Genomic DNA, 71,889 nt, shown 5'->3' with positions numbered 1-71,889 from the left:
ATAGGGTAGAACCTTTTTCCCAGGATGGAAAAATCAACTAATAGAGAGCATAGCTTTTAGGCAAGATGGGAAATTTTAACAGAGATGTGTGGGACAAGTTTTTGAGAGGGTGTTCAGTGCGTCAAACACTGTGCCAGGGGTGGTAATGAAGGCAAATAAATGAGATAACGGCATTTAAGAAACTTTGGAATAGGCACGTGGCTATGCAGGGAATGGAAGAGGTATGGATTATATGCAGATAATTAAGAGGTGGTCCTGGCATCATGTTCATTACAGACATTGTTGGCCTGTTTTTCTTCTGTACTATGTTCTAATACATCAGCACAGTGTCATAGCACCAGAGACCCAGGTTGAATGCTGACTACAGGTGCTGTCTGTACGGAATTTGTACGTTCTCCCTGTGACCACAGGGGTTTTCTTCGGGTGCTCCGGTTTCCTCCCACATTTCAAAGAGGTGCAGGTTAATTGGCTTCTGCAAATCGTCCCCAGTGTGTCGGGCAGAACTAGTGTATGGGTGATCAATGGTCAGCACGGGCTCAGTGGGCCAAAGGGCTTGTTTCAAAGGATTCAAATGACTTTTATTGTCACATGTACCAATTAAGGTACAGTGATACGCGAATTACCATACAACCATATGGAAAAAAAAGCAACAAGACACACAATTACATAAAAGTTAGCATAAACATCCACCAAAGCAGATTCCCCACATTCCACATTGTGATGGAAGGCAAAAAAGTCCAAGCTTCTTCCTCTTTATTCTCCCGCGGTCGGGGCAATCGAACCATCTGTCAGGGCGTTCAAAGCTCCCACAGCCTAGGGGCGGTTGAAACTCCTGCGGCTGGGAGTCCCCGAAGGCGGTCTCTGACCAGAGACTGCAGGCTCCGTGATGTTAAAGTCCACAGCACCCACGGTTAGAGCTCCAAAATCGATCCCTGGCAAAGGGATCGCGGGCTCTGTGATGGTAAGTCACAGTCTCCACAGTAGAGCTCTGGTCGATCTCCAGCAAAGGCGGCCAACTCCTCGATATTAGGCATCTCCGTCAAGGTAAGAGATTAGAAAAAGATTTCTCCAACCCCCCACATAAAACAAGCTAAAGAACACTAAAAACATACATTTAACACATACTATTCAACACAAAAGGACAGACTAAACCTAAAACGACACTAAATAGCTGATGTAGAGGTGTATAAAATCATGAGGGGAATAGATAGGATGAATGTGCAGTCTTTTACCCAGAGTAGGGGGATCAAGCACCATAGGACAGAGGTTTAAGGTGAGGGAGGAAAGATTTAATAGGAACCTGAGGGGCAACTTTTCAACACAGAGGGTGCTTCTTCTTCTTGCGTATGGCGTGCACAGCCTAAAGTTGTACGACAAAATGTTCTATTTGATCTTATTTGATTGTGCACGCCGGGTTGATTGCATTCGTCAAAACAGGGCGGACCACGTGAAGGTTGCAATCTCCCACCCCAACAGAGGGTGCTTAGTGTATGGAACGATCTGTTGGAGGAGGTAGTGGAGGCAGGGACAATAACAAAATTTAAAAGACATTTGACAAGGTGCATGGATAGGAAAGGTTTAGAGGGATATGGACCAAATGCAAGGCAGGCGGGACTAGTTTCTGTGCTGTATGAGTGACTGACGGGTAAAATCCCAACAGAAGGTCAATAACTGGTAAACTAATAGTAAGATTAAATGAGAACTTACCAGTTTGAAGTTTGATCTTTATTTTATGAGGAGTTACATTAAGGGATTACGTGAAGAGTCCGCCAGCCCGCATGTGCGTCAATCTTCAAAGCAGCAGTGTGAAATCACAGGTAACAGTTGTTGAACTGAATATAGTAAGATTAGAGAACTAGAATACCAGCTGACCTTTATGATAGAAGGTTGGGAGTGGAGGGCACGTAACCCCTCAACGTAACTCCTCATAAAATAAAGACCAAACTTCAAACTGGTAAGTTCTCATTTAATCTTACTATTTTACTTCGGAGTCACGTGAGTGACTACGTGAAGATTTCAAAGCTCTGTGATTTCATGCCGTGGAAACGAGTCCATGCGTCACACACTGCAGTAATTGACCAAGGAGGAGTAAACATATAATGCATTCAGACATGACATGGTTATTTAAAACATGCTGATGGTTTTATTAACAAAGAAATAATAATGACCCCTAACACTCGGGGTAAATTATAAGACAGAATTTAAAATTGAATCCGTAAACACCCCTGGCCTGGCAATGGGTTTGCTATAAAATGTCTGAAAACTAGATCATCCTGCCGTCGCAAGGATGTGGTCCATAGGAACTTCCAACCCTTTCGCTGCCGATGTCGATGCAGCCCTGGTGGAATGAGATTTAAAAACATCAGTGTCCACACCTGCACAAGCCAAAACCTGTCTTAGCCACCTTGAGATGGTTTGCACTGACACCCTTCTGTGAGGTTTTTTATGACTGATAAGTAATGCCATTTCAGTGCCTCTGAGGTTTTTAGTGACCTTGACATATTGAAGTAAATGAGTGACTACACATAGACGAAGGTCCACGGGATATGCTATGAATTCCAACTTAAGACCTGACGCCCCTGGTCTATTCTGTTTAATTAACTCATATATGTAGAAAGTTATTTTATTGGCAGTTGTTGCCATAGTGTCCAGTCGCAATTTGTGCAGCGACTGGACCCATTGCGCCGAGACCAGTGCCATAAGCATAACTACTTTATAAGTTAGTTTGGCCAGTGACAGGGACGTTGCTGAAGCCCATCCCCGAAGCAACGTCAGGACAATACTAACATCCCACATCTGGGAGTACCTAGACCTGGGGGGATTAGTGTTGAAAATACCCTTCATAAGTCTCGACACCAGAGGGTGAGACCCGACAGCGTGGTGTCTCGACCCCCGCCACAAGTAAGATGATAGTGCACTTCTGGCACAGTTGATGGCACTGTAGCTCAGACCTTCATCAAAATAAAGACTGGACAAGAATTCGAACACATCCGGGCACACGAGCCGTGTTATACATGATGTTAGCCCGTGCACAGAACGTCTCCCATTTACTAATATAGGAGATATATTGTTTTTTGGTGGTATCCCTCCATGCCGCCATGATCATGTCCAAGGTTCGATCCACCAGTCCGAGCCCCAGGAAAGATCTCCTCAGACTCTGCAAATTAACAAATGTATCCGGTCATGGCACGGGTGTCTCTCGCCTGTCACAGGATGAACCAGTAAATCATGACGTTTGGAAATGGCCATACAAGGTTCTGATACCATACCCAGAATCACAGGGAACCATGGCTGAGTAGGCCAGTCGGGTACTACCAAAATACCCGACGCGGAATCTTGTTGGACTTTTTGCAAGACCCGACTGATGAGGCAGAAGGGAGGAAATGCATAGAAAAACAATCCTCCCCAGTGTGGCGAGAATTCGTCCATCGCCACTGCCCCAGGGTCTAGCTCCCATGCAACATATGTTGGCAATTGGTGATTAAGTCTGGATGCGAACAGATCGATATCCGGCATTCAATACCGAGCTACAATGTCGGTAAACACTTTGTGGTCCAACATCCATTCAGTGTTGTCATTAAATTTTCGTGACCTGGTGTCCGCCACTGTATTAAGCTTACCTGGAAGGTAAGTAGCTGACACCCAAATGTTTCTTTTCATGCACCAGTGCCAAATGAGGTTAGACAAATTATCACAGGATACTGACTTAATTCCACCCATGTGATTGATATATGCCACCGCAGTGGTGTTGTCAACCTGAAGTCGAACATGCAGATGATGCATGTCTGTGCAGTAAGCCCTTAGCCCATAGAATGCACCCAACATCTCTAAGTAATTAATACCATGTGACTGAAGCAAAGAAAATTCATGCATATCCCATCTGCCACCGCAACTAGAGATGGTATTAGTAGCACCCCAACCTTGAGCGCTAGCATCAGTCTGTAAAACAACTGAAGGACTGCTGACTACAATGGTATTAGAACAATCCCAAATGTTTAGTATCCACCATTGCAATTCAGAAATAGCATTAGCTGGTAACTGCATAGGTCTGTCAAAGTGACCAGCATGATTTTTGAGTGCTTGCACCTTTGCCCGCTGTAAATTTTGATAATGCAAAGGTCCAAATTGTGCGTCTGGAAATGCGGCCACTAACTTGCCAATCACTCTGGCTACTTGTCGAATAGATGGTTGCCCAACGACAACAAGGCTGTTACAGGCCTCTACTAATTCTGCTCCCTTGCCCCCAGGCAGAGTCACAGACATGTGAACAGAGTTAATAGTAAACCCTAAATAATCCATAACCATGGATGGTATCAATTTAGATTTATCTGGATGGATGAGACATCCCAATTTCTCAAATAAGAGTTTGGTGGCTGAAACAGCTAATTTAGCTAATTACAGAGTTTTACCAACAATTAAGATATCATCCAGGTATGCCATGACAATATATTTCTGTGCTCTGAGAAGCGCAAGTGCCGGTTTTAGTATTTTGGTAAACAATCTGGGGGCTGATGTTAACCCATTAGGCAACGCCTTAAACTGCCACATTGCCCCATCCAGTTAAACTTCAAATACCTTCGGTGATCCCTATGATTGGGTACCGAATAGTATGCATCCTTGAGATCGATGCAAGCCATAAAGTATCCTTTTGAAATCAAATGTTTGGCAGTAACAAAAGTTTCCATTTTAAAATGTTTATACTGCACAAATGTATTAAGGTGCGTCAAATCAATGATGATGCGGCATCCGCCATCTTTCTTTCTTCTTGTAAAAATATTAGATACAAATTTGTGAGTCGTTGGGACCTCTCAATTATCCCTTTTGAATGTAACCTCAAAATTTCTGCATGCACATCCAAACTTTCCTGCTGTGAAAGCACAAACGTCCGGTTAGGTGTATGCTGTGTGGGTGGAAATGAATTGTGAAGGAACTTATACCCTTGAATACTGTGCAGTATAAATGGGTCAGATGTTATTGAACTCCATGTATTCCAAAACAAGTGTAATCTTCCACCAACTTGTAAACAGTTTACACACCCCATGTTCCGGAAGAAACCAGACCCACCTACCTCCATGGTTACCAATAGGTTTGTGTATATTTCTTCCGCCCCCGAGTCCTGGGAGTAGAGGTGCTGGAATGTGGGGTTGGCGCATTTTCCAAGAAGGCCGTTCTGGGCCTTGGCCGATAAAAGACCTTTGTCCAGAATGTGTGGCCTTCGAGCTTTCACCAGCCTCCGGTTACCGTTTTCTGCTGGTGGATGCATAGGGGTGCTGCCGCCGAAGTTGAGAGGTCTTGCTGGTTGACGGCGCCTTTATTAGCCCGACAGCTTTTGTCTCTTCATCCAGGTCCTTGACCTGTTTCAAATAGTAGATTTAGCGGCTGGGTGTTGCTGGCTTTACATAACCCCGCAAACTTAGGGTTCAGGGCAGGTCGGATGGCACTTTTCCTGAAACAATTGATCTCAAACTGAGTGTTCAAGAAGGAACTGCAGATGCTGGAAGTTCGAAGGTACACAAAAATGCTGGTGAAACTCAGCGGGTGCAGCAGCATCTATGGAGCGAATGAAATAGGCAACGTTTCGGGCCGAAACCCTTCTTCAGACTGATGGGGGGTGGGGGGGAGAAGGAAGGAAAAAGGGAGGAGGAAGAGCCCGAGGGCGGGGGGATGGGAGGAGACAGCTGGAGGGTTAAGGAAGGGGAGGAGACAGCAAGGGCTAGCAAAATTGGGAGAATTCAACGTTCATGCCATCCGGACGCAAGCAACCCAGGCGGAATATGAGGTGCTGTTCCTCCAATTTCCGGTGTTGCTCACTCTGGCAATGGAGGAGACCCAGGACAGAGAGGTCGGATTGGGAATGGGAGGGGGAGTTGAAGTGCTGAGCCACCGGGAGTTCAGGTAGGTTATTGCGGACTGAGCGGAGGTGTTCGGCGAAACGATCACCGAACCTCCGCTTAGTCTCCCCGATGTAAATCAGCTGACATCTAGAGCAGCGGATGCAGTAGATGAGGTTGGAGGAGATACAGGTGAACCTTTGTCGCACCTGGAACGACTGCTTGGGTCCTTGAATGGAGTCGAGGGGGGAGGTGAAGGGACAGGTGTTGCATTTCTTGCGGTTGCAACGGAAAGTGCCCGGGGAGGGGGTGGTACGGGAGGGAAGGGAAGAATTGACAAGGGAGTTGCGGAGGGAGCGGTCTTTGCGGAAGGCAGACATAGGGGGAGATGGGAAGATGTGGCGAGTGGTGGGGTCACGTTGGAGGTGGCGGAAATGGCGGAGGATTATTTGTTGTATTTGCCGGCTGGTGGGGTGAAAGGTGAGGACTAGGGGGACTCTGCCTTTGTTGCGAGTGCGGGGATGGGGAGAGAGAGCAGTGTTGCGGGGTATGGATGAGACCCTGGTGCGAGCCTCATCTATGGTGGCGGAGGGGAATCCCCGTTCCCTGAAGAACGAGGACATTTCCGATGCCCTGGTGTGGAACGTCTCATCCTGGGAGCAGATGCGGCGTAGGCGGAGGAATTGGGAGTAGGGGATGGAGTCTTTACAGGGGGCAGGGTGGGAAGACGTGTAGTCCAGATAGCCATTTGAGTCAGTTGGTTTGTAGTGTATGTCGGTCAGAAGTCTGTCCCCTGCGATGGAGATGGTGAGGTCAAGGAATGGTAGGGAAGTGTCGGAAATGGTCCAGGTGTATTGGAGTGCCGGATGGAAGTTGGTGGTGAAGTGGATGAAGTCAGTCAGTTGTGTGTGGGTGCAGGAGGTGGCCCCAAAGCAGTCGTCAATGTAACGGAGGTAGAGGTCGGGGATGGGGCCCTGGTACGTATTGAACAAGGATCCTGACAAAGAGGCAGGCGTAGCTGGGGCCCATGCGTGTGCCCATAGCTAAGCCTTGTGTTTGGAGGAAATGGGAGGAGTCAAACGTAAAGTTGTTGAGGGTGAGGATCAACTCCGCTAGGCAGAGGAGGATGTCAGTGGCTGGGTATAGGTTGCTCCTCTGGTCGAGGAAGAACCGGAGGGCTTTGAGGCCATCCTGGTGGGGGATGGAGGTGTAGAGTGACTGGACATCCATGGTGAAGATGAGGGGGTGAGGGCCTAGAGAGTGGAATGCGCGGAGATGGCGGAGAGTGTCTGAGGTGTCTAGAACATAGGTGGGAAGAGATTTGACCAAGGGGGATAGTATGGAGTCAAGGTATGTGGAGATGAGTTCGGTAGGGCACAAACAAGCAGAGACAATGGGTCTGCCGGGAGAGCCGGGTTTGTGGATTTTGGGGAGAAGGTAAAAACGGGCCGTGCGGGGCTGGGGAACGATGAGGTTGGAAGCTTGGTCGGGCAGGGCGTGGGAATTGATGAAGTCGGTGATGGTGCTAGATATGGTGGCCTGGTGCTCGTCAGTGGGGTCATGGTCCAAGGGTAAGTAGGAGGAGGTGTCCGAGAGTTGGCGCGTGGCCTCAGCTTTGTAGAGATCGACTTGAGGATGAGGACCAACTCCGCTAGGCGGAGGAGGGTGTCAGTGGCTGGGTATAGGTTGCTCCTCTGGTCGAGGAATCTCAAACTGAGCATTGCTTAATAGTGCTAGAGCATCCTGCTGCTCATCCGACAGTGGTGTTCCATCTACGGACCTGGCAAACGCCGTTATGCCCGAAGCCAGTAACTTGAGGATTCTTTGGATTTTAATTTCTTGGGCCCTGATGCCCCCACCAATGTATCCCCAAATTGAATTATTCACTGCAGGAACATTCAAAGAAGCAGTTCGCAGGTGCCAAGTATTTGGCAGCTGTATCGGTCATTACCTGCTCCTGCAGCTGGTGGGATGTAAGGTAATTAATACCTGCAGCCAGCTGTTCCTGTAACGGCTCCCCTGTTTGCGAGGGTATCACAAATTTGGAGACTATGGCAGGCAGATTCTGAGCTTCATGCACCCCAAGCACACTTGATGTTTCTTCAGCCAAACTCCCGAATTCGGAGTCAGCCCAGTACTGACTCCGTACACTCCCCTCCGAGGAGAGGGAGACATTGTGCAGCCCAGTACCAGGCGCTGCCGTGGGTGTCTGAGGAGACTCACGCTGACATAAGTCCGACTGCTGGAGCATGTCATGCTGGAGCATTCGCTCCATTAAACGCTCCATACGAGATAAACACCCTAGGGTGCCATCTATCGCAGGAGGTGATTCTCCCCAGCCCGATTCATCCGATTCCACGGGCCTATCCGACTTACGGCTTTACCCCCTTTCTGGGGAACCACTGCGGATTCGGAGGTCGCTGACTGCACTGTCAGCGACCCAGGTGGTGAAATCGGCCGCCGCTGACTGCCCGCATTCCCGCGGTCCAACGCCTGTTTCGTCGCGGTCCGTTTGGACTTGGCCCTCGATTTTTCCATCACACTGGAATCCACTGTTCTGTAAATAAATTCTCCAGAACAAAAAACAACCTCAGAATAAGTGAAACTTACCTGCAGGGCCTTTTTAAACTTACTGCTGGAGGAGAACCCATTCCCAATCTGACCTTTCTGGCCTAGGCCTCCTCCATTGTCAGAGTGAGGCCCAGCGCAAATTGGAGGAACAGCACCTCATATTTTGCTTGGGCAGCTTACACCCCAGCGGTATGAACATTGACTTCTCTAACTTCAGATAGCCCTTGCTTTCCCTTTCTCTCCATCTCTCCCCCTTCACAGTTCTCCCACTAGTCTTACTATCTCAGACTATATTCTATCAATTCCAACTCCCCTGACATCAGTCTGAAGAAGGGTCTCGACCCGAAACGTCGCCCATTTCCTCTCTCCAGAGATGCTGCCTGCCCTGCTGAGTTACACCAGCATTTTATATCTACCTTCTCTCCAGATGAAGTGTGCACATTAGCAGGGCCTTTCCAGAGTGTGCGCATGCGCGGTGTCTCGGGTCGGCGAGGCCTGTGGAATCAGCGATATTTTACAGATGCTTTGAAGTTATGTATTACAGAAATGAGTTGCTTAAAGCTTAAATAAAGTTTAAATAAATTACGAGTAGCATTAAAGTTTCATTTGCCTCACAACAATTTAAGCAACTCAACCTCAGAAGTTAAGCAGTGTGACATCGCGATGGAGAAACTATTAAAACCACAACGCTTGGATCTGGATCCCAACTCACCTACTGCTGCAAAGGAATGGAAGCACTGGCTTCGTACACTAAATAACTTATTTGATGAGTGTGGCAACAATGCACCAGACAGATTCAGGACATTAATAAGCTCTGTCTCTTATGATGTATATGATTACATAGAGGAATGTACAACTTATGATTCTGCTATTGATGTACTAAGCAGACTCTTCGCTAAGACACCCAACGTAATATTTGCTTGACACCTCCTTGCTACTCGGAAACAAAAACCTGGTGAGTCACTTAATGAGTTTTTACAAGAACTTCAAAGGCTTAGTAAAGACTGCGCCTTCAAAGCAGTTACAGCTGATCAATATCGACAGGAACTTATTCGAGACTCTTTTATCAATGGTTTGGCATCATCTTTAATACGACAGAGACTATTAGAAAGCAAAACCTTGGATCTACAGTCAGCTTATAATCAAGCTTACTCATTAGACTTGGCTGAAAAATTCAGATGCTTACGGCTCATCTAATGTGTATTGTGCTGCAACTACTACAAAAGAATCTCACCCAGGTACTAATATGGAGCAAGCTGATACAATTTCTACTGATAAATGTGCCCTTGCTGCAGCATATACTTATTCGAAAAGGAACTGTTACTTTTGTGGGGGTAATATTCATAAGAGAGAGATATGTCCTGCTCGAGAGGCAACTTGTAATAGTTGTGGCAAGAAGGGACATTATTCTAGAGTATGCAAGTCCAAAGCAACTACTAAAAGTGTGACTGCTGCCATGTATTTGCCTCTTTACGTGCAATTACAGCTGCATTTCCTCAGAGCTTGTCTCATGCAGCTACAATGGTATCCATCAATGGCCATACACTTAATGTACTACTTGATTCTGGCAGTTCAGAAAGTTTTAGAAGTGAGCATGTTGTGTCTCGACTAAATCTAACTATAATTCCTTCAAATAAAATCTCAATGGCTCTGACAACTCTCTATACTCAAATTATTGAATCTTGTATTGTAGACTTTATTCTGAACAAAACTAGTTATAAATCTGTATGTCTTGGTATTTTGAAAAATGTGTGTAGCGATATAATTCTAGGTCAGGATTTTCAGAAACAGCACAGATCACTTCAAATAATGTATGAAGGAACTATGCCTGATCCTGTATTGTCAAAATCACCAGTATTGTGTGTTTTTTTCTGCTGCATCTGTTGAATGTCCTTCATTATTCACTAATTTATCCCCTAAGTGCAAGCTAACTGCTACAAAATCAATACATTTTAGTAAAGATGACAGAAACTTTATCAACACAGAAGTAACTAATCTTTTACGAGAAGGTATCATAGAACCCAGCTCTTCCCCTTGGAGGGCACAAGTTGTCGTGGTTAAGGACCCCTTGGAGAGACATAGAAAGAGACTCTGCATTTATTACTCTCAAACTATAAACCAGTTCACGGAACTTGATGCATATCCACTACCTCGTATAGAAGAGATTATCAATACTTATCAATATCAATATCAACTCCCATATCAATTCCTGTTTGTCAGCTATAAAAACCTGGATGCAACATAACTTCCTCAAACTCAACAGCAATAAGACAGAATTCCTCCTCATAGGCTCCAAATCCACACTCAGCAAAATCAATGACCCCACTCTCACCATCGACGGCACCACTGTCTCCCCATCTCCCCAGGCCCGCAACCTTGGCGTGATCTTTGATTCCACCCTCTCCCTTGAGCCTCACATCCGCCATGTCATTAAAACATCCTTCTTTCATCTCCGCAACATCGCCAAACTCAGACCCTCTCTCACACCTCCCGCTGCTGAAAGACTCATCCATGCCTTCATCTCCTCCCGACTGGACTATTGCAACTCACTTCTCCTTGGCATCAGCTCCACCTACATCAACCGACTCCAACTGGTCCAGAACGCAGCCGCCCGACTCATCACCCACACCAAATCCTGGCATTACATCACTCCAGTCCTCAAACAACTTCACTGGCTTCCCATCTCCCACCGGATCACCTACAAAATCCTGGCCCTCACCTACAAAGCCCTCCACCATCTGGCCCCCCCCCCATATCTCACTGACCTCCTCTCCTCCTACCAACCCTCACGGTCCCTCAGATCCACATCAGCCGGTCTCCTCTCCATCCACAAGTCCAACCTCCGCAGTTTTGGGGACAGAGCCTTCTCCAGGGCAGCTCCCAGGCTCTGGAACTCCCTCCCCCAACTGATCCGCAATTCTATGTCACTCACCATCTTCTAGTCCCGCCTCAAGACCCATCTCTTCACCTCTGCCTATCCTTAGCCCCACGTCCCCCTCCCTTTTCATCTGTGCATGAATTGCCTCATATTGTGTTTTGAATTGAATTGAATTCTGTCTTTAATTTGTGTACTAGTCATGTCTCTACTATTTATTTCATTCCCCTTACATGTTTTTCCTCTACTTGCTAAATTTTTGTAAGGTGTCCTTGAGACTCTTGAAAGGCGCCCATAAATAAAATGTATTATTATTAATACTTTAGCTAAGTTTAAGATATTCTCTACTTTGCTTACTACCAAATTCCTTTGAAAGAATCAGAGAAGAAATACACTGCCTTTGAAGCAAATGGGAAATGATACCACTATTACAGAGTTCCTCTTGGTGTAACTAATGGTATGGCTGTTTTTCAGAGAGAGATGGACAAACTTGTTGAACAGGAAAACTTTAAAGATACTTTCCCTTATCTTGATAATATAACTATTGCAGGAAAAGACCAAGCTGAACATGATGAAAATGTACAACGGTTTTTAGAAGTTGTACATTCTAAAAATCTAACATTAAATGAGGCAAAGTCAATAACATCAGTGTCATCAATTAATATTCTTAGTTATTGGGTTGGAAATGATATAATCAAGCCTGATCTAGAAAGACTCCGCCCACTCCAAGAGATACCTGTTCCAGCAACATTAAACTCTCCACGAAGGGTTCTTGGTATGTTTGCATTCTATGCTAAATGGATACCAAATTTTTCTGACAAAATTCAACCTTTGATTACAGCAAAATCTTTCCCCCTTGACTCTACAGCAATTGGTGACTTTACTTCTTTAAAGAAACAATTGGAATCTGCGACATTACACACCATCGATGAGGATCTCCCCTTTGTTGTTGAATGTGATGCCTCTGATTTAGTAGTATCAGCAACATTAAATCAAGGAGGACGACCAGTGGCTTTCATGTCTCGTACTCTCCAAGGTGGTGAATTGCACTACCCACCCGTCGAAAGCAATTATTGAAGCAGTGAGAAAATTGAGTCATTTCCTTGCTCGCCAGCACTTCACTTTGATAACAGATCAGCGTTCAGTAGCTTTTATGCTGGATAATCGGAAACGAACGAAGATTAAAACCAGTAAAATTCATGAATGGAGGATTGAATTATCTGCATATAGTTATTCAATTGAGTACCGCCCTGGTAAGGATAATGTTGCCCCGGATACATTAACTCGAGCACTTTGTGCCTCTGTTCATTCTTCTGCACTCACTGATCTTCACAATGGCCTGTGCCATCCGGGAGTCACTCGTTTGTTACACTATGTTCGTTCCAAAAACTTACCTTATCTACAGAAGATGTGAAGATGACGTGTGCTTCATGTAGAATCTGTGCTGAATTAAAACCAAGGTTCTTCCGTCCTGAAGAAGGAAGATTGTTCAAAGCTACTCAACCTATGGAACGTTTGAGTATTGACTTCAAAGGGCCTTTACCATCCTCCTCTCGAAATGTTTATATACTTACCTTAGTTGATGAATATTCAAGGTTTCCATTTGCCTTTCCTTGTCCAAATATGTCAGCTGCTACAGTTATCAAATGTTTAGATCAACAGTTTTCATTCTGTGGATTTCAAAGTTATATACATTCTGATAGGGGCACCTCATTCATGTCAAAAGATTTAAAAGACTACCTTTCTAATAGAGGAATTGCAACAAGTAAAATGATACCATATCACCCTATTGGAAATGGTCAGGTTGAGAGGTACAACGGAATCATTTGGAAAGCAGTGAAACCGGCTTTAAAGTCAAATGACATACCAGATCAGCAGTGGGAATGTGTTCTACCAGATGCATTACACTCCATCAGATCTCTACTGTCAACTGCTACCAATACTACTCCACATGAGCAGTTCTTTAACTTCAAACGACATTCTTCTAGTGGTACTTCTCTGCCATCATGGTTGACTAGCCATGGTCCTGTGCTGCTTCGTCGTTATGTCCAATCAAATAAGAATGAGCCTTTTGTTGATGAAGTTGAACTGACTGATGTTAACCCTTCTTATGCAACTATCAAGTATCAGGATGGACGTCAGTCAACTGTCTCACTTCGTGACCTTGCACCATGTCCGTCTTCTCCATCAGCTCCATCATTCCCTGATAACATTAATCGAGCAGTGATGTCGACTGGAATATGTTCGAAGCAAGTTCCAGTGACGTCAGTGAGTTCGCGGAAGCAGTCACGGACTTCATCGCAACAATAACCGACAACATCGTCCCCACGGTAAGGGTAAGCACCTTTCCGAACCAAAAACCCTGGGTGAACAGGTCTGACCGTGTGGCCCTGATTGCTCGCACCGCTGCCTACAACTCGGGCCTGGCATCAGGAAACATGGACGTCTACAAGGCAGAGTCCTACCGACTGCGAAGGGCGGTGAAGGACGCAAAGAAGAGGTACAGAGACAAGATGGAGTTATAGATGGAGCAGCAGGATACCAGAAGCCTGTGGCAGGGGTTACGGATTGTAACCAACTACCGGAGCACCCCTCCCTCATCCGCAAGTGCCAGCACCTCCCTAGCTGATGACCTGAACTCCTTTTACGCTTGTTTCGAGAGGGGCAACACCACCTCAGGTCTGCCGACTATCGACAATACCGCTAGTGGGCTGGCTACCGAAGCTGAAGGGAGGAATGTGCACACATTCTCGCTGTCCGATCACGACGTGAGGAGGGCTCTGACACGGGTGAACACGAGAAAAGCTGCAGGCCCCGATGGCATCTCGGGGCGAGTACTCAAGTCCTGTGCTACGCAGCTAGCTCCAGTGCTCACTACATTATTCAACCTCTCCCTGGACAAGTCCGTGGTCCCTGCCTGCTTCAAAAAATCCATCATTGTACCGGTACCAAAAAATGCCTCCCCTGCCTGTCTGAATGACTACCATCCGGTGGCCCTTACCTCGGTAGTCATGAAATGCTTTGAGAGGCTGGTGAAGAAACACATCTGCGCCTTCCTCCCTCGGAACATGGACCCGTTGCAGTTCGCATACCGTCCGAACAGATCCACGGACGATGCGGTCTCCCAGGTCTTGCACACCGCTCTCTCCCATCTGGACAGCCAGAAGAGGGGCTACGTGAGGATGCTGTTCATAGACTTCAGTTCAGCCTTCAACATGATAGTCCCCACCAGACTGGCCGGGAAGCTAATGGAATTGGGACTCAACACCTCTCTGTGTGCCTGGGTCCTGGACTTTCTCACCGCCAGGCCCCAGGTAGTCAAGATGGGAGGGAATACATCAAAGTCCCTCACCCTGAGCACAGGATCGCCCCAGGGTTGCGTCCTCAGCCCCCTATTGTACTCCCTGTACACACATGACTGTGTGGCTAGGTTCAGCTCCAACTCAATAATTAAGTTTGTTGATGACACTGTGGTGGTGGGCCTGATCTCAGACAACGACGAGAAGGCCTACCGGGAGGAGGTGGCTGATCTAGCACTCTGCTGCCAGGATAACAGCCTCCTCTTGAACATCAAAAAAACGAAGGAGCTGATCATGGACTTTAGGAGGGCACATCATCCGAGGACGTACACTCCATTGAGGATAAATGGGGATCCTGTGGATAGGGTGAGCTGTTTTAAATATCTGGGAGTCCACATCTCTGAGGATATGACATGGACAGCACACGCCTCAGCACTCGTGCGTAAGGCAAGGCAGCGCCTTTACCACCTCAGGCAATTGAGGAAATTCATAGTGTCTCCGAGGATTCTCCAGTGCTTCTACGCAGCGGCGGTGGAAAGCATCTTGTCCGGGAACATTACCATCTGGTTTGGGAATTGCTCTGCCAAGGACAAGAAGGCTCTGCAGAGAGTAGTGCGTTCGGCCGAACGCACTATGGGAACTTCACTCGCCCCCCTGCAGGAACTATACATCAGGAGGTGCAACTCCAGAGCCAACAATATCATGAGAGACCCCTTCCACCCCTGCAACGGACTGTCCCAGCTGCTACGGTCAGGCAAACGCCTCCGTTGCCATACGGTGAGAACGGAGAGGTTGAGAAGGAGTTTCTTCCCAGAGGCCATTCGGACTGTAAATGCCTATCTCACCAGGGACTAACTCTACTGAACGTTTTTCCTTCCATTATTTATTATGTAAAGGTATATGTGTGTTATGATTGTGTTTATAGTTTGTTTGGTTGTTTGTCTTTTTGCACAAAAGTCCGCGAGCATTGCCACTTTCATTTCACTGCACATCTCGTATGTGTATGTGACAAATAAACTTGACTTGACTTGACTTGAGAACTTCCTTCAACACTCCCAACATCCCCTATGGAGATTTCTATAAGTAATTCTAAAATTGAAAATGTAAATAACAATATGAGTGAAGTTGATGACCAAGCAATATATGTACCACCAGCTATTGAAACACCGTTATCTCCTAATGCTCCAGTGCTGCGACGGTCATCAAGACATATTAAACCTCCTGACCGACTCAACTGATAAATAGGAGGGGAGAATGAAGTGTGCGCATTAGTGGGGCCTACCCAGAGTGTGCGCATTAGTGAGGCCTATCCAGAGTGTGCGCATTAGTGGGGCCTACCCAGAACGTGCACATGTGCGGGGTCTCGGGTCAGCGGAAGACGCTTTGAAGTTATGTATTACGGAAATGAGTTGCTTAAAGCTTAAAGTTTAAGTAAATTTCAAGCAGCGTTAAAGCCTCATTTGCCTCACAACACCAGAGATGCTGCCTGAGTTCCTCCAGCACTCCGCATTTATCTTCAGTGTGAACCCGCATCTGCAGTTCCTTCCTACACGTGGCGGTTGGGATGTGACGGTTGGCCGCGTGCCGTAGGGAGGGACTGCGCGGGGAGGAGGGTCGGGGCCGGGGCCTTGCGCAGGCGCACGATGAGGGGCGTGGCCAGGTGGCTCGAACGCATGCGCACTGGGAGAATGGCGTAGCCTGACTGCTGTGGCGCATTCGCGGGGAGTAGGGGCGTCGTCTGGCGCCTCCTACGCATGCGCACTAGGGGAGGCGTGGTCTGGCGGCTCCTACGCATTGCCGCTAGGAGGGGAGGCGTGGTCTGGCGGCTCCTACGCATGGGCGCTGGGAGGAGAGGCGTGGTCTGGCGGCACTGGCGCATGAGAACGGTGGGGGGGTGGGGTAAAGCGCGGCGAGGCGAGGCGGGCGCATGCGCGGGAGGGAGGATGAAGGAGAGCGAGGGGCTGCGGCAGCGCCGACTCCAGCAGTCGCGGGTTGTGGCGGACGAGTCCCGGGATGTGGACACCAAGCATGTCAGGTAGTGGCCTGGCAGGTGATTGCGGCCGTGGGAAGGACGTAGATCACAGTGCCCTTTGCCGTCAGACGGATGTTTTGGTCTGGTGCAATCCGAACGCGGGATCAATGTACTGGTGCAAAGTGCAGGAGAGGGCAATACAGCGGTGCAAACTGCAGGAGAGGGCAATGCAGCGGTGCAAACTGCAGGAGAGGGCAATACAGCGGTGCAAACTGCAGGAGAGGGCAATACAGCGGTGCAAACTGCAGGAGAGGCCAATACAGCGGTGCAAACTGCAGGAGAGGGCAATACAGCGGTGCAAACTGCAGGAGAGGGCAATACAGCGGTGCAAACTGCAGGAGCGGGCAATGCAACTGCAGGAGAGGGCAATACAGCGGTGCAAACTGCAGGAGAGGGCAATACAGAGGTGCAAACTGCAGGAGAGGCCAATACAGCGGTGCAAACTGCAGGAGAGGCCAATACAGAGGTGCAAACTGCAGGAGCGGGCAATGCAACTGCAGGAGAGGGCAATGCAGTGGTGCAAACTGCAGGAGAGGGCAATGCAGCAGTGCAAACCGCAGGAGAGGCCAATACAGCGGTGCAAACTGCAGGAGAGGGCAATGCAGTGGTGCAAACCGCAGGAGAGGCCAATACAGCGGTGCAAACTGCAGGAGAGGCCAATACAGCGGTGCAAACTGCAGGAGAGGGCAATACAGAGGTGCAAACTGCAGGAGCGGGCAATGCAACTGCAGGAGAGGGCAATGCAGTGGTGCAAACTGCAGGAGAGGCCAATACAGCGGTGCAAACTGCAGGAGAGGCCAATACAGCGGTGCAAACTGCGGGAGAGGGCAATACAGCAGAACTGCAGGAGAGGGCAATACAGCGGTGCAAACTGCAGGCGAGGGCAATGCAGCGGTGCAAACTGCAGGAGAGGGCAATGCAGCGGTACAAATTGCATGCGAGCTGGTGGGCAATACATTGGTACAAGTTGCAGGAACGGGCAATACAGCAGTACAAACTGCAGAAGAGGGCTTGTGGGCTAAATGTATGACAAGTTGTAGGAGGGGGTCAATGGGCTGGCTAAAGGATAGAGGATAACGTTGATGCACCAATAGTGCATGATGGAGAAGGTTGATCAGCTAAATAGTGTGGCGCATGTTTGAGCTTGGGTTGGTGGACTAAATGCAGTGGTCTATATGCAGAGAGTGTTGGCGAACTAAATGCAGGGGTGCATGCAGAGTGTTGGCGAACTAAATGCAGGTGTGCGTGCAATGAGTATTGGCAAACTAAATGCAGTGATGCATGTTGGAGGGAGGGACGGTGAGGGACAACCCCCACATAGACAGCACCCGAGGTCGGAATTGAACTTTTGACTCTGACACTGTGTGGCCCTAATAGTGGCTGGCTTGTGTTGTGAAGCCAGTTTATCTCCAGATGTGCTGTATGATGGGACGGGGTCACAGTGTTCGATACGATACTTTATTCATCCCTGGAGGGAAATTGGTCTGCCAACAGTCATAACACACAACAAGGTCCATGAAAACCTGAAATTAAAAGTGAAAACAAAAGAAAAAGACAGGCGACTGTTGGCTGGCTGCTGTGTGCACAGCGCCTTCACCAGAACAAACAAACAAACACAGGCTTATCCTCTGGGCAGAGGATTCTAAAACTAGAGTGCCTTCGCCACACCAGGTCCCCCTTTGTTCTTGATCACATCTAATGTACTGCCTGGATATGTACTCATACCCCTCCCCTGGATAGGGCAAGGACAATGCTCCTCAACTTCCACTTCACCGGCCGGGTTCAACAGATCACCCTTTGCAATCTCTTTCAAACATGCCCCACAACGCTGTAATCGCAAAAGTACGGTAAAACAAATGAACCTCCCGCCCTACAATTCATGGCAACCATCGCAAATTGTTGCATGTTTCTCTTCCAGTGCGTACAGTGGGAAGGTGTTCCGGATAACCCTGACAACTCTTGTTGTGACTCTCGTGGTTCCATTACTGACGGCAGCGCTGCTGCTGCAGTCGCCGATAAACCCCCAACCTTTCAGGTAAGGCTCCGTTTGCATTGGATCATAGTCGTACAGCACAGAAACAGGCCCTTCAGCCCAATTGTACCCCATCAACATTAGTCCCACCTGCCTATATCCTCCTTAACCTTTCCTGTCCATATACCTGTCCAAGTGTCTTTTAAATGCTGTTATAGTACCTGCCTCAATTACCACCTCTGGCTGCTTGTTCCATACACCCATCATACTCTGAGGCCAGTACTTTAGCCAGTAAGCTGCAGTTGCACAATGACCACTTGGAAAAGGCAACAATTCTACTTGTAATTGCATTTATAAAAAGTAATTTTAATATTTTTCTTGACGGCTACCAATTTTTGCAAATTTCAAACACTTCCTAACATCTTGAGTATTTAATTGTCATATGTTGGGGCAACAGAAGAATGAAATTCCTGCTGCTTACCAGGCCTGTGATTGCAATAACACACATAATGTATAATAAATGTATAACGTTGGTGGGAGAGAAAGCTAGAAAAGAGAGGTGGCGCAGGGCAAAGCCTCGAGTGATGGGTGGATACAGGTGGGGGGAGGGGGTGATGGGCAGAGTAAGCGACAAAGGCTGGAGGTGAAAAGGAGACAAAAGGGTATCGGATAAGGAGAGAAGAGGAGGAGTGAAATGTAAAGCCAGAGGGAGGGATATGGGTGGAAGGGGAAAGGGGGGGGGGGGGAGTTAAAGTGGAAATGGGACGGGAGAGCATTGTTTGGAGGAGTAGGAAAGGAACAGGGTGACGGGGGTGGGAGATGATGAGGGTAATGTGTGTGCACCAACGTTGGGACGGGAAAGGAGGGGGTAATACTTGAAACTGGTGAATTCAAGGTCAATATTGTGGTGTGAGCTACCCAAGCGGAATGTGAGATTAAAAATAAAGTTGGCTATCTAATTGCATAAATATCAATACAAATTTGAGTGGGTTTGCAGCAGTCAATGTCACAGCTGTAGACTGTATCCTGCCACAGGGATGCACCACTGCAAGTCATAGCACAGTCTGCTGCTGCTGCTAAATAGCTGTTTCCAGGCCTACACTCCTCGCCGTTTCACCCCCCAGACTTGTAAAGGATCCCAGCCTTGTTCCAGAAGTGATCTCTGATCTGAAATCAACACAAAAATATTATGTAGGATAGATCTCATAAAAATGGACTATGGTGATGATATTAATAAAAAAAAGGTTACCATGTTGAATGATTACATTGTGCAAATATTTGCAGTAAAGAGGATTAGCACTCTGGACAATCTGAGAAGATTAACATTGAAGGATGAACTAGAGCTTGCCAGTTTGAAGCAGGGTCCTGACCTGACACATCACCTATCCATTTTATCCAGAGATGCTGCCTGACCTGCTGAGTTACTCCAGCACTTTGTGTCTATCTTTGGTATAAACCAGCATCTACAGTTTCTTGTGTCTGCTGACTTCAGACCGTTGATCTTTGTTTTTATTTCCATTCCCCCTCTCACCTCCAGTTATAAGGAGCCTCCCTTGCTGGTTGGTCCTTTGGAAGCAAATGATAAGTTAAGGCAGGCTGAACGCTTGTGGGAAGGACAGCTTTTGGGACCAGAATCTATTGCACACCTTGGAGGTATGGATGCACCTTGTTTATTCGTATATTAATTGTGACTCTTGAGACGGAAAATTGTGCAAGTTAAAAAAAAAAAAAAAGCAACACAGCTGGAGTAACTCAACGGCTCAGGCATCATCTCTGGAGAACGTGGATTGGCAACGTTTAGTGTCATGGCCCTTCAGACTGTGTAGTGCGACAGGAGAAAGCTGGAAGAGAGGAAGAGCTGGGCAAAGTGTGGCAGGTAATAGGTGAACACAGGCAAGGGTGGGTTTGGATAGACTAAGGCTAGAGATGTAAAGGCGGAAGGTGTAAGACAAGGATAGAAGAGATGTGAATTATGTAGCCAGAGTATAAGTGGGTGGGAGAGAGGAGAAATAGGTGCAGTCCAGGAGGGGCACAGAGAAGGAGGGGTTGGGTGGGGAGTGAGAATTTTAAGTTTGTGAATGTAATCTCAAACAAGAGTGAAGAGGATTTAGACAATGGACAATAGGTGCAGGAGTAGGCCATTTGGCCCTTCGAGCCAGCACCGCAATTCAATGTGAACATGGCTGATCATCCACAATCAGTACCCCGTTCCTGCCTTCTCCCAATATCACTTGACTCCGCTATCTTTAAGAGGTCTATCTAACTCTCTCTTGAAAGTATCCAGAGAACCGGCCTCCACCACCCTCTGAGGCAGAGAATTCCACAGACTCACAACTTTCCGTGTGAAAAAGTATTTCCTCATCTCCGTTCTAAATGGCTTACCCATTATTCTTAAACTGTGGTCCCTGGTTCTGGACTCCCCCAACATCGGGAACAAGTTTCTCTTGCGTGTCCAAACCCTTAATAATCTTATGTTTCAATAAAATCCCCTCTCATCCTAAATTCCAGAGTGTACAAGCCCAGCTGCTCCATTCTCTCAGCATATGACAGTCCCGCCATCCCGGGAATTAACCTTGTGCACCTACACTGCACTCCCTCAATAGCAAGAATGTCCTTCCTCAAATTTGGAGATCAAAACTGCACACAATACTCCAGGTGTGGTCTCACTAGGGCTCTGCACAATTTCCGAAGGACCTCTTTGCTCCTATACTCAACTCCTCTTGTTATAAAGGCCAACATGCCATTTGCTTTCTTCACTGCGTGCTTGCTGTACCTGAATGCTTACTTTCAGTGACTGATGAACAAGGATCTCCAGATCCCGTTATACTTCCCCTTTTCCCAACTTGACTCCACTTAGATAATAATCTGCCTTCCTGTTTTTGCCACCAATGTGTATAACCTCACATTTATTCACATTAAACTGCATCTGCCCACTCACCCACCCGAATGTTTAAGTCACCCTGCATCCTCATAGCATCCTCCTCACAGTTCACACTGCCATCCAGCTTTGAGTCATCTGTAAATTTGCTAATGTTAATCCCTTCATCTAAATCATTAATATATATTGTAAATAGCTGCGGTCCCAGCACCGAGCCTTGCAGTTCCCCACCATTCACTGCCTGCCATTCTGAAAGGGACCCGTTAATCCCTACTCTTTGTTTCCTGTCTGCCAACCAATTTTCTATCCATGTCCGCACCCTACCCCCAATAACATGTGCTCTAATTTTGCCCACTACTCTCCTATGTGGGACCTTATCAAATGCTTTCTGAAAGTCCAGGTACACTACATCCACTGGCTCTCTCTCGCTTGTCCATTTTCCTAGATGCATCCTCAAAAAATTCCAGAAGATTAGTCAAGCATGATTTCCCCTTCGTAAATCCATGCTGACGTGGACCGATCCTGTTACTGCTGTCCAAATGTGCCGCTATTTCATCTTTTATAACTGACTCCAGCATCTTCCCCACTACCGATGTCAGGCTAACTGGTCTATAATTCCCTGCTTTCTCTCTCCCGCCATTCTTAAAAAGTGGGATAACATTAGCTACCCTCCAATCCACAGGAACTGATCCTGAATCTATAGAACATTGGAAAATTATCACCAATGCATCCATGATTTCTAGAGCCACTTCCTTAAGTACCCTGGGATGCAGACCATCAGGCCCTGGGGATTTATCAGCCTTCAGTCCCATAGTCTACCCAACACCAGTTTCCTGCCTAATGTGAATTTCCTTCAGTTCCTCCGTCACCCTAGATCCTCTGGCCACTAGTATCTGGCCACTGGAAGATTGTTTGTGTCCTCCGTAGTGAAGACGGATCCAAAGTACCTGTTCAACTCGTCTGCCATTTCCTTATTCCCCCTAACAAATTTGTCCTTTTCAGACTTCAAGGGATCAACTTTGGTCTTAACTAATTTTTTCCTCTTCACATACCTAAAGAAGCATTTACGATCCTCCTTTATATTCTTGGCTAGCTTACCTCAATTTTTCTCCCCGTTCTTCTGTTGCTCTTTAAAAGTTTTCCAATCCTCTGGCTTCCCGCTCATCTTTGCTATATTATACTTGTTCTCTTTTATTTTTATACTGTCCCTAGACTTCCCTTGTCAGCCATGGTCACCCCTTACTCCCCTCAAATCTTTCTTCCTCTTTGGAATGAACTGATCCTGCACCTTCTGTATTATTCCCAGAAATACCTGCCGTTGCTGTCCGCTGTCACCCCTGCTAGGGTATCTTTCCAGTCAACTTTGGCCAGCTCCTCCCTCATGGCTCCATAGTCCCCTTTGTTCAACTGTAATACTGACACCTCCGATTTACACTTCTCCCTCTCAAATTGTAGATTAAAATATTATATTATGGTCACTACCTCCTAATGGCTCCTTTACCTCGAGTTCCCTTATCAAATCCAGTTCATTACACAACACAATCCAAAATTGCCTTCTCCCTGGTAGGCTCCAGTACAAGCTGCTCTAAGAATCCATCACGGAGGCACTCCACAAACTCCCTTTCTTGGAGTCCAGTACCAACCTGATTTTCCCAGACTACCTGCATGTTGAAATCTCCCATAACCACCATAGCATTACCTTTTCGAATGCCAATTTTAACTCCTGATGCAACTTGCACCCGACATCCAGGCTACTGTTTTGGAGGCCAGTAGATAACTCCCATTAGGGTATTTTTACCCTTACAATTCCTCAGTTCCATCCATACTGACTCTACATCTCCTGTTTCAATGTCACCGCTCGTAAAGGACTGAATTTAATTCCTCACCAACCGAGCTACCCCACCCCCTCTACCCACCTGTCTGTTTTTTCGATAGGATGTATACCCTTGAATATTCAGTTCCCAGCCCTGGCCCTCTTGCAGCCATGTCTCTGTAATTCCCACAACATCATACATGCCATTTTCTAACTGAGCCTCAAGCTCGTCCACTTTATCTCTTATACTTCGCAACACCTTGACTTTGGTATTCACGTCCCCTCTCACTCAGGTCACTATTGGCCCTGATCTTACTCTCTTATCCCTTCTCGAAAATTTCCTTCCCATTAATTCGGTAACTTTTCCTGCGCTCACTTCCCCTTTAATTCCATCTTTATACTCTCAATTTGTCAATCCCTCCTCTCCACCCCCCACCCTACTATTTAGTTTAAACCCACACGTGTAGCACTAGCAAACTTGCCTGCCAGAACGTTGGTCCCCCTCCAGTTAAGGTGTAACCGGTCCCTTTTGTACAGGTCACCCCTACCCCAGAAGAGATCCCAGTGGTCTATAAATCTAAATCCCTGCTCCCTGCTCCAGCCCCTCAACCACACATTCAGATCCCCTATCTCCCTGTTCCCTCACCAGCACGAGGTACGGGAAGCAATCCAGAGATAACCACCCTAGAAGTCCTGTTTTTCAGTCTTCTTCCTAACTCTCTAAACTGTCATATGTAGCAGCAATGGAACAATGACATTCTTACTTGCTGCAGCTTTGCCGACCTATTAACAAAATAACACAGAGGTAAATATACAACCAGCAATACAATAGATTAATAACCATATTACAAGGTAACCATAATAGTTTATATGATAAATACTTTATGTACAAATACTTGAAAATAACTTCAGGACTTCCAGGATTTAAAGTTTGAGATGAGTTTATTGTCACGCATACCAAGGTACAGTGAAAAGCTTTATTTTGAATGATATCCAAACAGATCAGTTAATACTGTACTTAAATACAATAGTTCAAACTCAAGTACAATAGGTAGAGCAAAGGGGAATACACAGAATGCAGAATATAGTTCTTACGTATACCATCTTTTCAGTTTCAAAATAAAATTGAAAGTAAGAATTTGATCTTCCTTCAGGTAAGTTGTTAAGGCAACTGAATTCTTGTCTCTACAGATGTGATATTCACTGGAACAGCTGATGGCCAGATTCTGAAAATCAGTGATGGAAATATACACACCGTGGCAAGGATTGGCAAATTGCCTTGTGGTAAGCACTTCTTGATATGACTAGGCATAGTTCGTGTACTGAACTGTGGTTAAACATTTCTGCAGTACCATGATTTTTAGCAAAATACTTACAAGATATTTTGTTTCAATAGAGCCACTGAGCTGTACAGCACGGAAACAGGCAATTAGGCCCACCTTGTCTGTGCCGACCAGGTTGGCATATAAAGCTAGTCCCATTTGTCTGCATTTGGCACAATTCCCAATAAATCCTTCCTATCCATGCCCAACCAAATGTCTTTTAAACATCATAATTGTATCGGCTTCCTCTGGCAGTTCAATCCAGATACGGACTACTCTCTCCGTAAAAACAGTTCTCCCTCTTAAATATCTTATGCCTATGCCCTCTAGCTTTAGAATTCTCAACCCTGGTGGAATCGCACTGTGAATGTTCACTTTATCCATGCCCCTCATGATCTTGTACACCTCAATAATGTCATTGTTCACTAAGGTCATTCCTTGGTCTTGCACACGCTAAAGAAAAATGTCCCAGCCTATCCAACCTCTCCCTGTAACTCAAACCCAGGTAACATCCTGGTCAATCTCTTCTGCACACTTTCCAACTCAATGACATTGGTACTTCTACTTCTATGAAGTTGGGACGACAGATGGCACAATGGGCTAAGTGTTCGGCTGGCAACCGGAAGGTTGCCGGTTCGAATCCCGCTTGGAGTGCATACTGTCGTTGTGTCCTTGGGCAAGACACTTCACCCACCTTTGCCTGTGTGTGAATGTGTGTGAGTGATTGGTGGTGGTCGGAGGGGCCGTAGGCGCAGATTGGCAGCCACGCTTCCGTCAGTCTGCCCCAGGGCAGCTGTGGCTACAGAAGTAGCTTACCACCACCGAGTGTGACTGAGGAGTGAATGAATAATGCAATGTAAAGCGCCTTGAGTATTAGAAAGGCGCTATATAAATCCCATCCATTATTATTATTATTATCATGATGCAGCTGTACACATTATCTCACCAACAACTTAAGGAGCTGCATCATGCTTTTTCATTTATTTTCATTTTTCTCTTTAAAGAAATTTTTTTTTTTAAACAACTATCTCTTAGAAGTTGGGATGATTATTGAGTGACATCTTTTTCCCTATGGTAAATGAAAGATTGTGATTTCTTTCTCTCTCCCCCTCGTGCCTTCACTGGCCTCTAATTGACTTGCCGGCCGTTCTCTGATGTTGCCACCTGCTTTCTCTTGCACCCAGGGACAAGAGAAGATGAACCAACCTGTGGAAGGCCATTGGGCCTGCGGGTAGGCCCCAACGGCACTCTCTTCGTGGCAGATGCTTACTATGGGCTGTTTGAAGTTAATCCAGTCACAGGTAGACTCTTTTAATTACTATTAATATAATTCACCATAAAAACCTGGTTGTTTATGGAATTGTATAAGAGCATGGGTGTAATCCTACGTAATGGTGTATGCGGATGTGATCTACAGTAAACTTTTCCTACCGATGTCCCAATGTGTTTTAAATATAACTGTCTCAATTACCTCCTCTGATAATTCAGAGGAGGTAATTTCAGGTTCCTATTAAATCTTTTCCCTCTCACCCTAAACTAATGCCCTTCAGTTCTTCTTTCCCTTAACTTGGGGAAAAGACTACATTCTATTCCCTTACTGATTTTATACACCTCTATAAGATCACCCCTCTGCCTCTTGCACTCCAAGGAATAAAGTCCTAGCATACCCAGCCTCTCCCTGTAGCTCAGGCCCTCGGGTCCACTCCATGGAACTGATGCGCTACAATGCTGAAAACTATATTCTGCTCTTTGTATCTTTCCCTTTGTGCTACATATTGTACTTGAGTTTGTGTTGAAGCATAGTATTAATTGATTGGATTGCATGCAAAAGTTTTTCACTGCAGCTTAATAACATTCTTCCTATAGCAGGGTGACCAAAACTGAATACAATACTCCAAATGTAGCCTCACCAACATCTTGTACAACCGTAACATTCTATATTCAGTAGAGACACAAGTAACTGTAGATACTGGAATCTTGTGTAGAGTGCTGGTGGAACTGCAACCTGCTGACTGTAACATCAAGTTCCATGAATGATGTACCAGCACTCCTAGATCCCTCTGCTCTACAATCTCCAGAGCCCCACCGTTTACTGTGAAGATCCTGCCCTGGTTTGATTTCTTTTGGAAGATTTGGTATTGGGATCCCGCTGGTGCCTTGAGGTGCCTGTGGTAGGTTGTCCAATTCTCACAAGCAAAGAACAGACCAGGATCAATCTCCTGCCTGGAGCCTTGTCCTGGAGGTTGTGATCTTCAGATGTCCTTTTTCTCAGATGGCCAAAGACTGCTGGTGCAGTGAGAGTGAATCTTGTGTCTTCATTGGAAGATGGCTTCTGAGATATGAGATGTGGTCTCAACTTACCAATGGTTTTGCAGCCATTATTGGTGGAGGGTAGTATTAAGGGTGTCATGCTTGTCTTCATCTGTCGGGCCATTGAGTACGAGTCGGGAAGTCTCAATATGGCTTTAAAGGGTTTTGGCTTGGCTGCATTTGGAGGATTGTGTGCAGTCCAGGAAGGATGTGGTGGCTCTGGAGAGGGTGCAGCGGAGGTTTAGCAGAATGATGCCTGGGTTAGACTATTTGATGCAAGGACAGGTTGGACAGACTTGGATTGTTTTCTTCAGAGTGTCAAAGGATGAGGGGAGACATGATAGAAGTGTTTAAAATAATGATCGGCTCAGATAGGATAGTGAGTGGGAACCTTTTTCCCAGGGCGGAAAGGTCAAAGACCAGAGGGCATAACTTTACATTTTGCCCCACTCGCCTTAAAGGAGATGTGCAGGCAAGTTTTTTACACAGGATGGTGGGATATGGATCACATGTGGGGGGGGGGGGGGGGATTAGTATATCCTGGCATGTGTAGCACAGACCCTGTGCTGTACTGTTCTATGTTTGAATTGCAATGGGAAGGAGAAGGTGAAGTGAGCAGCGGAACGCAGACAGGTACAGTTGGCTGCTAGCTTTGGGATTATTATTATTGCTGAGGTACAGTGAAAGCTTCATTTGCATACCATTCAATCAGATCAGGTCATTTTATAGAAATACAATCATTTCAAATTCAAGTACAGTAGGTAGGGGAAGTAACTAAGGGGAAGATACAGAGTGTGGAATACAGTTCTCAACATTGTAGTGCATTAGTTCCACAGACAAAGTCCAATGTCTGCAATGGAGTAGGGGTAAACCCTAGCTCCTATAATGTATGAACTTATGGTGGTGCGTGCTTTCAAACTTCTGAACTTTTCATCAGGCGGCAGGGAGAATGAATGATTGGGCTGGGACAAGTCGTTGATTATGTCGGCTGCTTTTCCGAGACAGAGTGAAGTGTAGATGGAGTCGATGGTGGGGAGTGTGGCCCATGTGATGGACTGGGCTACATCTACAATGGTGGGGAGTGTGGTCTGTGTGATGGACTGGGCTACATCTACAATGGTGGGGAGTGTGGTCTGTGTGATGGACTGGGCTACATCTACAATGGTGGGGAATGTGGTCTGTGTGATGGACTGGGCTACATCTACAATGGTGGGGAGTGTGGTCTGTGATGGACTGGGCTACATCTACAATGGTGGGGAGTGTGGTCTGTGATGGACTGGGCTACATCTACAATGGTGGGGAGTGTGGCCCATGTGATGGACTGGGCTACATCTACAATGGTGGGGAGTGTGTTCTGTGTGATGGACTGGGCTACATCTACAATGGTGGGGAGTGTGGCCCATGTGATGGACTGGGCTACATCTACAATGGTCGGGAGTGTGGCCCATGTGATGGACTGGGCAACTCTACAGCTTTCTGCAATTTAATTTAGAGATACAGTGCGGAAACAGGCCCTTTGGCCCACCGAGTCTGCACCGACCAGCGATCCCCACACATAAAGACTGCTCTACACACACTAAAAGACTGCTCTACACACACTAGGGATCATTTACACATACACCAAGCCAATTAACTTACAAACCTGTACATCTTGGAGTGTGGGAGGAAACCAAAGATCTCGGAGAAAACCCACGGGGTCACGGGGAGAAGGTACAAACACGGTACAGACAGCACCCGTAGTTGGTACCATGGCCGCCCAATTCCGTGCGGTCTTGATCGGGGCTGTTCCAAACCAAGTTGTGATGCAACCTGGCAGTATGCATTATGTGGTTCATAAATGATAGGATCAGGCCATTCTCCCCATAACCTCTGACACCCGTACTAATCAAGAATCTCTCTATCTCTGCCTTAAAAAATATCCATTGACTTGGCCTCCACAGCCTCTGTGGCAATGCATTCCACAGATTCACCACCCTCTGACTAAAGAAATTCCTCATCATCCCCTTCCTAAAGGAACGTCCTTTAATTCTGATGCTCTGACCTCTGGTCCTAGACTCTCCCACTAGTGGAAACATCCTCTCCACATCCACTCTATCCAGGTTTTTCAATATTTGTTCATTTTCATTGAGGTCCCTCCTCATCCTTCCAAACTCCAGTGAGTTCAGGCCCAGTGCCGACAAACCTTCATCATATGTTAACCCACTCATTCCTGGGATCATTCTTGTAAACCTCCTCTGGACCCTCTCCAGAGCCAGCACATCCTTCCTCAGATATGGTGCCCAAATTGCTCACAATATTCCAAATGTGGCCTGACCAGCTCCTTATAGAGCCTCAACATTACATCCCTGTTTTTGTATACAAGCCCTCTTGAAATAAATGCTAGCATTGAGTTTGCTTTCTTTACTCCCGATTCGACTTGCAGATTAACAATTTGGAAACCCTGCGCTGGCAATCCCAAGTCTCTTTGCACCTTTGATTTCAGGATTCTCTCCCCATTTAGAAAAGAATCCATTCCTTTATTCCTACTCCCAAAACACATGACTCCACACTTTGTTACACTGTATTCCATCTGCCACTTTTCTGCCCACTCTCCCAACCTGTCCAAGTCCTTCTGCAGAGTCCCTGCTTTCCCTACACTACCTGCCCCTCCAACTATTTTCGTATCATCCACAAACTTGGCCACAAAGCCTTCAATCCCCTCGTACAAATCATTAATATACAACGTGAAGAGTAGCGGCCCCAGCACCGAGCCCTGCTAGTCCTGGAACTCCACTAGTCACTGGCAGCCAACCAGAAAAAGCCCCCTTTATTGCCACTCTTTGCCTTCTGCCATCCAGCCAACCTGCTATCCATGCTAGTATCTGCCCTTTGATACCGTGGGCTCTCATCTTCCTTAGCAGCCTCACGTGTGGCACCTTATCAAAGAAAGGCCTTCTGAAAATCTAGGTAAACAACATCTAACTCTCTGTTTAAGAAGGAACTGCAGATGCTGGAAAATCGAAGGTAGACAAAAATGCTGGAGAAACTCAGCGGGTGAGGCAGCATCCATAGATGTAGAAATAGGCAACGTTTCGGGTCGAAACTCTTCTTCAAGGGTCTGAAGAAGGGTTTCGACCCGAAACATCGCCTATTCCTTCGCTCCATAGATGCTGCCTCACCCGCTGAGTTTCTCCAGCATTTTTGTCTACCTTCTACTCACTCTCCTTTGCCTGTCCTGCTATTTACTTCAAAGATTTCCAGCAAATTTGTCAGGCAAGACCTTCCCTTCACAAAGCCATGTTGACTTCGACCTATTTTATCCTGAACTTCTAAGTACGTCGTAACCTCATCTTTAAAATCTTACCAACCACTGAAGTTAGACGTACCATAGTTCCCACTATTCTGCTTTGCTCCCTTCTTGTACAACAGGGTAAATACTGTTTCAATCGTCTGGAACCACTCCTGTCTCTAGTGATTCTTGAAATATCACTATCAATACCTCCGCAATCTCTAAAGCCACCTCTTTCAGAACCCTAGCGTGCAGTCCATCTGGTCCAGGTGACCTATCCACCTTCAGCCCTTTCAGCTTCCCTAGTAATAGCCACTCCACTAACTTCCACCCCCCGACTCTCTTGAATCTCAGGCACGTTGCTGATGTCTTCCACTGTGAAGACTGTTGCAAAAAAGTTTTCAATAGAGTGATTGCATGTTAGGTCAAAAGGTCAAAGTCTGTGACCCGTGGAGTCTCTCAAGCATTCTGGAGGACAAGCAAGCCTCCGGCATACACTCGTCACACGTTCTTACCTTGAAAATACCGCCAAAATGGTTAGTTTTCGTGTTGTTAAAAGCACCATGCCCATGCAATTTTGGCGGACATTTGCAAAGCCCAACGTCCACTCTTGCCTCTTTCTTGCTCTTTATATATCTGAAGAAACTCTTGCTATCCTCTTTATATTATTGGCTGGCTTACCTTCGTATTTCATATCTTCTCCCCGTATTGTCTTTCTAGTTACCTTCTGTTGTTCTTTAAAAGCTTCCCAACCCTCTGGCTTCCCACTAATCTTTGCGATGTTATACGCTTCTCTTTCAGTTTTATATACTGTCCCTGACTTCCCTTGTCAGCCATGGTCAACTCATTCTCCCCCCCCCCCCCCCCCCCCCCCCCAGAGTCTTTCTTCCTCTTTGGAATGAAAAGATCCTGCATCTTCCAGATTATTCCCAGAAATTCCTGCCATTGCTGTTCCACCGTCATCCCTGCTAGGGTGCCTTTCCAGTCAACTTTGGCCAGCTCCTCCCTCGTGCCTTTGTCCAGCTGTAATACCGACACATCCGATTTCACCTTCTCCCTCTCAAATTGCAGATTAAAACTTATCATATTGTGATCGCTACCTCCCAATGGCTCCTTTACCTTGAGCTCCCTCATCAAATCCGGTTCATTACACAACACTAAATCTAGAATTGCCTTTTCCCTGGTAGGCACCACTACAAGTTGCTCCAAGAAACCATCTCAAAGGCACTCTACAAATTCCATCTCTTGGTGTCCAGTACCAACCTGATTTTCCCAGTCTACCTGCATGTTGAAATCTCCCATGACCACCGTAACATTGCCTTTCTTACATGCCAATTGTACCTCCTGATGTACCCTATATCCTGGCTAGTTCGGGGGCCTGTAAATAACTCCCATTAGGGTCTTTTTACCTTTGCAGTTTTTCATCTCTACCACAAGGACTCTACATCTTGTGAACCTATGTCACCCCTTGCTAAGGACCAAATTTCATTCCTTAACAGCAGAACTACCCCACCCCTTCTGCTCACCTGCCTGTCTTTCTGATACGACATGTAACCTTGAAATGTGGCGTGGTGCGTCTATAGAAGTTTGTAAGATCCATTGGAGTCATGCCAAATTATCTTGTTCTCCTCAGGAAGTAGATGCACTGGGGTGCCTCCTTGGCTGAGCTCCTTGGGTGTGGCATCAATGTGGTTGCTCCATGACTAATAGCATGTAATAGTAACACCAAGGAGCTTGAAGCTCAACCATCTATTAACTCCAAGGAACCTGAAGCTCCCAACTATTTTCTATAGAGAAAGGAATAAAAGCAAGGAACAGCGCCTTGAATCTGTAGAAGGGTCTCGACCTGAGACGGCAACTATCCATGTTCACCAAAGATGCTTCCTAATGCCCCTGTCCCACTTAGGAAACCTGAACGGAAACCTCTGGAGACTTTGCGCCCCACCCAAGGTTTCCGTGCGGTTCCCGGTGGTTTTTGTCAGTCTCCCTACCTGCTTCCACTACCTGCAACCTCCGGCAACCACCTGCAACCTCCGGGAACCGCACGGAAACCTTGGGTGGGGCGCAAAGTCTCCAGAGGTTTCCGTTCAGGTTTCCTAAGTGGGACAGGGGCATAACCCACTCCAGTACTTTGTAACTATTTTCTATAGTTTCTTTATTAGTGTATAAAATGGACACTAGTTTGTTATAATTTGAATATCTACGTTTGGGTAAAGCGGGTATGGTGTGTTGCAAGCTTTTTTTCTTAAAAATCTTTGACTTAATGCTGGCAGTGTGTGCACCCAAGTGAGTGACAAGTCTCGCTGTTGTGATTGCAGGTGAAGTGAAGATGTTGGTCTCTGCCCAGGAGGTTATCCAGGGGAAAAGGATGGCATTTGTGAATGACCTCAGCATCACGCAGAATGGCAGAAAGATCTACTTCACGGACTCCAGCAGCAAGTGGCAGAGACGGGACCACAAATACCTGGTGATAGAGGGCACAGCGGATGGGCGGTAAGTGCTCTCAACGTATTGCTTTCAAAGCTGCTTTACTCTCACATCTATTAACTTGAAGTATTGCATGCAGTTCCAGTTATAGGAAAGATGTGGAGGCTCTGCAATGGTAGGTTTACCAGTATGATGCCTGGATTAGAGGTTTTCAGCTGGATCAGGGGTCGTTAACCTTGTTCTGCATCGGGGCCAGGGCGCATGTCTGTGAGCGGATGGCGGGCCACATCTATCACGTGTACACGTGGACCCCATCCCGCCCCGGATGGCAGGCATCAAATCGCGTGTTCACAGAAGGTAGACAAAAATGCTGTTGAGGCAGCCTCATGCAATCCTTGCATGTCTCACCCGCTGGATTTCTCCAGCATTTTGTCTACCTTCGATTTCTCCAGCATCTGCAGTTCTTTCTTGAGCGTGTTCACAGAAGGTGCGCGGCCGTGCCGGCGGCTTTGCGCAGGATGTGGCTCGGCGGGCCGGATGATTACGGGGAAAATAATGCACCTGCGGGCCGGATGATTTTGGGTTACGGGCTCCATTCAACCCAGGGGCCGTAAGTTGCTGATCCCCTGAGTTAGGGAGAGGGTGGACAGACTTGGATTGTTTGGAACGCCGGAGATTGAGGGGAGACCTGACAGAAGTATATACAATTATGAGAGGCATGGGTGGGATAGACAGTCAGAACCTTTTCCCCCCAGGTGGAAATGTTCAACACTAGAGGGCATAGGTACAAGGTGAGAGAGGGAAAGTTTAATGGAGATGTGTGGGGCAAGATTTTTTACACAGCAGTGGGGGCCTGGAATGCTGATACGATCGTGACATTGAATATGCTTTTAGATAGGCACATGGAAGTGCAGGGAATAGAGGGATATGGATCATGTACAGGTAGATGTAATCAGTTTAACTGGGCATTATGTTCAGCACAAACATTGTGGGCCGAAGGGCCTGTTCCTGTGCTGCTCTATCTTCTATCATGAGGGAAACAGATAGGGTGTTCAGTGTTCAGATAAATGCACAGTCTTTTATTCAGGTTAGGGAAATAGAGAACCAGATGACATATGTTTAAGGTGAGAGGGAAAAGATTTAATGGAGCCTGAGGGGCAACATTTTCACATGGAATATGGAATAAGGTGCCAGAGGAAGTGGCTGAGGCAGGCACTAAAGAATATTTAACAGGCATGTTAAATGCAGTGTCTTTTTCCCAGAGCAAGGAATAAAGAACTAGAGGGTTATGGTGACATTGGCAACGTTTATAGGAGACTAGACCAAGTGCAGACCCGGCCCGTTGGGTCTGCTCCCCCAACGCAGCCGTTCCCTACCCGTAGCCCCCATGGGAGACGTGGTCCTCCAACTCAAGCCGTTCAGGACTCAGCAGTGCGGCTGTTTTTAAATGGCGTCTTTGAGGCGAGATGTGGGCGCCAGCAGCCGTTATGGTCGCTGGCCAGCAGGAGGCGACAAAATTAGGGAGGTGGGGGGAGAGATGGATTTTATTAAAAATGTGTACATAAACACGATGAAATTTAATCAGGAGTGGATACTTGGAATTAAAAGTGAAATCTCTACTGAAATGGGAAAAATCTGGGCGTTTGTGGGTCTGGTGTTAATGAATCAAAGGCTGGCACCCACAGGCTGGCAACCACAAGTCAGGCAGAAACACAGCCAGCCAGCAGCCACAGAGTTTTAATATTATACTAGACCAAGTGCAGACCTGTTGGGTCTGTTTCCCTAACGACGTTTGCGGGGCGGGGGCTGCGGCATCACACTCACACTAACCACCCCTCAACACACAGGTGGGGGGAGAGGGAGAAGGGTGGGAGAGGGGAGGATGAGAAGAGGGGAAGGAGGGGAGAGGAGGAGGAAACGGGAGAGATTTGGGAGGGAAAGGAGAGCGGGGTATGGGTGAGGAGAGAGGTGAGGGGGGGTGGGGATGAGGTGGATGGGGCGGGGTGGGGGGGAGAGGGGAAAGTGGGGAGGGAGAGTGGAGGGGGAGGGGGGGAGAGAAGTGGAAAGAGTGGGGAGGGAGGGGCTACGGGGAGTGATGGAAGAGGGACAGAGGGGGAAGGGGTGGGGGGAGAGGTGAGGGGTGGGGGAGTGGTTGAAGGAAAAGGAGTAGGGAAGGGGGCGGGGAAAGAGGGAAGGGGTGGGGTAGAGAGGGAAGTGGGGTGGGAGAGAGGGATGGGGTGGGAGGTGGAGGGTGAGGAGAGGGAGATGGAGAGATGGAGAGGGGAGGAGAGATGTGGGGGTAGGGGTGAGAGGAGGAAGAGTGGAGAGAGGGAAGGGGGGTGGGGGTGAGAGGAGGGGGAGGTGCGGAGAGAGGGGCGGGGGAGGGGGAGGAGAGAGGTGTGGGGGAGGAGGGAGATGGGGTAGAGGGGGTGGAGGAGGGAAGGTGAGTGGGAGAGAGGGATGGGAGGGGGAGGAGAGGGATAGGGGTGAAGAGAAAGAGGGGGAGGAGAGAGGGAGAGGGGGGGGGGGAGATGGGGTGGGGGAGGAGGGGTGGGGACAGAGAGGGGAAAGAGTGGGTAGGGGGACGGGGAGAGAAGTGGAAGAGTGGGGAGGGAGGGGAGAGGTAGGAGGAGTGGTGGAAGAGGGGTAGGGGGAAGGTGAGGTGAGGGAGAGAAGTGGAGTGTGGAGGGAGGGGGAGAGGGGTGGGGGTGAGAGAGGGGAAATAGTGGGGAGGGAGAGTGGAAGGGGGAGGGGTAGGGACAGTCCATCTGTTCCCCATTCCCTATCTCCCCCAATCCTCTTTCTCTATTCCCACACACGTGATGACGCGCTTTGACACAGGCTGCGGGGGTGGGGGGGAGGGGCTGGATCTGCTGCAAAGGCATATGTAAATGGATCCATTCCGATTGGACATGTGTGATCATGGGGCATTGTGACAAGACACGATGGAACATTCAACAACATTCAAAATCTTAGTGAAATTGTGGGGGGGGAGAAGGATTTTATTAAAAATGTGTACATGAAGACGACAACATTTAATCAGGAGTGGAGACTTGGAATGAAAAGTCAATTGTCTACCGAAATGGAAAAATCTCGGCGATTCTGCGCCTGGTCTTGGCGTAGCAATGAATTAAAGGCTGGCAGCCACAAGTCTCACACACACATACACACACACACACACACACACACACACACACACACACACACACACACACACACACACACACACACGCACACACGCACAGACACACACGCACAGACACACACACACAGACACACACACAGACACACACACACACACGACCTTTGCAGGGGGGGGGGGCTGTGGCCTCACACTAACCACCCCCCAAACACACAGGTGGGGGGAGGGGGCGACAGGGTCGGGAGAGTGGAGGGTGAGAAGAGGGGAGGGAGGGGAGAGGGGGAGGAGGAAACAGGAGAGATTTGGGAGGGAGACGAGAGCGGGATAGGGGGAGGATTTCCTTGCTGCATGACTTCAATTCACTCGTCCCGCTGTATTCTCTGTGATGTTGGAGCAGCACATGCATACTAAAAATAATGATAAAATACTTTTGCCTTTCCAATTTGTTGAAGCTCTCATTGTTGGCCACACTGCTCTGTCTAATGGCCGGCCACTTGTCCTTGCAGATTGATGGAATACGACACCGTAACTAAACAAGTGGAGGTTCTCATGGATGACCTGAGGTTTGCAAACGGAGTGCAGCTCTCCCCTGCCGAGGATTACGTACTCGTTGCTGAGACCACCCTGGCCAGAATCAGAAGGTGGGAACGAAAAGATCACATTAGTAGTGGTGGAATAAAGGGACAGTAACGTTAGAGGTGGAAGCTCAGATTGCTGGATCATAACGAGATCAATGCCTTTTATGCCAAGTTCTACCAGTGTGCGTTTTCTTTCCCCAGCTACTCCTCCCCCTACATCCTCATTCCCATTTGTTTCTCTTCCACCATCTGCAAGCAGGTGCAAGAGGTTAAAGGCTCAGGTGTCCAGACTTAAGAACAGCTTCAGTGAAGATTATAAAATTGCCCCTAGTGTGTAGGCGCAGGATAGTGCTAGTGTACGTGGATCACTGGTTGGCGTGCGCTTGATGGGCCGAAGGGCCCGTTTCTGCGCTGTATCTCTAAACTAAACTAAGTATGCTGAGAAGTATTGGGTGGCACGGTGGCATAGTAGTAGCACTACTGCCTTACAGCGCGAGACCGGGATCTATCCTGACTGTTGCTATTTGTATGTTCTCCCCATGACCCGTGATGGTTTTCTCAGAGAGAAACATCAAAAATAGGTGCAGGAGTAGGCCATTCGACCCAGCACCACCATTCAATATGATCGTGGTTGATCATCCAAAATCAGTACCCCGTTCCTGCTTTCTCCCCATATCCCTTGATTCCGTTGGCCCTATCTAAAAGGCCTGTCCCACGAGCATGCGACTTCATGCGGCAAGTGCGACCTAAAGGGCCGGTCCCACCAGCATGCGGCAAGCACGACCTAACGTGGTCACTTGAGCCGTACGGCCTCGCGGGGCCGGTCCCACTTCAATCGCCGGAGCCGTATGGAGTTGTGCGGAGCTGGTCCCGACATCTGGGCTCCGAAAAACTGACTGTGTTCAAAAATTCCGCGCGGCAACAGCCTGCCGGCCCACAGCCGCCTCAACGCCGTACGCACCGTCTCGACGCCGTACGCCCGTCGGACTTCGCTCGAACTTCACGTCACTCACTCGACCTCCGTGCGTAAGGCGTTGAGGCGGCTGCGGGCTTTAGGTCGTGCTTGCCGCATGGAGTCGCCTGCTCGTGGGACAGGCCCTTTACTCTCTTGAATACATCCAGTGAATTGGCCTTCACTGCCTTCTGTGGCAGAGAATTCCACAGATTCACAACTCTCTGGGTGAAAATGTTTTTCCTCATCTCAGTCCTAAATAGCCTATCCCTTATTCTTAAACAGTGACCCCTGGTTTTGGAATCCCCCAACATGGGGAACATTTTTCCTGCATCTAGCCTGTCCAATCCCTTAAGAATTGTGTATGTTTCTATAAGACTCTCTCTCATTCTTCTAAATTCCAGTGAATATAAGCCCAGTCGATCCAGACCTTTGGTTTCCTCCCACAGACGTACAGGTTTGTAAATTAATTGGCTTAGTGTAAAAATGTAAATTGTCCCTAGTGTGTGTCGGATAAGTTAGAGTGTGGGGATTGCAGGTCGGTATGGACTCGATGGGCCGAATGGCCTATTTCCTTGCTGTATCTCTAAAAATAAAAAAAATAAAAGCAATGTTGGTTTAGTGGTGCTGTCTACTGTCACATGTTGTATCTTTTCCAGGTACCATATCTCTGGACTGAGAAAAGGTGGACATGATATGTTCTTTGACAATCTTCCTGGTCTCCCTGATAATATCCGACCAAGTAGTTCCGGGGGCTATTGGGTTGGCATGGCAACACTACGACAGAATCCTGGCTTTTCAGCATTGGATTTCCTCGCTCCTCGCCCTTGGCTTAAGAATTTGATCTTCAAGGTAGGGAATTCTTTTGGCTAAACTGATCTAATAACAACATTTAAAAGACATTTGGACAGGTACATGAATAGAACATGGAACAGCACAGCGCAGGAATAGGCCCTTCAGCTCATGGTTGGAAATCGCTTCTAAAACATGGGGGGGACACAATATCCTGGTGGCCCAATGACAAGTGTGCACGATAACTAACAATTTTATCTCCCCCCCCCCCCTCCTTGAGGGCTCCCGCAGCAGAGGCTGTGGACTTACCATCACAGTCCACAAACTAACAAGATACTTTTGATAAACTAACAAAAATAAACATACTTAATTTTTTTTAATTCATATAACGTCTAGGGATGTTATATGAATTAAAAAATGTAAGTGTTAGTTTAGCAAAAGTTTCTTGTTAGTTTGTGAAAAGTTTATGTGTGTTTTCTCTCTCTCAGTTTCTCTCTCTCTTTCTCTCTCTTTCTCTCTCTCTCTTTCTCTCTCTCTTTCTCTCTTTCTCTCTCTCTTTCTCTCTCTCTTTCTCTCTCTTTCTCTCTTTCTCTCTCTCTCTTTTTCTCTCTCTTTCTCTCTCTCTTTCTCTCTCTCTCTCTCTCTCTCTCTCTTTCTCTCTCACTCTCTCCCTCCAAGGTTAGTTCTTCTGTTTGCCTTTATTTGCCTCAGTTTTATTTAATGTTATCTATCATGTTGTAGTTTCTGAAAGATTTAAACAGGCATCCGACGGTCATTAAAGGCTCCGACCGCAACCACGGGCTTCCTGGCATGCAGGTACAGTCCCTCATTCACCCACGTTATTTAGTCATTTTTACCCATCATTTAGGGACGTTATATGAATTTAAAAATGTAAGTACCGTATTTCCCGGCAATGAACATGCACCTGCGTCGAAGACGCGTTCCCATTTGACAGGATCAAGGGTTTGGTTTAGTCTAGGGGTCGGCAACCTTTTTTGCATAGGGGCCAGGACCCATGTTTGTGAGCAGATAAATGTAACCACATAATTGTGACCACATAAATGGAGGTAATAATACATACTAACTAAATTAGTAATTAGAAATAATACATACTAATAATACATAAATTAGTAATAATACTAATAATACAGTTTTCACGTGTTTTTCAATTAGTTTTCTGCAGTTTCCACATCGCCTGTGAGCCCCGGGACTGGCTGCAGTTCCCAGGTTGCCTGCGAGCCCCGGGATTGGCTGCAGTTCCCAACTCGCCTGTGAGCCCCGGGACTGGCTGCAGTTCCCAGGTTGCCTGCGAGCCCCGGTTCTGTTCTGCTGTCCGGTCCTGGTGGCCACTCGCAGCCACCTGAGCTACTGAGGGAGTTGCTGGCATGATCCCTGAGCCCCTCCTTCTCAACGCTCCTGCTCTCCCCGTAACTTTAGCCCTGGCGGCCCAGCCGTGCTGACCCGGGCCAGACTCCCCACACGCTGTGGAAGGAACAATGGGTGAAAATTACTAAATAACGTGGCTGAATGAGGGACTGTACCTGCATGCCAGGAAGCCCGTGCTCACGGTCAAAAGGCATATTTTTCTGCTTATGACCCTGGGTTATTTAAAGTCAATAAATCTGTTCAATTTATTATTAATTTTAAATGTAATTTAGTCTAATTAAAGTTCTTCTGTGGAAGAGGAGACGGCAGGATATTTAATTTTCAAAGTTTTTGAGTGGGTTACCAAATCTTTGTTGTTTTGTTTTGCCCCTCAGTTGTTCAGTCAGGAGATGGCCATGAAATTTGTACCCAAGTATGGGCTTGTACTGGAGCTGAACGAGGATGGATCGGTCAGGAGGAGCTTCCATGATCCTCACGGAGTAGTGGTCTCTGCGGTTAGTGAAGCTAGTGAACATGGCGGCTACCTGTACCTGGGCTCCTACTCCTCCCCTGCCCTCTGTATACTCAACCTCAATCAGCTTTGATGTTGTGGCACCGACCAAAAGATGCATTGTTGTGACAGTCATTGTGTACCATCCGCCCAACCAGCATATCTGAAAGGGAACCTGTTTTGAAGAATGTAAAATGCGAATAAATGTTTAATATTTAATTCTTATTTTGTCTGTCGAAGATCAGGTGTCCTTTGACCAATTGTCGAAGCAGATGAAGAAGATGGGATTTAACTAACGATTCAGAAGTGTTATTTTAGTCTTCAAGAGTAGGCGTCATCATACAAGCCCTTTGTGTGAATTTACCCAGAGTTATAGAGCCTGTAAACAGGCCCTTCGGCCCAGCTCCTCCATGCTGACCAAGATGCCCCATCTAAGTTAGTCCCATTTAGTTTTAGAAATGCAGCATGGAGCAGGCTCTGCAGTGCATCAAGTCCACGCCGATCATCTGTTCAGACTGTTTCCATAGTACCTACAAACCCGCACGTCTTTGGGATGTGGGAGGAAACCCACAGTCACAGGAAAAACGTGCAAACTCCACACAGACAGCACCAGAGATCAGTATCAAAACTGGGTCTCTGGCACTGTGAGGCAGCAGCTCGACCAGTTGCACCACTGTACCACCCCATTTGGCTCAAACCCCTCTTTGTAGCTGAGGAGGCTGTTATTGGGAGATGTCCTGTCCGTTAAGCTTCTGGTATTTTGCGTCTCATTGCATCGTCACCTCGAGATCATCAAATACAATATGTTCTCTTCCACCATTGTACCTCTCCCCGGCCTCAAATTGTGGAACGGACTCTCCAAAAAGTTGCCTCATTCAGCTCTCCGTCTCATTAACAAATGTTGCGATGCTGATCCAGCTTGTTTTCTCCTTGTCTTTTAAAATGCCGGCCAGTAGGTGTTGATGTAGGAGAAGTGAAGAGTGTTTAAATGTCAATTAGCTAGGATACTGTCTGATTCACCTCTACCCCATTGCGGACATTGGACCTTGTCTCTGGAACAGATGCGCTACAATGCTGAGAACTATATTCTACATTCTGTATCTTCCCCTTTGCTCCACCTGTTGTACTTCAGTTTAAACGGATTGTTTGTATGTATGGTATAACTGATCTGATGGGATAGCATGTAAAACAAAGCTTTTCACTGCACCTCGGTACACGTGACAATAATAAACTTGAACCTAATGGGACGAAGATCTTTAATGCCTTTCTCCAGTTTTCTCCCAAATAGCTGTTTTAATTGTAACATGCAGTAGTACTTACGATGGATAAACTTGCGAGGTTGCTACTGAAATCTATCTAATTTGGACAGTCATCCTGAACGGAAACAAGTCCTTCACCACAACCTGTCCTTGCTCAAGATGCACCATGCCATTCCCATTTGCTTGCGTTTGGCCCGTATTCCTCTAAACTTTCCTCTCTATGTACCTGTCCAAGTGTTTTTCCAATGTTGTTGTCTGTCCCAAATAGATCCTCTGGCAGCTCGTTCCATACACCCACCACCCTCTGAGAAAGATGCCCCAATTAAATCTTACTTCTCTCACCTTAAACCGATGCCCTCTGGTTCTTGTTTGTCCTGCTCTGGTTAAGAGTCTGTGCATTCACTCAATCTATTTCCCTCATGATTTGATACATCTCCATCAGTTCACACATCCTCCTGTGCTCCAAAATATAAAGTCTTACCCTGCCCAGTCTCTCCCAGTAGCTCAGGCCCTTCCTGACAACATCCGTGTAAATGGATACAAAATGGTGGAGTAACTCAGCGGGTTGGACAGCATCTCTGGAGAAAAGGAATTGGTGATGTTTCGGGACAAGTCCCATCTCCTATTCCCAGTTTCTCGGCTGACTCTGTGCCCAAAATGAGGTGTTCCATACCAGGACAATCGAGATGTCCTCATTCTTTTTAAAGCCTTCCAACATCCTCAAACCTTCTCTGCATTTTTTGCAGATTAATGGCGTCTTTCTTATAGCACGGTGACCAAAAGTGACAACAGCATGCATGCAGTCCCAGATATTTGACCAGTTGATCCTTGCAAACTGGCAAGTGGTGGGAATGATGGCTTGTATACATGGCCCCGTGTAAGGATCAGGGCAGCAAGCACATCAACAATGCTTTAGAAATGAAGCTATCAGAAGCAGATGCAGAATTGTCCCTGACAGGACAGCAAGTCATGTGCACACAAGAATGAATGGGAATTGAATAATAATAATAATAAATTTTATTTAATGGGCGCCTTTCAGACATCTCAAGGACACCTTACATAGTAATCGGAATAACATATAATCGGAATATAACAAGTAATAAAGACATCACAGAGACACAAATTAAAAACAAATTCAATCCAAAAACAGAAAATCAAAACACAGTGTGAAGAGAGAGCAGCGGCAGCCAAAGCGCGCCAGCGTCCACTCTCTCTTCACGGCAGCCATCTTGGACACAGACCTACAGGACTACAATTAGACAAAAAAATCATCCCCCCACAGTGGATAGCACTGTGGGGGAAGGCACAATGTCCAGTCCCCACCCCATGTTCACCCCAAAGTCAGGCCTATTGAGGCCACCGCAATTGCCTCTACGGAGGCCCGATGTCCCTGGCTGTTCTCACCGGGTGGTCTTGCCCCGGCGTCGGGAGAGTCCTTTCGGCGGCTGGGCCACCTGGAACGGCCGCTTCCTGGTTGGAGCCCGCGGCTGCCGAAGCCGACAAGGCCGCGCCGGTTTGGAGCTCCCAGGCTCCCGATGAAAAAGTCGGCGCCGCCTCTCCACACTGCAACCTCGCCGCACTGCCGCCTCTCCGCACACGCCGCCTCGCCGCACTGCCACCTCTCCGCACTGCCACCTCGCCGCACTGCCGCCTCTCCGCACTGCCACCTCACCGCACTGCCGCCTCTCCGCACTGCCACCTCGCCGCACTGCCGCCTCTCCGCACTGCCGCCTCTCCGCACTGCCGCCTCTCCGCACGCCGCCTCTCCGCACTGCCGCCTCTCCGCACTGCCGCCTCTCCGCACTGCCACCTCACCGCACTCCCGCCTCTCCGCACGCCGCCTCTCCGCACTGCTGCCTCTCCGCACTGCCACCTCGCCGCACTGCCGCCTCTCCGCACTGCCGCCTCACCGCACTGCCGCCTCTCCGCACGCCGCCTCTCCGCACTGCCGCCTCTCCGCACTGCCGCCTCCGCTCTGCAGACCCGCAGCCCGGAGATGTTGCTCTCGGCGGTCCAGCGCGGCGACCCAGGCAAGGCGTCGCCCACTCCGCTCCGCTCCAGCGCTCCAACACTGTGCCGAGGCCGAGGTGCTGGGCAGTCCCCGCCAGGAAACGGCGCTCCAAGCCCGCTGGTAGGCCACGAGGACGGGTCGACGGGCAGCCCGGAGAAAAGGCTGCCACACCGACCAGGTAGGGACCGAAAAATATAGTTACACCTACCCCCCACATTAAAAAGACCATATCCCCCACAAACAAAAAAACAGGACTCACTAAAAACTATAAAAAAAACGAATTTAAAACAGACGGCTGCTGGCTAGCAGCCGTTCACCAACATGGCTCCTCTCCATGTGTGATAATTTGTAAGTTGTGTAAACTATTATTATTAGTTTATTTTATTGAAGGAAAGATACAATACAGCTGATGTAATGCATTATATATATTTCTCTCCATTTATTTTTTATATATAACAACAAAGTCACCTTCACCCACCCTCCCTGAATACCCCTTGGCACCTGATGTGCCCACAATACAACATATCACAAATACACATTTTGACAGTAATACCTCGACATTCTTCCAAGGCGCAGGCCCATACATACCCACAACATGTCAGATGGTTCAGAATACACTCGTTCATTATGCATCAACCGTCCTGTGAGGTCATCAACATTTGTGTAAACATAAATAAGTAAATAAAGAAAAGTAAATCATAAATGAAGGCAGATCCCCAAATCCAATCAAGTGCCCTCAGTCATTGGGTAGTTCTTTTAGACTCAAAGTTTGACAAAAAAGGTTCCCATTTCGAATAAAACTTTTTCACAGACCCCCTCAGTTTGATCTTTTCTAGTTTTAGAAAAAACATTACACCCTCCAGCCAAGCGGCAGTAGATGGAGGGGTGGTAGATTTCCAGACCAGCAAACCTCTCCTACGGGCCAAAAACGATGTGAATGCAATGATGTCAGACTGGTTTGCATTTAAACCCAAAGTTTCATCTGCTACACCGAATACAGCTACAAGCGGGCAAGGTCTCACTGTCATCCCAAGGACTTCACTGAGATGGTTTTAAAAACCACTGCCCAGTAGTCACTAAGTTTGGGGCAAGACCAGAATGCATGAGCTAGATTGGCTGGAGAGAAGGAGCACCTGTCACAGCCAGGGTCTGTCCTTGTGTGAACTATTGTGGGCACCTTCAACTGAATACGTTTTATTTGCGTAACTGTCTGGCGATGGAGTTGATAATTTTGTTATTATATGCATTGCAGCTGAAGCTGAGAAACATTCACTGGCCACATTCCCAAATGATGTGGAATTCATCCTTGTGTCTGTATGGCTGTAACATCTTTGTTTCACATCGCTCGTGAAGTTGAGCAATCTGTGTGGTGGCATTTCCACGCCAGGACATCTGAGATGTCCTCATTCTGTAGTGAGCATTGTTTCTTCCCTGCTGTTGTCAGATGGATCTCTCGCATGCATCTCCTCTTTGTCTTGTAGTTCTGCTCGTGCTCCTCACCCCCCCCCCCCCCCCCAGACGGAACATAGACGGAACAGTTTCCCTGATCCTTACTTTTCACCCCACCAACCTCCGCATTCAGCACATCATCCTCCGACATTTCCACCACCTCCAATGTGATCCCGCCACCAGTCACATCTTCCCATCTCCACCCCTTTCCACCTTTCGCAGAGATTGCTTCCTCCGCAACTCCCTGGTTAACTCATCCGTACACAAAGCACCCCCTCCCCAGGTACCTTCCCCTGCAACCGCAGGAGATGCAACGCCTTTCCCTATACCTCCCTTGCTTCCATCCAAGGACTCCGACAGTCCTTTCAGGTGAGGCAGAGGCTCACATGCACCTCCTCAAAATTCATCTACTGTATCCGGTGATCAACCCTAAAGTATGGACATTGAATACTCCAATTTGAGATCACTTCTTCCAACAACCCCTTCCCCGCCCCATTTCTTCCCTCTTAGCCTCTGTCTCCCACCCACCCCACCCCCAAATCCTGGCTGACCTTGCACTGGTTTCTCCCATCCCCCTCCACCTATATTCCTAGTTCCACGTTCACAATTCACAACTCTTTATCCTTGTTCCAGCATTCTGGCTATCTGATAACTCCTCGCTTGTGTTGACCTGTTACCGGCCTTGCTTTGTCCTGCCCCTCCTTTCACCTTTCTTTCCCACTGCCCCTGTAATCAGTCTGAAGGAGGGTCCTGACCCATAGCCTCACCTGTCCATGTTCTCCACGAGTGCTGCCTGACCAGTTGAGTTCCTCCAGCATTTTGCATCTGCAGTTCTTTGTTACAACTGAATTGAGGAATATTACTTTCTTTCAGTGGTAGAACATGGAACAGAACAGCACAGAACTAATCTTTTGGCCCATAATGTATCTGCCGAAAATGACGCAGATTTAAAATAATCACCTCTGGCTGTACATGATCCGTATCCCTCCATTATCTGCATATCCATGTGCCAATGTAAAAACCTCTAAACACCACCATCATGTCTGCCTCCACCACCACTCCAGGCACCCAATGCTCTTTTTGTGCAAAAACAAAATTAGCCCCACGAGGTTTAAGGAGAGAAGGGAAAGATTTAATAGGAACGTGAGGGGCAAATTGTTCTCACAGTAGGTGATGGTTACATGACACGAGTTGTCAGAGGAGGTAGTTGAGGGAAGTGCGCTAACAACTTATACACTTTTTAACTAAACTTTGCACCCTCTCATCTTAAAGTTAAAATCTTAAAGTTTGATGCCCTTACTAATTAAGAACCTATCATTCTTCGCTTTCAAAATGCCCAATGACTTTGCCTTCCGCAGCTGTCATTGTTAATTAATTCCACAGATTCAGCACCCTCTGGTTAAAGAAAATGCTCCATCTCCATTCTGAAGGTAGTCCTTTTATTCTGAGGTTGTGCTCTCTGGTCCTAGACTCCCCCGTTACTGGAAACATCCTTTCCACATCCACTCTATTTAGTCCTTTCATTATTCGGTATAGTTTAATTAGATTCCCTGATTTCGCAACCCCCATGCTTCTAAATTCAAGTGGGTACAATACAATACAATTTATTTGTCATTTGAACCTCATTGAGGTTCAAATGAAATGTTGTTTCTGCAGTCATACACACAAGGAAAAGAATCAAGACACAACACAATTTACACAAACATCCATCCCAGCGCATCTCCTCCTTGCTGTGATGGAAGGCAAAGTCTTATCTCTCCCCTGCACTCCCCATTCCCCATCCGACGTCAGAGTTAAAGTCCCCGGCTGGCGATGGTAAGTGTCCCGCGGCCATTCCAAGCCGCGCCGGGCGATGATGTAAGGCCCCGCTCCAGGTACTCTTCAACCCCGCAACTCGGGCGGGAGAAGTCGCCGTTGCGGAAGCCCCGAAAAGCGGTCTCCCAGCAGGGACCCGCGGGCTCCCGGTGTCACTGTCCACCAGAACTGCGGTAAGCCTCCGAATCTCCGGGGTCGGGTCGCAGCAGCGCGCCACTACAGCTCCACCCGCTCCGAACTCGGCCAGCTCCATGATGGTAAGTAGCTCCGCAGCTCAACGACTGGAGACCCAGGTCGTTCCGGTTGGAGGCCGCTCCACGGTGCTCGGCCCCAACGACAACGGAGACCCATATAACCATATAACAATTACAGCACGGAAACAGGCCATCTCGGCCCTACAAGTCCGTGCCGAACAACTTTTTTCCCTTAGTCCCACCTGCCTGCACTCATACCATAACCCTCCATTCCCTTCTCATCCATATGCCTATCCAATTTATTTTTAAATGATACCAACGAACCTGCCTCCACCACTTCCACTGTAAGCTCATTCCACACAGCTACCACTCTCTGAGTAAAGAAGTTCCCCCTCATGTTACCCCTAAACTTCTGTCCCTTAATTCTGAAGTCATGTCCCCTTGTTTGAATCTTCCCTACTCTCAAAGGGAAAAGCTGATCCACATCAACTGTCTATCCCTCTCATCATTTTAAAGACCTCTATCAAGTCCCCCCTTAACCTTCTGCGCTCCAGAGAATAAAGATCTAACTTATTCAACCTTTCTCTGTAACTTAGTTGTTGAAACCCAGGCAACATTCTAGTAAATCTCCTCTGTACTCTCTCTATTTTGTTGACATCCTTCCTATAATTGGGCGACCAAAATTGTACACCATACTCCAGATTTGGTCTCACCAATGCCTTGTACAATTTTAACATTACATCCCAGCTTCTATACTCAAGGCTCTGATTTATAAAGGCTAGCATACCAAAAGCTTTCTTTACCACCCTATCTATATGAGATTCCACCTTCAAGGAACTATGCACAGTTATTCCCAGATCCCTCTGTTCAACTGTATTCTTCAATTCCCTACCATTTACCATGTACGTCCTAAAAGGTCGGGTTCTCCTTACAGGGAAAAGATTTTAAAAGTTTCCCTCACCCCCCCACACACATACACACAAAAAAAAAAAAAAAACTACATTCAAACGAGTCAAAAAATAATAAAAAGACAGACGGACTGCAGAGGCCGCTGCGACGTGAGTCCCTCCGCCCACCGGAACTACGGGCCCAGAGCAGTCAAATGTAACCCAAGCATCTCCGGGATCATTCTAGTAAACCCCCCTCTGGTCACACTCCAATGCCAAACCCGAAACGTCACCCATTCCTTCTCTCCAGACATGCTGCTTGTCCCGCTGAGTTACTCCGGCATTTTGTGTCTACCTGCAAACTAACCTTCTGGGAATCCCGCATCAGTACTCAAGTCACTTTGCACCTCCAATTTCTGAATCTGCTCCCCACTTAGCAAATAGTCTACTCTGTATTCCATCTGCCATTTGTTTGCCCACTTTCCCAACCTGTCCAAGTCCTTCTGCAGACTTCCGGCTTCCTAAACACGACCTGCCCCTCCAACTATCTTTGTATCAACCGCAAAAGGATCCTAGAGTCATACAGCACGGAAACAAGCCTTTCAGCCCAACACATCCATGCTGATCAAGTTGCCCCATCTACACAAGTTTGTGTGGCCCGTACCCAGAAAACCTTTGCTATCCATGTATCTGTCCAAATGTCTTTTAAATGTTATAGTACCTGCCTCAACTACCTCATCTGATAGCTCGTTCCATATACCCACCACCCTCTGTGAAAATGTTACTCCACATGTTCCTATTAAATCTATCTCCTCTCACCATAAACGTATATTCTCTGGTCTTGCTCTCCTTATCTTGGCTAAAATACTGGGTGTAATCATCTTATCTATTCTCTCTTATATTATTAAAACAGTTAGTTTACTGGTGGCTATTTGTAAACGTTTCAATGCTGGAGAGAATGGAAATTGTGCAATGTGAATGCAGGTCTAATTTATGAAGCCAAATGTTCTTCAGGAGTGAATGAAGTTGTGAAACTGCCAGACAGCAGTGGTAAACTGTGGGGAACCAACACATGGGTTGGAGTTCATGTATTCTGGAGACAACTGAACCATCTTTGTCTACAGTGAGATTACAGGAAGGTGATGTTGCTATTCTGGATGTTTTATGAGGACCAGTGGATCAGAAGGAGTGAACAAGGAAGCCAGGGTTCCACCAACATTTCATTACAGTCACGTGCCACATCTGTGTCCGTTGATCAGCCAGGACCTCAAATTGACAAAAATGTGTCTGAAAGAGAAGCACGAGGAAGTGAGTGGGAGGGAAGATGCCGTCAAAGACATTACATAAACATCGTCTCACAGAAACCTGTCTAACAATGGATTGTACAACACAGGAAGAAGCCTTTCCATTTGTAGATCTCAGTACAGCACAGAAACAACCCTTTAGCCCACAATGTCTGTGCCGAACATGATGCCAAGACCAACTCTTATCTCCCTACATTCCCCCATATCCACGTGCCTATCTAAAAGTCTCTTATTTCCAAAATCCATCCCAACTCTGTTACATTGATGACTGCATCATTGCTACCTCCTACACCCATGCAGAACTCATGGACCATCAACTTCACCAATTTCCATCTGGCACTCAAATTCACTTGGACCATCTCCGACACCTCCCTCCCCTTTCTTGACCTTACCGTCTCCATCACAGGAGATAGACATCATTCGATAGTCTATTATAAACCCATTGATTCCCACAACTATCTCGACTACACTTCTTCCCACCCTGCTTCCTGCAAAGATTCTATCCCTTACTCCCAATTCCTCCATCTACGCCGCAATGCGCCCAAGATGAGGTGTTCCAGACCAGGGCATCAGAGATGGTATGGAACACCTCATCTTGGGCACATATGCAGAGATGTCCTCATTCTTTAGGGAACGGGGATCCCCTCTTCCATCATGGATGATGCCTTCACTCGTGTCTCTTCAGTACCCTGCAGCTCCGCCCTTGTTCCCCCTCCCCCTAGTCGCAACAGAGAGAGAGTTCCCCTAGTCCTCAATTTTCACCCCATCACCTGTCGCATACAACACATAATCCTCCAACATTTTTGCCACCTCCAACGGAATCCCACTACTAACCACCCTTTTCCACAGAGAAGATTCCCTCCGCAACTCCCTGGGGAACTCATTCCTTCCCACCCAAACCACTCCCTCCACAGGTACTTTCTCCTGCAACTGCAGAAAATGCAACACCTGTCCCTATACTTTAGACTGGGCGATCATTTCGCCGAACACCTTCACTCAGTCTGGCTGGACCTACCTGATCTCCAGGTTTCTAAACACTAATTCCTATTCCCACACTGACCTTTCTGTCCTGGTCTCTAACATTTCGCTTGGGCAGCTTACAGCCCAGTGGTATGAATATGATTTTCTAATTTCAGGTAACCCTTGCATTCCACCCCCCCCCCCGTCCCTCCGTCCCTCCGTCCCTCCGTCCCTCCCCCACCCGTCACACCAGCTTCAAAGTCATCTTGGGTGAGGCATCATCTATGGAGCGAAGGAAATAGGCACCGTATCATCTTGTTGCCAAAGTCATCTTGTTGAGTCTCATTGTACTCATGTTCACCTCGCCCACAGCAAACAATGGCCTGTTTCATTTATCATTGTTACTGTTTTGCATATATTTCATTGATTTGATCTATATCTCTCATATCCCTTTCCCGTGACTTTACGTTCTCCTTTACGACATACTGTTCTCGTGACTTCAATGCGTAGAGCATATTTCCGTTCATCAGCAATCTTCAAAACAAAAAGAGAATTTCTCTTTTAATGACATCATAGGAATATCATTTCTCAGCTCAATAAACCGGCACTTTGGACCAACTGGCCCATGCCAACCAGCACGCTCCATCTACGCTAGTCAACATGCTGATGTTTGGCCCATCTATCTTCCATCTATCTATACATAACTAAAACTCTGATCTTGTTATCTTCCAGTTTGCACGGTTTTTCTATTTGCGCAAAAACAGTAAGAGATAGCGCTACGATTTTTCGCTAGCGCACTCACCGTTCTCCTGTGCTACGAGTGCAACAAGTTTCGTTCCGATCGATGGTATATTTTAAAAGTTATCTAGGTTTAAAAATCTTAAAAACCACGCATGCAGCGATTGGTCCAGTCAGTGCCGAGCGGATTGGTCTCCTCTCCTGTCACTCCCCCTGGACAGTCGGCCCCTTCCTGCGCCATCACATCTTTACTGGAGCTGAAGAACGCTGTGGGTGGCCGGCGGAGGTCTCCACAATTCTCAGACGGACCGGAAGCGGTGTGGCGCGGCAATCTGATCCTGGCGGAGGAGCGACCTCTGCCTGCACATGATCCATATCCCTTCATTCCCTGCATATCCATGTGCCGATCCAAAAGTCTATTAAACACCACTATCGTATCTGCCTCCACCACCACCACCCCCGGCAGCTCATTCCTGGCCCACACCACCCTGTAAAAAAACTTCCCCCGCACATCTCCTTTAAACTGGTGAAGCACCTCTGCTCCCTCTCCAGTCTCCACATCTGTCCTGTAATGGGGCGACCAGAACTGCTCTCTCTTTACCTGTACCTTTGCTTGTATTATCTTCCGAGCTGTATACAGGTAGATGTCATTGGATACATTGTTGTATCTTTGGATTGCAGCATTGACGGCTTCATCTAAACCAGCAGCGTCTGTGATAGAATTCCGTGGATTAATGTAAATATCTTCAGTCCACTCTGAAACATTGCACCAAACAACAACAGTGAAAGAGGGCGAGGTCGGATCTACAAGTCACGGTCAGTGTGAACGATTCCACTGCCATTACCGTCACTGCATCAGGGGCCTGAGCTCAGAGAATAACGACACACAATGCAGGAAACATTCAGCCATCGTGCTACAGGAAGGATGTCATTAAGGTGGAAAGAGTGCAGAGAAGATTTAAGAGGATGTTGCCAGGATTCGAGGGCCTGGGCTAAAGTGAGAGGTTGGACAGGCTAGGACTTTGTTCCTTGGAGTGCAGGGGGCTGAGGGGTGTAAGATCATACACTGAATCGATAGGGTGAGTGAACTGCCTTTTGGCTCATCCCTCCTATCCATCCACCTGTCCACACATTATTTAAACGTTGTTATAGTAACTGCCTCATCTACCTCCTCAGGCAGCTCATTCCATATCACCCCTTATCCTCCTGCGCTCCAAAGCCTAAACTCCTAAGATAGACACAAAATCTGAAGTAACAGCGGGTCAGGCAGCATCTCTGGAGAGAAGGAATGGGTGACGTTTCGGGTTGAGACCCTTCTTCAGCCTGCCTGACCTCTCCCTATAGCTCAGGCCCTCGAGTCCTGGCAACATCTTCGTAAATCTTTGCTGCTGATTTAACAATATTCTTCCTGCATCATGATGACCAAAGCTGAACACAATAGTCCATACTTGCCTTGTGAACGGGCTGGAACACAGAGCAGACACACGGTGAGCAGTATCACATCCAACACGACACCCATGCTGTCCGCGGGGACTGAACTCACCCTCTCCGCCCGCCCGTCCCGGCACTTTATGTGGGCGAGTCTGGCTGATTGCCAGCCTGTGCCTCACCCAATGGAGGCTTCACAATGAGCTGGGCCGGGGCAGAGACAGAGGCCAGGCACAGGCTGGCATTTTGGATTTGGACCAATACTCTAACTTGATTTTTTTTAAACTCGGGAGAGCTCTTGGAATGAACTCGTACCGTGGGACAGGGCCATTATACAACTGTACGATACCATCCCAACTTCTGTACTCAATACTCTAACTGATGAAGGTCAAAGTGCCGAAAGCCTCCTTGACCACACTATCTATATGTGTTGACACTTTCAGGGAACATTGTACCTACAGTCCTGGATCCCTCTGCTCGACAACACTCTCAGAGCCCTGCCATTCACTGTGAAAGTCCTGCCCTGGTTTGACCAGAAAATGCGACATCTTGCACGTCTCTGTATTAAATTGCATCCATCATTGCTCAGCCCACCTGGCCAACTCATCTACTCAATGTGTTCTACTCAACATCCTCTGGCAAAGGCTGGATTTAAAACCGTGATCTGGAAATTTGCAAGACACTAGGAAACTAGGCCATTATTTCCATGGCTGTGGTTGTACAGGTGTACAGGTCATCGTTGACTTCAGCAGAAACCGGCACAGTCACACACCACTACACATTAATGACATCGATGTGGAGCTGGTCAGTAGCACTAAGTACCTGGGGGTGCAGATCACTAACAGTCTGACCTGGTCAAATAACATCACATCATTAGTTAAGAGAGCACAGCAGCGTTTGCACTTTCTGCGCCGAATGAGAGGAGCTCACCTCCCCCATCCCATCCTCACCACTTTCTACAGGGACACCATAGAGAGCATTTTGACCAGCTGCATCTCTGTCTGGTTTGGGGACCAAAGCCTCCGACTGGAAGTCCGTGCAGAGAGTGATGAGGACGGCTGAAAAAATCATCGGGACTTCTCTCCCCTCAATCGGGGACATTGCGTGCAAACGTTGCTTGTCCAAGACCAGCAGTATTATAAAAGACCCCACACATCTCCATCATGGACTGTTCACTCTGCTGCCCTCGGTCAAAAGATATCGTAGCATGAGGAGCAGAACGTGAAGGTTTTGCAACAGCTTCTTCCCACGAGCCATCAGACTCTTGAATGCCATGTAATGGGCCGCCACTATTATCTATTTTATCTTTTTATCCATTTAATCTTTTTGTTATTTTATGTTGCACGGGGAGCCAAATGCAACGATATTTCGTTCAGACTCGCATTTATTGATGTATTTCTGAATGACCACAACGTTATGATTGAATTGAATGGCCTGACTGTGGGCTGTAACTGCTATGGCCTCATTGTGGTCAGTTGGGCTCCAGATCAAAGCCACAAAATGGCCTTGGAGCACAGCACAGGAACAGGCCCTTCGGCCCACAATCTCCGTGCTGAACACGATACCAAGTTAAAACAATCTCTTTTGCTAGGGTGAGCAAAACAGAACACAATACTTCAAATGTGGCCTCACCAATGTCTTATACAACTGCAACATGACCTCCCAACCTCTATACTCAATACTCTAACTGATGAAGGCCAATGTGTTGAAAGCCTCCTTGACCAACCTATCTATGCGTGCGGTCAATTTCAAGGAACCATGTACCTGCACTCTGAGATCCCTTTGCTCTACAACCTTCCCCAGATCCCTGCTATTCACTGGGATTCCCCTCCCCATGTTAGACTTGCCAAAATGCAATATCTTGTACTTATCTACCTAAACTCCATTACCCATCATTCCTCAGCCCACTCGCCCAGCTGATCAAGATCCTGCTGTAATTTTTGATAACCATCTTTGCTATCTACGACACCGCCCACTTTAGTGTCATCGGCAAACTTGGCAATCATCCAAATTGCTGATATAAACCATAAACAGCCATGGGCCCAGCACTGATCCCAGAGGCACACCACTAGTCACAAGATTCCTGTCCGAAAAGCAACCTTCCACCATCAACATCACTGTGTCACTGTGTGTGTGTGTCTATGTGCGTGCGTATGTGTGTGTGTCAATATCTGGTTAGTTCCTATTTTCTTCCAAACGCTAGGCCACAGGCTTCCCATTTTCACACATCCTGCTCACATTTTTCCCGTCATATTCCCACCTATATTTCCAAAGTTTTTATTTGTTTAAAGTTTTAAAAACAGCCTGAGATCTCACCCATTTTGAGTGACGTCACAAAGCACTGGCAAGGCAGAACGGAACACTCTGGGAGGGGGAGGCAACTCCAGCGCTCGCGGTGAACGAGGAGTGGCAGCGGCTGCCGGTGCCCGACACCCAAAGCCTGGTGGGGAGGGTGATGCTGGAGCTGGTGTGAGGGCCGAACCCGGGGCTTGGGATGGGGCCGTGACCAGGGCCGAGAAAGAAGCCGCCGCTGGAACCAAGGATGAGCCTGGGTCTGGGGTCAGGGACGGGCCTGGAGATGAAGTCGGGGCCTGGACTGGAGCCCAGGTGGTGGCCAAGCTGACGGATGGAGTCTACAACCAAGGCCAGGCCGAGTATGAGAACTAGGCCTAGTTCAAGGCCCTGCCGCTGCTCTATGACCTGGGTAGAGTGAGGGGAGAAGGATGAAGGAAATGAGGAGGAGGGAGACGGGGTGGGGAATGGGGTGGTAGAGGAAGATGGGGAGGGGTGGGGGAGGGAGATGCCCCCTCCTTATCTACCCTCACTCCCACCCTCTCCCTCTCTACCCCCCCCCCCCCTCCCTCTCTACCCCCCCTCCCACTCTAGGGATTGAAGAGGGAGGGTGAAGAGGATGAGGAGTGAGTGCTGGGGATGAGGAGAAATGAGTCGCGCCTGCACAGTTGGGGGCTATGCATGAGTGGTACAATATTGCGTTGGGGGAATGGGTAAGTGGTGGAATCTAGCGGCGGGTCTTCACTTTGTCCAGTATACCATTAAAAGTCTCATCTTGGATATATGTATACGTGTGTGTGTCTTCTGTGTCCTTCTACCTTCGTCAAAACGCCACGCGCTAACGCATCAATGTTCACACATTATTAATCACATTAACCCCGTCAACAAAATAAACGGCTTCACTTCACATTTCATGCTTTATTTCACAAGTTACAGCGTTTAAAAAATACCCCAAAGCAAGTTTTTAAACGGAAACTCTTTCAATCCGCTTCCAAAGTGACATCACAAAGCCCCACAATAGAGGGGGGGCACCAGCTTCGAGTGACGTCAGTGGGAGGACCACATTTAAATACGGGGGTTGTACGGAACATCATAAGGTCAAAGGGCGCGACGCATGTAGTCGCTCAAGCCTTCTGCAGTACCCCACACACAACACGTATGTACTTACCTGTAAAAACCACCAACATCACTGCTGCTCACGGGCAGAGGGAACATACAAACGTTTTTCGTGACTGACTTGCGAAAGGGCAGCGTGCGGGCGGATTGAGGGCAGGTCCCGGCCCACGACCACCCGGGGCTGGAGGGTGACTGAGCGCTCTGAACCCGAGCACCAAGGGACACTCAGACACCCAGTGTAGATGGCAGAAGGAGCGGATCCCTCGGGGCAGCCCCCACTCACCAAATGCAAATTGGAGGAACAGCATCTCATATTTCGCTTGGGCAGCTGACAGCCCTGCGGTATGACCTCTAACTTCAAGCAGTTCTAACTCTAACTTCCCTAACTTCAAGTAACGCCCCCCTCTCCGTCCCAACCCCTTCCTAGTTGTACCAGCTTCAAATTCGACGTCGAGTCGCATTGTACTCATTTTTTACCTGGTCCACAGCTAACAATGGCGTTTCCTTTATCAATGCTACTTTTTTGCATATCTTTCATTCATTTGTTCTATATTTCTCTACATCAGCGTCTATGTCTCTCGTTTCCCTTATCCCCCACTCTCAGTCTGAAGAAGGGTTTTGACCCAAAACGTCACCTATTTCATTTCTGCTGAGTTGCTGTCTGACCCGCTGAGTTACTGCAGCTTTTTGTGTCTATCTTCTTGTCCACACTAATATTACTTGGGACTACCCTGCTGGAGATGTGATAGTTTTTCGGATCGTATCTCCAGTCGCTCTGCAGCCTAACATCGTGGAGCTGGAGGCCTTGCTCGACTTGACTTTGAGCCCCCTGCAGGAACGTGGACTTACCATCAGAGCTGATCCCTTGCCCGGGATCGCTCCAACCGCGGCCATTGAGAGCTCGCAGTCTCGGGTAGAGACCGTGGTGTCAGTAGCTCCAACAACACAGAAGGTTCGACAGCCCCAACCCGGGATCTGATCGCCAGCGTGGGGGAGCTGATCGCCCCGATGTGGAGGGCCCACACGCCGCCGGTTACGTGAGTAAGGTCATCCCATCAACGGAAGGCTCGAGGCTCCCGACTACGGGAGAACAAAGAATGGAAGAGATTGAACTTTTTTTCGCCTCCATCACAGTGAGGAATGTGGAGGAGTCACTGTGGTGGATGTTTATGTTAAAATGTGTTTTGTGTGTTTTGTTGTTTTTTATTTGTACTTGGCAAATCAAATTCTTCATATGTTGCAAAACATACTTGGCCTATAAAGTATTATTGTATTGTATTGTATTGTATTGACTACTGGGCCAGTGGTGATATTTCCAGACCTCTCTGGACATTGCAAGAACCATCAATAGATCTACAAGAGATCTACGAGAGATCTACAAGAACCTGGCAGAGTGAACCGTCACCCCACCACTCCCCCCGTATTACCAGCGAACCTCCCAGTTCAGGTGCAACCCATCCCTCTTGTATAGGTCAACTCTGCCTCCAGTAGAGATGGTGCAGGGAGAGTGGGCCTGGGTTAGAAGGCTCCAGCCACAGGGAGAGGTTGGACAGACTTGGATTGTTTTCTCTGGAATGCTGGAGCTTTGGGGGAGACTTGGTAGAAGTATATAAAATGATGAGGGACAAAGTTAGGGTAGACACAGCCATAGATAGGTTAGACAGTCAGAACCTTTCTCCCAGGATAGAAATGTCCAACACTAGAGGACATAGCTGTCAGGTTAGAGGAGGAAAGTGTTTTAGAATGGTGGAGGCCTTGAATCCATTGCCTGGGGTAGTGGGGGAGGCAGATACAACAGTGGTGGTTAAGAGGCTTTTAGATAGGCACAAGTAAGGTCAGGGAATGGATCATGTACAGATCAGTTCAACTTGACATCATGTTGGGCACAGACATTGTGGGCCAAAGGGCCTCTTCCTGTGCTGTACTGTTGGATGTTGGATGTTGTACTATCTGCACCTTGTCTACACTAGTTTGCAGGATGATGATGTTGCTATCTGGATGTATTATGTGGAGCAGTGGGTTAGAGGAACAACAAAGCCAAGGCGTTTCACAGGCATTTTATTGCAATCACGCGCCACTTCTGTGTGTATGGAGCAACCCAGACGCCAGCGTGACACTCGTATTTCTGAAAGGGAAGCACGAGGAGATGAGTGGGAGGACAGATGCCCTGACGGACATGACACAGATATTGTCACACAGAACCTGTCTAACAATGGACAATGAAACATTTCTGTTCATAATGTCTCAACACTCGTTTACAGTCACACACCTGTACAGCATGGAAACAGGCCCTTCGGCCCGCCTTGTCCATGCCGACCAAGTTGACAAACTGGGTTAGTATTATTATTTGCCTCGAAACCCTTCATATTCATATATCTGTCCAAATATATTTTAAAAGCTGTAATTCCATTTGCTTCTATAGCTTCCCCTGGCAGCTCCTTCAGATACAGACTGCCCTCTGAGTGCCCTGAGCTCCCACTTATACCTCTTCCCTTTCACATTAAGCCTGTGCCCTCTAGTTTTAGAATCCTCTACCCTGGGGAATAGACTGTGAGCGTTCACTTTATCCGTGCCCCTCATGATCTTGTCCACCTCAATAATGTCACCCCTCAGCCTCCTACACTCCAAAGACGACTCAGCCTTCCCACCCTCTTCCTGTAACTCAAGCCTATCCAGCACAGGTTCAAACCAAAATTAATACAAAGAAACGGTTTTACCACCTTAATCAGCGACGGGCTTGTTTGAAAGGAGCAGCGTTTGAAGTTGTATGGATGTTCCTTACGACAGACTGTTCTTCCGATATCAAAGTGTAGAAGATACTTCAGACCAGCAACAATCTTCAAAAGAAAAAAGTGGATGTTTCTGTTAACATAGAACAGTACAAGAACAGAGTCACTACGTAAACATAGAAACATAGGTGCAGGAGTAGGCCATTCGGACCTTCGAGCCTGCACCGCCATTCAATATGATCATGGCTGATCATCCAACTCAGTATCCTGTACCTGCCTTCTCTCCACACCCCCTGATACATTTAGCCACAAGGGCCACATCTAACTCCCTCTTAAATATAGCCAATGAACTGTGGCCTCAACTACCTTCTGTGGCAGAGAATTCCACAGATTCACCACTCTCTGTGTGAAAAATGTTTTTCTCATCTCGGTCCTAAAAGACTTCCCCCTTATCCTTAAACTGTGACCCTAGGCGCTGAACATGATGCCAAGACCATCCCTATCTCGGAACAAAGAACTGCAGATGCTGGTTAAGAAACAAAATGGCCCAAAGTGCTGGAGTAACTCAGCAGGTTGGGTCAGGTCCCTGGAGAATATGGACAGGTGACGTTCCAGGTTGAAGCCCTTCTTCAGCCTATCCACCCTCTCCCTGGACCACATCACCCCGATCCTGGCCTCTCTCCACTGGCTCCCTGTGCGGTTCCGATTACATTTCAAGACCCTCCTCTATGTCTACAAAGCCCTCAATGGGCTTGCCCCCACCTACATCAAAAGTCTTCTCACCCACCACTTCAGGTCCCTCAGATCGGCCGACTTGGGGCTGCTGAATATCCCGCGGTCTAGGCATAAGCTCAGGGGCGACCGCGGTTGCCTTTGCAGTTGCAGCCCCTAGACTGTGGAACAGCATCCCTCTTCCCATCAGAACTGCCCCCTCCATCGACTCCTTTAAGTCGAGACTTAAAACTCATCTTTACTCTCAAGCCTTTCTTGACGTCCTCTGAGCGAGGGCTTTATGAATGTAGTGTTGTCTGTATTTAATCTATGAACCACTGTTGTATAATGTTAGTACCTCCACCAATGTAAAGCATTTTGGTCAACGAGAGTTGTCTTTTAAATGTGCTATAGAAATAAAAGTGACTTGACTTCTTCAGACTGATTGTAGGAGGGTGGTGGGTGGGGGGGACCAGAAAGGGGGAGAAGCAGGGCGAGGGGGGGGGGGGGGGGGGATAGGTAAATGGTTAGAAGGTCAGAGATAGGAAAGTAAGGTGTGAGACAGGTTTCGAGTCATATTCATACAGTTTGGAAACAGGCCCTTCGGCCCAACTTGCACAAACCAGTCAAGATGTCCCATCTACACTAGTCCCACCTACCTGCATTTGGCCCATATTTTTCGAAACATTTCCTATCCATGTACCTCAAGCCTCCTCTGGCAGCTTGTTCCATATACCCACCACCCTCTGTGTGAAAGCATTGCCCCTCAGGTTCCAATTAAATCTTTCCCCTCTCACCTTAAACCTCTGTTCCCTGGTTCCTGATGCCTCCACTCTGGGCAAGAGACTGTGCATTCACTTTATCCATTCCCCTCATGCTCATACACCTTAATAATATCATTCCTCATCCTCCTGTGCTCCAAGGAATCCTTGCCTACTCAACCGCTCCCTACAGCTCAGGCCCTCGAGTCCTGGCAACATCCTCGTAAATCATCTCTGCGCCCATTTGCAGCTTCACAACATTTTTCCTATAACAGGGTGACCAAAACTGAACACATTACTCCAAATATGGCCTCACTAACGTCTTATACAACTGTACGATACCATCCCAACTTCTGAACTCAATACTCTAACTGATGAAGGTCAAAGTGCCGAAAGCCTCCTTGACCACCCTACCTATATGTGTTGCCACTTTCAGGGAACATTGTACCTGCAGTCCTGGATCCCTCTGCTCGACAACACTCTCAGAGCCCTGCCATTCACTGTGAAAGTCCTGCCCTGGTTTGACCAGAAAATGCAACATCTTGCCTGTCTCTGTATTAAATTGCATCCATCATTGCTCAGCCCACCTGGCCAACTCATCTACTCAACGTGCTCTACTCAACATCCTCTGGCAAAGGCTGAAATTAAAAACGTGACCTGGAAACTAGGCCATTATTTCCATGGCTGTGGTTTTACAGGTGTGATTTGCATCAACTGGTTAGAAGTGCTCAGCTGCCTCTGATCAGTAAATGATATCTGGATATGTGGAGATCTGGAGTTCTGCCATTCTCAGCTTTCAGGGCAAGGTCGATATCCAAGTTAATCAGTGGAAGATTGAGGGGAAAACAATAACAGAGGCAGAATCAGGAAGGTGTCACAGTGAACTCAAGGAGAACAGGAATCTCCCGCTAAACACAGAGTGCTGGAGGAACTCTGTGCAGGCAGCATCTGTGGCGGGACTGGACAGGCGACGTTTCAGATCGGGACCCTTCTTCACACTTATCCTTCCTGCTTCCCTTCATAAATATGCTCCTTGGGTGCCGAAACTTGATCCCAGCTGCCTATACCTGTCCCATGCTTCCTTCTGAACCTGACCAGAGGCTCAATGTCTCTGGTCATCCAAGCTTCCTTACTCCCATCTCCTTGCCCTTCACTCTAACAGGGACATGCATGTCCTGCACACTTTTAAAAGCTGCCCAGTTCCCTGAATTCCCTTCAGCATTTCCTTAGTCTTTGGCAGTTCCACTCTTGGGAAAGTGTTCTGACTGTCTGCCCTATCTATGCCTCGTGTAATTTTATGTATTTCTATTAGGTGTCCCCTCAAGCTCTGGCGTTCCAGAGAAAACAGTCCGGGTGTGTCCAACCTCTCCCTGTAGCTAGTACCATCTAGTCAAGGCACCACGCTGGTGAACCACCTCTGTAAAGGCTCCACATCCTGTAATGGGACCAGAACCTCTCTCACCTCACCTGCACCTGTGCATCTAGCATCCTCTGGACTTTAAACAGGTAGACGTCATTGGATGCGTTGTTGTATCTGTAGACGGCAGCAAGTGTGGCATTTCGAACGGCGGGGTCGTCCACACTAATATTACTTGGCATTCCCGGTAAAAGGTCCATATCTCCAGACCCCTCTGAAACATTGCAAGAAACAAGAACAGTGAGAGAGGGGGAGGAGCGATCTGCAAGTCACGGTCAGTGTGAACGATTCCATTGCCATGACCGTCACTGCATCAGGGTCCTGAGCTCAGAGAATAACCACACATGATGCAGGAAACATTCAGCCCAGCACAGTGACCAGCCAGACAAAGCGAGAGGATTCTAAAACCAGAGGGCACAGGCTTAAGGTGAGAGGGGAGAGATAAACAAGGGACCACAGGGACAACTTTTTCACTTGAGGGAAGTCCATATCTGGAATGAGCTGCCAGAGGAAGCTGTAGAAATGGATACAATTATGACTTTTGGACAGATCTATGGATAGGAAGGGTTTAGAAGGATATGGCCTAAATGCAGGCAAATGGAACTAGCCCAGTATGCCAACCTGGTGGCATGGCCAAGATGGGCCAAAGGGCCTGTTTCTGTGCTGTACAGCTCGATGACTCTAAAGGGCCTGTCGCATTTAGGCTATTTTTTAGGTGACTACACGCGACTAAGCTGTCGCCACATGGTTGCCGGGGTGTCACCTGTATGGTCGTGAGTAGTTTCCTCAGTTACCCAAAGAGTCGTAGTGTCTTTCTGGTCACCGCTGGATTTTCAACATATTCAAACATTTTCGCCGACAGTCGCCGACAGTGGGCTTGACGCCAAATGGGCGCAGCTTGACTTCTCCTGACGTAGGTGCTGACGTAGGTTGTCGCCAGGGTGACGTAGGCTGTGTCCGGTGCTGACCGGTGAATTCCATTGGCGACTACCTACGTCAACCTATGTCAACCGGCGACAGGTACCGGCGACTGAATTGTCCTCAGTTGTTATCAGTTGTAGCTGACAGGGTCTTAGCTTGTGGACGGAGGCTGACTTTGGTTGTGGTCATAGGTGGACGTCCTAATGGGTCGCGGTTGTCGGTAACTTGTCGTAGCTGGACGTTGACTAGGTGGTAGGTTGTTGTAGACATTGTCGTAGACATTGTCGCAGGGGGGTCCAGTCACTATGACAGGCGCCAGCAGTTGCCGAAAAAATCGGCCCTTAAAGAGTTAATATTTCAGATCGGTGCATCAGCTTTGAAACATCTGTCCACTGCCTGCCATTCTGAAAGGGACCCGTTAATCCCTGCTCTTTGTTTCCTGTCTGCCAACCACTTCTCTATCCATGTCAGCACCCTACCCCCAATACCATGTGCTCTAGTTTTGCCCACTAATCTCCTATGTGGGACCTCAACAAATGCTTTCTGAAAGTCCAGGTACACTACATCCACTGGCTCTCCCTTGTCCATTTTCCTAGTTACATCTTCAAAAAATTCAAGAAGTTTAGTCAAGCATAATTTCCCCTTCGTAAATCCATGCTGACTTGGACCGATCCTGTTACTGATATCTATGTGTGGGGATATATAAATATTCACTTTGAAATCACGTACGATCCTGAGATATTATACCTAGTCACTTTGGCCACAACGTTTAATGTGGCCAAAGGGATAATGTGGATAAGTGGCTATCCACTTTGGTGGCAAAAACAGGAAAGTAGACTATTACCTGAATGGTGGCCGATTAGGAAAAGGGGAGATGTAACGAGACCTGGGTGTCATGGTACACCAGTCATTGAAAGTAGGCATGCAGGTGCAGCAGGCAGTGAAGAAAGCGAATGGTATGTTAGCATTCATAGCAAAAGGATTTGAGTATAAGAGCAGGGAGGTTCTACTGCAGTTGTACAGGGTCTTGATGAGACCACACCTGGAGTTTTGCGTACAGTTTTGGTCTCCTAATCTGAGGAAAGACATTCTTGCCATAGAGGGAGTACAGAGAAGGTTCACCAGACTGATTCCTGGGATGGCAGGCCTTTCATATGAAGAAAGACTGGATAGACTTGGCTTGTACTCGCTAGAATTAAGAAGATTGAGGGGGGATCTTATAGAAACTTACAAAATTCTTAAGGGGTTGGACAGGCTAGATGCAGGAAGATTGTTCCCGATGTTGGGGAAGTCCAGAACATGGGGTCACAGTTTAAGGATAAGGGGAAAGTCTTTTAGGACCGAGATGAGAAAAACATTTTTCACACAGAGAGTGGTGAATCTGTGGAATTCTCTGCCACAGAAGGTAGTTGAGGCCACAGTTCATTGGCTATATTTAAGAGAGAGTTAGATGTGGCCCTTGTGGCTAAAGGGATCAGGGGGCATGGAGAGAAGGCAGGGATGGGATACTGAGTTGGATGATCAGACATGATCATATTGAATGGCGGTGCAGGCTCGAAGGGCCGAATGGCCTACTCCTGCACCTATTTTCTATGTTTCTGTGTCTGTGGATGTGCAGGGAATGGAGTGATATGGGTTATGTGCAGGGAGATATGAGTGGGATTTGGCATCATGTTCGGCACAGACATTGTGGGCTGAATGGCCTGTTCCTGTGCTGTACTGTTCTGTAGTTCTATGTATATCTGATCTGTTTGCATAACATGCAGAACAAACCTCGACACACACGACAATGATATACCTCAACATCTTCCCGATCCCCAGCATCTTACCAACCCCAACGTGACCGGCTGGGGATCGCAAGAGGGAGCAGCGTGTTGCTTTTGTGTTGAAGAGTGCAATTTAATATTTCCAAAACTCTCTCTAAATGAGCAGTGACATTTCTGCTGGAGGCAGACGGGCGCAAGGAACTGCAGGTGCTGGAAACTTCAACCACACAAAAAGACAACGTGCTGGAGGAACACAGCGGGTCAGTTAGCATCTGTGGAGGGAATGGACAGACGACGTTTCAGGTTCATCAGATTGCCTATTCCCTCCCGACCCGCTGAGTTCCACCAGAACTCAGTGTTTTTGCTTCATCAGACGAGGGGGAGAGAGAGAGAGGGAGAGAGAGAGTGATCGGGACATCCAGCACAAGCAGTTGCATAAGGGTCACCGTTTAAATAAAGATCAGCAGAAACCACATCCTCCCAGAGAGAGAGAGAGAGAGAGAGAGAGAGAAAGAGAGAGAGAGAGAGATAGAAAGGGAATCTACTGACAGAATGCCACTTCTCATAGCCATAGTCACAGTGGAAACAGCCCATTCGCCCCAACTCACCCACGCCGCCCAACATGCCCCATCCACACTGGTACCACTGCCTGCATTTGGTTCACATGCTTCAAACCTTCCCTATCCATGTATGTTAAAACGACCTACAAATGCTGTTATAGTCCCCGCCACAACTACTTCCTCTGGCAGCTCGTTCCACACACCCACCACAGATAGACACACAAAGCTGGAGTAACTCAGCCAGTCAGACAGCATCTCTGGGGAAAAGGAGTAGGTGACATTTCGGGTCGAGACCCTTCTTCAGACCCGCTGAGTTACTCCAGCTTTGTGTGTGTATCTTTGGTTTAAACCAGCATCTGTAGCTCCTTCCTGCACCCACCACCCTCTGTGTGGAAAAGTTGCCCGTCGGGTTCCTATTAAACCTTTCCCATCTGACATTAACCCCATGTTCTCTGGTCATTGACGCCCCTCACTCTGGGTGAAAGACTAGCTGCGGACCCGGTGTGGACAACTTGATTACTGCATCACCCCACAAGCAGCAAATGCAGTCACTTCCACCGAAACACTAATGACGGCCAGACTCAGACCGTGAAGGTCAGACACAGGTGCTGTAGATGAAGCCACAAGCATCAGATACTTGCCATGTGAAGGGGCTGGAACACAGAGCAGACACACGGTGAGCAGTATCGCATCCAACACGACACCCATGCTGTCCGCTGGGGACTGAACTCACCCTCTCCCCCCGCCCACCCGTCCCGGCACTTTATGTGGGCAAGTCTGGCCTGTGCCTCACCCAATGGAGGCTTCACAATGAGCTGGGCCGGGCTGCTAGTTGTGGTGTAGGAGCGTGTGGTTTAGAGAGAGAGGGAGGGAGAGGGGGAGGGAGAGGGGGGTGGGAGATTGCAGCCTTCACGTGGTCCGCCCTGTTTTGACTAATGCAATCAACTAATGCAAATCAAACAAGATCAAATAGAACAAGTTGTCCAACAACTTTAGGCTGTGCACACCACACTAAAGAAGAAGAGGAGAGAGAGGGAGGGAGGGAGGGAGAGGGAGGGAGAGAGGGGGGGTGGGAGAGAGGGAGAGAGAGAGGGAGAGAAGGAGGGAGAGAGGGAGGGAGAGAGGGAGAGAGAGAGGGAGAGAGAGAGGGGGAGGGAGAGAAGGAGGGAGAGAGAGAAGGAGAGGGAGGGGGAGGGAGGGAGGGAGGGAGGGAGAGAGAGAGGGAGATAGAGAGGGAGAGAGGGAGCGAGGGAGGGTGAGAGGTAGGGACGGAGGGAGGGAGGAAGGGAGAGAGGGAGGGAGGGAGGGAGAGAGAGAGAGGGAGGGAGAGAGAGCGGGAGGGAGGGAGATAGAGATGGAGAGAGAGAGAGGGAGAGAGAAAGAGAGGGAGAGAGAGAGGGAGGGAGAGAAGGAGGGAGGGAGAGAGGTAGGGACGGAGGGAGGGAGGAAGGGAGAGAGGGAGGGAGAGAGAGAGGGAGAGAGGGAGGGAGAGAGAGGTAGGGACGGAGGGAGGGAGGAAGGGAGAGAGGGAGGGAGAGAGAGAGGTCCCAGTGTATGCTGTATTGTCCACGCTCCACTCAGTAGGTTCCCTGCTCTGCTTCTCTTTACATTGAACTGAAGACCAATGTTGGAACCGGGAACTGCAGACGCTGGTTGACAAAAAAATCACAAAGTGCTGGAGTAACCCAGCGGGTCAGGCAGCATCGCTGGAGAACATGGATAAGGGATGTTTTTGGGTCTGAAAAAGGGTCCCCACTCAAAACGTCACCTATCCATGTTGTCCGTAGACCTGACCTGACCTGACCTGACCTGCTGAGTTAATCCAGCACTCTGTGTTATTTTGTGTATTAACCAGCATGTGTTTGTTACATGAAATAACTAACGTACACTCCAAGTATGGATATCAACTAGATTGACAGGGGGGGCAGAGTAGGAATGAACTGCAAATGCTGGTTTACACCGAAGAGAGACACAAAATGCTGGAAGAACTCAGCGGGACAGACAGCATCTCTGGAGGGAAGGATTGGGTGACGTTTGGAGTCAAGAGAGTCTGGAGGAAGGTCTCGACCCGAGACGTCACCCATTCCTTCTTGGCAGGAAGGTGGGATCCAATGCAGGACTGCGGCAGGTGAGAGGCTGCAAGTCAGTGCGGAGAGTGGTGGAAGAAACTTCAGTGGCAGAAAGGGAGCAAGGATTGTGGGATGGGATTGCATTTATTTAAATGCGAGCGAGCCGATGGGTCAGGCAGATGAACTCAGGGTGTGGATAGGTACGTGTGACGCATGTTTTAGCCATCTCCTGCGTTTGCACTTTCCCTTGCAACCGCAAGAGATGCTACACGTGTCGCTTTACCTCCCCCCTCGACTCCATTCAAGGACCCGAGCAGTCGTTCCAGGCACGACAGAGGTTTACCTGGATCTCCTCCAACCTCATCTATTGCATCTGCTGCTCTAGATGTCAGCTGATCTACATTCTCAGTTCTTATTCTTAAACTGTGGCCCCTGGTTCTGGACTCCCCCAACATCGGGAACAACCTACTGTTGACCCCATGACCTCTATAGGGTATCAACTGTCATGTCGAACAAAAGACTCTAAAAGCAAGGTTTAGTACAACTTCATAGAAACATAGAAACATAGAAATTAGGTGCAGGAGTAGGCCATTCGGCCCTTCGAGCCTGCACCGCCATTCAATATGATCATGGCTGATCATCCAACTCAGTATCCCGTACCTGCCTTCTCTCCATACCCTCTGATCCCCTTAGCCACAAGGGCCACATCTAACTCCCTCTTAAATATAGCCAATGAACTGGCCTCGACTACCCTCTGTGGCAGAGAGTTCCAGAGATTCACCACTCTCTGTGTGAAAAAAGTTCTTCTCATCTCGGTTTTAAAGGATTTCCCCCTTATCCTTAAGCTGTGACCCCTTGTCCTGGACTTCCCCAACATCGGGAGCAATCTTCCTGCATCTAGCCTGTCCAACCCCTTAAGAATTTTATAAGTTTCTATAAGATCCCCTCTCAATCTCCTAAATTCTAGAGAGTATAAACCAAGTCTATCCAGTCTTTCTTCATAAGACAATCCTGACATCCCAGGAATCAGTCTGGTCATCTTTATTAACACTCGAGGAACTAAAACATGCATGCAAACACTTGACTTCTAATAACTTCTCATTTACTTTACTATTTCAACTTGTCACTTCTTAAACTAAATCACCAAACTCATGACTTGGAGTCAGACATTACCCGTATGAATGAATAGGCCGGGTTCACTGTTGGTTGGGGGCCCTTCTTCTTGCGATGGTTGTCGCTGCCGATGTCTTGGACTGCCATTCTTTTAGACTAATTCTCCTTCCATCTTCGATAGGAAACCTTTGTCCTAACCCAAGGCTCTCCTGACTTTACAGTGAATCACTTCAAGTTGGCACTCCTCCAAGAGCTGAATAAACAAAACACATCTTTGTTCTTTATCAGGCTGGAGGGTTCTTAATTACATTGCCTGTCTCATTGCATCTCCTTCTCATTATATTTATTTTGCACAATGTCCGTTCCAGGCACCTCATCTTCTCAAGGCCGTACTGTCCTAGCCGTGACGTTACCTTCATCTCAGCTCCCACCACATGTCAATGACATGACCGTTTCCACTGCCTTGTTCTCCTAGCTCCAGCATTTCCCTCTGTCTCGAGCTAGTTGCATCCTCCCAAAGCCTGTCGGGATATACTACTGATCCCAAGGTGGTGCATCTTAAGGGCCTGTCCCACTTACGTGTCCTTGGCACGCAAATTACACGACCTCGTCGTCACGTTGAGGCGCACGGGCATCGTATGGCCGCGCGGGGCAGGTCCCACTGAGAAGCGCGGAGGGGTATGTAGTTGTGCGCGACATCGCGCGGGGCTCCGAAATTTTTGTAGCGAACTAAATCTTCGCGCGCCAACGGCCTGTCGCGGAACTGACGGCCAAAGTGGGACAGGCCCAAGACCCTGGCGCGACGCAACGTCTCACCTCCAACAGCAGCAGAAGCAGGCAAACGATCGCCGAGCTCGGCCTGGGGCTCACGGCCGTTGTGGTCCGGATCCGCCCCCACTTCTACTCCCAGAGCGGGGCCAAGAAAATTGAAGATGGACACAAAATGCTGGAGTAACTCAGCGGGACCGGCAGCATCTCTGGAGAGAAGCATCTCTGGAGAGAATCCTTCTTTCAGACTGAAGAAGAGTCTCGACATGAAACATCACCCATTGCTTCTCTCCAGAGATGCTGCCGGTCCCGCTGAGTTACTCCAGCATTTTGTGTCCATCTTCAAATGGCGTCACGCGTACGCATGTAATCGCGCCCGACCTTCGCAGTACCATCGCGGCTCAACGCGCCCACGAGGTCGTGTAATGTGCGTGCCAAGGACACGTAAGTGGGACAGGCCCTTTACTCCTGAGCCAAGGCGGACCATAGAGGGAGAATGTTACACCAGAACCTTCATCACACAATGCATATCACCAACCTTGTGGTGACAGAGGAATTAGTTTGCATTACTTTAAATTACTTTAGTTTAGTTTAGATTAGTTTATTATTATCACATGTACTGAGGTACAGTGACAAGCTTTTTTGTTGCGTGTTATCCAGTCAGTGGAAAGGCTAGACGTGATTACAATCACATCACCCATGGTGTACAGACACAGGATAAAGGGAATAACGTATTAATGCAAGGTAAAGGCCAGTAAACTCAGATTAAAGATAGTCCAAGGGCAGTTGGGAGGATAGGACCACTCTTTAGTTGGTGTGAGGAAAGTCCAGTTGCCCGATAACAGCTGGGAAGAAACTGTCCCTGAATGTGGAGGTGTGCGGCTTCACACTTCTGTACCTCTTGTCTGACGGGAGAGGGGAGAAGAGGGAGTGACCGGGTTGAGACTGGTCCTTGATTATGCTGCTGGCCAACGTGAAGTGTAGATGGAGTCAATGGAAGGGAGGTTGGTTTGTGTGATGGTGTGGGAAGTAACGGGGGCAGCCAAAGTTACACCATGGCTGCCCCCATGGTGTCCATACACATGGACAGAAGGACAGAAGGTAGACATCTGTTTAGGGTAGATCTCCAGGCCTTAAACAGATATATCCGAGGCCATAGTGGGAAACTAGCGAGGAAATTACAGGAGCCCTGGTTGAAATTTATGAGTCATCTTTAAATAGAGGAGAGGTGTTCGAGGACCATATGACAGAGGTTCAAGGTGAAGGGGAAAAGATTTAATAGGAATCAGAGGGGTAACTTGGGTGGTGGGTGTATGGAACAAGCTGCCAGAGGAGGTAGTTGAGGCTGAGACAGCATTTAAGAAACATTTAGACAGGTACATGGATAGGACAGGTTTGGAGGGATATGGACCAAGCGCAGGCAGGTGGGACTAGTGTAGCTGGGACATTGTTGGCCAGTGTGGGCAGTGGGCCGAAGGGCCTGTTCCCACACTGTATCGTTCTATGACTCTACGAAATACACAAAGCTGTGGGTCGAGCCGCTGCCTTACAGAACCAGAGACCCAGGTCGATCCTGACCTCGGGGTGCTGTCTGTGTGGAGTTTGCATGTTCTCCACGTTTCCACCAGGTGCTCCAGTTTCCTCCGACATCCCAAAGTCGTGCGTGTTTGTAGGTCAATTGGCCCTCGGTAATGAGAAAAAGATATAACATGGAGTTAGTGTGAGCGGGTGATCGATGGTCGGCATGGACTCAGTGGGCTGAAGGGCCTGTTTCTATGCTGTAACTCTAAACTAAAATTAAAGGAAAGGTGTGGAGGGATATGGGCCAAACGCAGGCAAATGAAACAAGCTGAGATATGCAGTAGGGAGAAGGACAGGAATCAGTTAACAAGAATGAATAAGATCAGGTTAAGGTATATCACAGGCTTTTCAGTATCTGTGAATAATGGGAGAGAGAGGGAGAGAGCGTTATTCCATGAGTTTGCTTTGAAAACCGCTTTGGAGTAAATTATGTTGCGATCAACGAGGGGAGAGAAACGGAAAGAGGAGTTAGTCAAAGCTGTCAGACCACAGCAGATCTCAGAGGTCTATTCTCCAGCTGTTTATCAAACATTAAAGCAACATGCCATTCACAGGAACGTCCTCAGGGGGAAAGGGTTTGATGTAAAACCACTTTGCAGGTCATGTATATTGCAGCTGGGAGTCGGGCAGGAGAGGAGACGTTGGCAGCTGGTGTGAAGGCTGAGAGAGTGGGGAAAGGGAGAAAAACTCAGTGTGAAGAAGGGTCTCGAGCCGAAAAGTCACCCATTCCTTCTCTCCACAGATGCTGCCTGTCCCGCTGAGTTACTCCACCATTTTGTGTCTACCTTCGTATCAAAGGTCTTTTATTGGCACGTGTACCAATTAAGGTCCAGTGATACGCAAATTACCATTCAGCCATACTAAACAAGCAACAAGACACACAACCATACAAGTTAACATAAACATCCACCACAGTGGATTCCCCACATCCCTCACTGTGATGGAAGGCAGTAAAGTCTAATCTTCTTCCCTCGTTCTTCTCCCGCGGTCGGGGCGGTCGAAGCATCGGTCGGGGCGATCGAAGCTCCCGCAGCCGGCGGTCGAAGTCCCTGCGTCGGGGCGATCGGAGCTCCTGCGGCTTTGAGTCTCCGATGTCGGTCTCTGACTAGAGACCGCGGGCTCCACGAAGTTAAAGTCCGCAGGCACCCACGGTAGAGCCCAGAGGTCGCCCTGGCAGAGGGATCGCGAGTTCCGTGATGTTAAGTCCGCAGGCCCCCGCGGTGGAACTCTCGAAATTAGTCTGCAGCAAAGGCCGCCAACGCCTCAATATTACTTGGGCCGCAGTGCGGACAGAGACACGATACGGAAAAAAATCACATCTCCATTCAGTTAAGAGATTAGAAAAAGTTTCCCCCAACCCCTCCCCGCCACATAAAACAAGCTAACAAACACTAAAAACATACATTTAACATATTCTAAAACAAGAACGGAGAAGGAAGGGACTGTTGGCGAGGCAGCCATTGCTGGCGCCACCTGGTGGAGGTTTAAACCAGCATCTGCAGTTCCTTCCTTCAATGAATGTTCATTAGTGTCGTACTCAGTAGTCTTCACACCCATCTTAAACCAAGCATCCCTACCACTCATGTGGCTCCCTGAAGTGATATCCCTTCCCGTGTTTGACGGGTGCCCCCACCACACCCTGCCCACCAATGACCAGCAGCGGAAGGACCCTAGACTGTGGTCCTCCCCCACAGTGCCATGCCGTTGGCTGCACCGAGCTTCAGTGCGTCCCTCAGTACGCACACCCCTGCAGTCTACAGTGGGCCAGTCGGCAACATCTCGCTCTGCTGGGAGGTCAACAAACCTCGGGCAGACCAAAGGGTTGATGGTCTTCCAGCACCACTTGATGTCCATCTCCAAATATACCCCTGGGAACAGCCCATACATCAAAGACCCTTGCATCTTCTCCAGAGCCACTTCACGAATCCACACTTGTCATTGCTTGCACAGGGGAATACCAAGGGATGTGCCTGCTCAAACATAACCACTGGGGTAACGTCAGCAGGTCAGGCAGCATCTCTGGAGAAGATGGATAGGTGAAACTTACCGAATAGTGAAAGGCTTGGATAGAGTGGATGTGGAGAGAACAAAATTAAATTTTA

General features: G+C 48.0%; 2 protein-coding genes across 2 annotated transcripts; one reads left to right on the top strand and one right to left on the bottom strand.

Annotated features, from left to right (window-relative positions):
• Positions 1–16,479: 16,479 nt before the first annotated feature.
• LOC116975839 (adipocyte plasma membrane associated protein) lies at positions 16,480–41,193 on the top strand. Its single transcript, XM_033025100.1, has 9 exons — positions 16,480–16,611; positions 18,527–18,643; positions 20,118–20,233; positions 24,463–24,555; positions 25,778–25,894; positions 32,490–32,664; positions 36,247–36,381; positions 37,930–38,122; positions 39,823–41,193. The coding sequence occupies exons 1-9, from the start codon at positions 16,520–16,522 to the stop codon at positions 40,030–40,032; spliced, it is 1,248 nt and encodes a 415-aa protein (XP_032880991.1). The 5' UTR covers positions 16,480–16,519; the 3' UTR covers positions 40,033–41,193.
• Positions 41,194–57,435: 16,242 nt separating this feature from the next.
• Positions 57,436–64,996, bottom strand: LOC116975838 (cystatin-F-like). The gene is made up of 4 exons (XM_033025099.1): positions 64,898–64,996; positions 61,060–61,223; positions 58,112–58,228; positions 57,436–57,516 (listed from the first exon to the last, which is right to left on the bottom strand). Exons 1-4 carry the CDS (start codon positions 64,962–64,964, stop codon positions 57,439–57,441), a joined length of 426 nt encoding a protein of 141 aa, XP_032880990.1. The 5' UTR covers positions 64,965–64,996; the 3' UTR covers positions 57,436–57,438.
• Positions 64,997–71,889: the final 6,893 nt, after the last annotated feature.

The sequence above is a fragment of the Amblyraja radiata genome, chromosome 8 (genome assembly GCF_010909765.2).
Source record: "Amblyraja radiata isolate CabotCenter1 chromosome 8, sAmbRad1.1.pri, whole genome shotgun sequence".
Taxonomy (NCBI): domain Eukaryota; kingdom Metazoa; phylum Chordata; class Chondrichthyes; order Rajiformes; family Rajidae; genus Amblyraja; species Amblyraja radiata.
Note: the sequence above shows the minus strand (reverse complement) of the source record. Positions and strands in the feature narration are given on the sequence as shown.

What these genes read in the sequence shown, in the direction of transcription:
- LOC116975838 (XM_033025099.1), bottom strand. Translation starts at nt 64,964, where the DNA reads ATGGGTGTCGTGTTGGATGCGATACTGCTCACCGTGTGTCTGCTCTGT. An exon ending in TGTTCCAGCCCCTTCACATG is followed by an intron (nt 61,224 to 64,897) that starts GCAAGTATCTGA and finishes GCAATGTTTCAG; the next exon opens with AGGGGTCTGGAGATATGGAC. An exon ending in TGCTAGATGCACAGGTGCAG is followed by an intron (nt 58,229 to 61,059) that starts GTGAGGTGAGAG and finishes TTTCTTTTGAAG; the next exon opens with ATTGTTGCTGGTCTGAAGTA.
- LOC116975839 (XM_033025100.1), top strand. Translation starts at nt 16,520, where the DNA reads ATGAAGGAGAGCGAGGGGCTGCGGCAGCGCCGACTCCAGCAGTCGCGG. An exon ending in ATCTATTGCACACCTTGGAG is followed by an intron (nt 20,234 to 24,462) that starts GTATGGATGCAC and finishes TTGTCTCTACAG; the next exon opens with ATGTGATATTCACTGGAACA. An exon ending in GAGGGCACAGCGGATGGGCG is followed by an intron (nt 32,665 to 36,246) that starts GTAAGTGCTCTC and finishes TTGTCCTTGCAG; the next exon opens with ATTGATGGAATACGACACCG.